The sequence below is a fragment of the Cryptomeria japonica genome, chromosome 11 (genome assembly GCF_030272615.1).
Source record: "Cryptomeria japonica chromosome 11, Sugi_1.0, whole genome shotgun sequence".
NCBI lineage: Eukaryota > Viridiplantae > Streptophyta > Pinopsida > Cupressales > Cupressaceae > Cryptomeria > Cryptomeria japonica.
The window spans coordinates 576,225,107-576,297,195 of NC_081415.1; the positions used below are offsets into that span (position 1 = coordinate 576,225,107).

At 35.2% G+C, this 72,089-nt stretch overlaps 2 protein-coding genes across 2 annotated transcripts; both read left to right on the forward strand.

Moving 5' to 3' along the window:
• The first annotated feature begins 23,839 nt into the window (after positions 1 to 23,839).
• LOC131064765 (F-box protein At2g27310) lies at positions 23,840 to 25,144 on the forward strand. Its single transcript, XM_057999033.2, has one exon. It carries the CDS (start codon positions 23,925 to 23,927, stop codon positions 24,972 to 24,974), a length of 1,050 nt encoding a protein of 349 aa, XP_057855016.2. The 5' UTR covers positions 23,840 to 23,924; the 3' UTR covers positions 24,975 to 25,144.
• Positions 25,145 to 43,250: 18,106 nt separating this feature from the next.
• Positions 43,251 to 44,498, forward strand: LOC131064764 (probable F-box protein At2g36090). The gene has a single exon (XM_057999032.2). The coding sequence runs from the start codon at positions 43,360 to 43,362 to the stop codon at positions 44,404 to 44,406; it is 1,047 nt and encodes a 348-aa protein (XP_057855015.1). The 5' UTR covers positions 43,251 to 43,359; the 3' UTR covers positions 44,407 to 44,498.
• The last annotated feature ends 27,591 nt before the right edge of the window (positions 44,499 to 72,089 follow it).

Consider the following 72,089-nt stretch of genomic DNA (forward strand, 5'->3'; position numbering starts at 1 on the left):
TTATTTATTAGCTACTTGTCCTATTTTCAAAGGACAAGGGCATTGTGGTGTCCCTATCCAAACTAGGATGCCATGGCATCCCGATCCCCCTTGATTAGGACCTATTTTAAACGAGAGTGAGAACTCCCACTACCTAATGAATTTTGGTCCTCGTGCCTTAATGTGACTATTGAAGGTCGGCCTAATCGGTAATTTACCTAGTAAATCCTATATAAAGACATCCTATCAATTCATTTTCACCTAGAATATATTAAGATCACACACACCCCATCATTTGTGCATCCATCAAAGATTCATCATTAAGCATTTTTTCAGGAATTCAAGGCAGCATTTCATCCTTCAAGCATTGTGGAGCAAAGTTACATCAATCTTCATGCAAGCATGTGTGTTTGATTTAGGTTTTTCATGTTCATGTGTTTTCCATGCTATTACATCCAACATTTGTGATCATATCAAAGGAGCATTGCATCATCAATCTACTTATCATCTACATTAAAAATGTAAAGTATATTACAACATTTACTTCAGTATTTGCATTATTCAATTCAAGGTTAATTCCTAAACTAGGGTTTGACCTAAGGAAAACCTCTATCCACAACACTTTTCCTTTATTTATATGTGCTGACAGTTGACTCAAGAGTTGTAGTCAGAGATTTTGACAGAGTTGATGACAACAAATAGGTTCAAAATTTGATGAAGCGAAAAGTAGAGGACCAGGGCGACACACCTCCCCCGTCCTAGAGATTAGGCTCAAGCTTATAACAATGAATCTAGTGCATCTCCCTAATCCAAAATAGATCCTACTTGTCTACCTCAGAATTAAAGGACCAAGACAACACACCTCCCCAGTCTCGAAAAATTAGCCCAAACTTTCAAGAATGGGTTATGTCCACCATACACAGCCGTCCAATCTTTCTTATTATCCAGCAAAAATAGTACATCAACCTTACAATGCCTTAAGCATCCCAGCCGCTTATAACATGCATTTTTTAGGGCAACAAACAAAGTCGGCCTTTTTAGGGTTTTATTACAATGTCAGTTTTCATCAACGAAAAACGGCAAAAAAAAATTTCTCGGGGGTTGCCACCCCTGAACCCCCGCTTTTCTCGGGGGTTGCCGCCCCCGAACCCTTGCCCAGGGCCCTGCCCAACCTCGGACCCCGGTGAGGATACGTGCTGAGTGTATAGTACTTTGTTGATCAGTCGCCACATTTCAACACAAAAAAGATTCAAGTGAAGGTATATGTGAGATAAAGCAGAGGCATAAACGAAGATATCATTTGAAGGTGAAGTTAGGTTTTTGTAGAAGCATATCAGCATTACACCGGTACTGAATTCAACATATGAAGATGCAATTTTGTATAGTACATTCTTATTGGATTTAACCATCCAACTGTTGTCAGTGTGACTCCCATTTGTGATTGAACAATGAGCTCTAGACTGTTGGCCTTTCTGCATGTGCAGACCCCTTTTGTACACTTACTATCTGCAGTAGTATCATCTGATTGTGGGTAAGGTTTCCCACCATGGTTTTTCCCCTTATAGGGTTTCCATGTACAAATATTGGTGTCATGTGTTGTGGATGACTTTGTGTTTATGTTTCATGCATTAATTCTTACCGGTATAGCAATTTACTATTAACACTGTCTACCGACATACTAAACTGGTTTACTGGTATTAAGTATTAAGTTAGTTAATAAGTTTTTGATTTGAATTTATTAGACAACTGATTCACCCCCCCCTCTTAGTTGTCTCTGGGACCTAACAATTGGTATCAGAGCTTTGTCCTCTTTTTGCAGAAGTTTAACAACTTGAGGAGATCCAATGTCTACTAATTATTTCAGGAAGGATAGTCCTAAACTTGATGGAACCAACTATGGGATATGGAAGATCAGAATGGAGACACATCTGAATTGCATCGGTAAAGACATCTGGGAAGTTACTAAGAATGGTTATACTGCCACTGTAGCTGGTCAGACTACTCCAACTACTTTAGCCAAAGATGAAGAAAATGATTGCAAAGCAAGAGAAGCACTCTTGAGCGCATTATCAGATCAACAAATCATGGGATTATCAAATAGGTCTACTGCTAAAGCTATTTGGGATCATTTGGAAACACTGAATGAAGGAGATTCCATAGTCAAAATTGCAAAACTTGAAAGCTTCCGAGTTAGGTATGAACATTTGAAAATGGAAGAAGATGAAAGGATTTCTTCTTTTATGGAAAGAGTAAATGAAATTATTTTGGATATCAAATGTTGTGGAGGAACCTTGAGTGAGGATGAGATTATTTCAAAAATCTTAAGAGGTTTGCCATCGGCATATAAAATGAAGGTTACTGCTATAAATGAGTTGAGAACAATGCCTAATACATCAGTAACTAGGGATACATTGATTGGAAAACTTTCAGCTTTTGAAATTGAGGAATTTGGTCCTGTTGCTACTATAAAGACTGATTTGGCCTTCAAAACATCAACATCATCTGTTCCATCTTTTGACAAATCAGACTGGAGAGCCTTTTATGCAAGAGAACTTGAAGAAACCAGGAAGGAGAATGAAGAGCTTGAAGAACTTGAAGCACTATTTGCAAGAAAAATGCCAAAAGGTCCAATTGGAAGTAAGTATGAAGGTAAAGCGCCCTTTAAATGTTTCAACGACAACAAAGATAAATCTTGTTACATTGCTGATGAAGGTGTGACTGATGATTCTAATGAGGATCCAACATACAATGGATGGGTTTTTGTTGCTATAACATAAGATCAACTGGCACCTACTGCTCAACCGGTAGAACAAGCCCTAGTAGCTAAAGTTGAATCAAAGGATGAATGGATTATTGACTTAAGATGCTCACATCACATGACTGGAGACAAAGGTAAATTCTTGAACTTTCAAGAATACAATGGAGGTTTAGTAAGATTTGGAGATGACAAAGCCTGTTCAATCATAGGTAAGGGTTCAATATCTCTTGATGGTAAACATAACACTGACAATGTCTACTATGTTGAAGGATTAAAGCATAATCTTTTAAGTGTTGGTCAATTAGTTGAGAAAGGTTTTCAGTTACAATTTAAAAATGCAAAATGCAAAATCATGAATAGAACTGGTTTGGAAATTGCAACCGGTAATCAGACTAGAGGTAATATCTTTCATTTGAATAACAGTGAAAAGGCATGCTTAATTGCACATATAGATGAAAGTTGGTTATGGCATAAAAGACTATGTCATGTAAATTTTGATTGCATGGTAAAAATCAGTACTTCTAAGGCAGTTAGAGATCTACCTAAAATTGTGAAACCTCAGAATACAATTTGCAAGGAATGTCAATTTGGAAAACAAGTTAGAGCTAGTTTCAAAAGTATTCCAGAAAAATCCAATAATGCTCTTGATTTAATTCACACTGATTTATGTGGTCCAGCTAGAACTAATAGCTTACAAGGTGATGGATATTTCATGGTAATTATTGATGATTACTCTAGAATGTGTTGGGTTGCTTGTCTCAGAGAAAAATCAGAAGCACTTGGGAAGTTCAAACTATTAAAAGCAATGGTTGAAAATGAAACCGGTAAGAAAATCAAATGTTTAAGATTAGATCAAGGAGGAGAATTCACATCTAAAGATTTTAATACATTCTGTGAAGTGAATGGAATCAAAAGATAGTTATCAGCACCTCGGACACCACAACAGAATGGAGTTGTTGAAAGGAAAAATAGAACTATCTTGGATGCAGCAAGAAGTATGTTATCAGAAGAAAATCTACCACATGTGTACTGGAGAGAGGCAGTAAGCACTGCTGTCTATACATTCAACAAAGTTCACATCAAAGGTGAAACCGGTAAGACCCCTCATGAACTATGGTTTGGTAATATTCCTACTCTTAAGTATTTCAGAATTTTTGGAAGTAAATGTTATATTAGAAGAGATGAGTATATTGACAAATTTGATCCTAGAAGTGATGAAGGAATATTTCTTGGTTATTCATTTAAGAGAAAGGCATATAGATGTTTTAATAAAAGATTACAGAAAATTGTTGAGAGTACAAATGTAAAGATTGATGAACAATTCAGAGGAACTTCAAGATATATAGACTCTAAACCGGAAACATAAATTATGACAAATGAACCTATAATAAATCCACCGGTACATAATGATGATCCAGTTACTCCGGTATCATCAAAGGATTCCATAATAATTGAAGAACAACAACAGACTAAGACACCCCGGTATGTAAGACTGAATCATTCTGAAGATCAGATAATTGGAAGCAAATTTAAAGGAGTTATGACAAGAAGAGGATTGGCAAATGAAGAGGTATGTCTTATTTCTCAAATTGAACCATTATCTATCAATGAGGCATGTGAAGATAAATTTTGGATTAAAGCTATGGAAGAAGAATTAGGACAAATTGAGAAAAATAATACTTGGACATTAGTTCCCCGGCCTAAAAATAAAAATGTAATTGGAACCAAATGGGTATTTAGAAACAAAATTAATGAAGATGGTAAGGTTGTCCAAAATAAAGCAAGACTAGTGTGTAAGGGATATTCTCAGAAAGAAGGAGTTGATTACAATGAAACCTTTGCACCGGTAGCCAGAATTGAGGCAGTTAGATTATTATTGGCTTTTGCAGCTCACAAGGATTACAAAGTTTATCAAATGGATATTAAATGTGCATTTTTGAGTGGAGATCTTGAAGAGGAAGTCTATATTGAACAACCTGATGGATTTTCTTTAACAGATGACAATGATATGGTTTGCAGATTAAGAAAAGCTCTGTATGGATTAAAACAAGCCCCAAGAGCTTGGTATGCAAGATTGGATAAGTATCTTTTAAAAATTGGTTTTACTAAAGGAAATGTAGATAGCAATTTATATTACAAAGCAACTAATGATGACATCTTGATTATTGAAGTATTTGTTGATGATATAATCTTTGGAGGAGAAGATGAATTATGCAAAGAATTTTCTCTTGAAATGCAACAAGAATTTGAAATATTTATGATTGGAGAAATAAAATTCTTTTTAGGATTGCAGATCTTACAAACTGATAAAGGTATATTTTTGAGTCAATCTAAGTACTTGAAAGAACTACTAAAGAAATTTGGGATGGAGAACTCTAAACCAGTAAGCACACCTATGACTACAAATGACAAATTATCTCAAAGAGATGAATCTATACCTGTTAATCCAACTAGATACAAATCTATGATAGGAGGTGTACTGTATTTGACACAAACCAAACCTGATATTATGAATGCAGTATGTATAGTTTCTAGATTTCAGAGTAATCCTAGGGAAAAACATGAATCAACAGTAAAAAGGATTTTCCAGTACTTACAAGGCACAACAAATCTTGGATTATGGTATCCTAAAGATGAAAATTTTGATCTATGTGCATATACAAATGCAAATTGGGCAGGAGATGTGGATGATAGGAAAAGCACCACTGGAGGAGCATTCTTTCTTGGAAAAAGATTAGCCTCTTGGTTGAGTAAGAAACAGAGTTGTACATCTTTATCAACAGCAGAATCAAAATATGTTGCAGCAGCAACAAATTGTACACAAGTACTTTGGCTTAAGCAAATGTTGAAAGACATAAAGGTAAAATGCAAGGAACCTATTACTATATATTGTGATAACACTGCTACAATTGATATATCTAAAAATCTGGTATGACATTCTAAAACAAAACATGTTTCTATCAAACTGAATTTTCTAAGGGAAAAAGTTGAAGAAAAAGAGATAAAACTTATTTATGTGAATACTAAAGAACAACTTACGGATATTTTCACAAAACCTTTGCCTAAGGAAACTTTTGAGTATCTCAGAGATCAGCTTAGAGTCATACCACCACCGGTAGAGACTTAGATAGTTGATGATTGTCATCAACCGACAAAATTAAATGGGCAAATCTTTATTCCAGTATTTGATGAGGAAGCTACTTCAAAGGGGGAGTAGTTGGTATATTGAATTGGTTGGTATTTTGTATGAACTTGACCCTTTCTGACTTTGGCATTTGATGTCAAAGGGGGAGAGATATCTATGGAAAAACACATTATCTTTTTGGTAAAAGATATTTTAGGGGAGAAATTTTGGAAAACACATTTAAGAAGAAATTGGTATGAAAGATTGTTACTCCCAGGGGGAGATATGGAGATTGTTAGTTTTTGGCATTTCTATTTTGGCACTGTGATGGTTTTTCCATCTTGTGTTGCCATCAATGCCAAAGGGGGAGATTTTTTGTATTTTGGTATGGTTTTGTCATTGATGTCAACACCTACTAAATACACCTACTTTAGAGATCCAGCAACATTCACTGGCAAACAGTAATCTGTGCAATAGTCACTGGTATATGATTAACCGACATGATATAATGTTCACCGGTACCTGGAATGACATGGAAGACACTTGGTAATGTCAAAGAAATCATGTGGACACTTTATTTTGAAGTAATAATCATTGGTATATTCATATTTGCTTTTACCGGCAAATAGGTCCAGGTTATCTAGGGTTACACCGACAGGTTTATCTTTTCCAGATCAGCATGGCACGATATGGAGATGATTTATTATTGTTGTAAATGCATTAAGTTGACATGATTAATCGATTATTGCATTGAATATTATATTATTTGTAAAATGTTTTTATTGTAATATCTTGTAGAGCTGACCTACTAAAATTGGTCTTAGGGTATGGTATAAATGTAAGATCTTATTTGTAAGATCAAGTGTGGAATGTGAAAAAGATTCAAGTGAAGGTATATGTGAGATAAAGCAGAGGCATACATGAAGACATCATTTGAAGGTGAAGTTAGGTTTTTGTAGAAGCATATCAGCATTACACCGATACTGAATTCAACATATGAAGATGCAATTTTGTGCAGTACATTCTTATTGGATTTAACCATCCAACTGTAGTCAGTGTGACTCCCATTTGTGATTGAGCAATGAGCTCTAGGCTGTTGGCCTTTCTGCATGTGTAGACCCCTTTTGTACACTTACTATCTGCAGTAGTATCATTTGATTGTGGGTAAAGTTTCCCACCATGGTTTTTCCCCTTACAAGGTTTCCATGTACAAATATTGGTGTCATGTGTTGTGGATGACTTTGTGTTTATGTTTCATGCATTAATTCTTACCGGTATAGCAATTTACTATTAACATTGTCTACCGGCATACTAAACTGGTTTACTGGTATTAAGTATTAAGTTAGTTAATAAGTTTTTGATTTGAATTTATTAGACAACTAATTCACCCCCCCCTCTCAGTTGTCTCTGGGACCTAACAAATCCATTGCAAGAAATGCACAATACCTACGAGTCAAGAAGGATCCCCTAGCTTTTTCTAGACCTGTTGATGGTAACCACCTTAGAGGAGGAGGATGGTTAAGTGAAGAAGAAATTTTCCCTCCTATTGAGAAACTAGTTCATGACCTTCCAGATGAAGGGAAAAAGGAATCAACTCCTGAACCAAAGAGGAAAGAAATAATTAATCATGCTGAGCAAGGAAAGGAAATTTTACCTACTGAATCTCTTGGAAATAAGACTAGTCTGATTATCCCTATCAAAGAGATGAAAGAAAATGAAGAACGTCTATATGAGTATCTCCATTTTGGGTCGATTGTAATTAGTTCAGATGAGTCAAAAGGATATACCCCATTGAATCCATGAGTAGAATGATATATTTATGTAATGTCAATTATAACAATCAATAAATAAAGTTGCTATTTTATAATCAGCTTGGTGTCGTAATAAGTGGAAGAAGAGTATCTCCTAGATTTTGTGCATTTGATAAATAGATACACATCTTGGATAATAGTCTCCTGAGTGGAGATGAGCACTTTTTTTAAGTATGTTTCTTATATAGTATAGCTGTAGTTAGACCTTATTTAATATAACAATGATAGTTATCTTAAGAACCTAGATGCATTGGATGCTTGGTTTATTAAACTATGTTCCTAAACTAGTATTATTCTAACTTGTTACTTGTGAAAGATATAGATACTATTCCATTATACTCTATGTTTATAGTGTATAAGGTATAAATTATAAGGAAATATTAATTGGATGGAAATTATGGATATTATGGATAAAACTTCATAAGGGCTTCTTCTTCTTCTCGGTGCTTAAGTTTTGTGGTCCTTGTCGACACAATTGCGAAATTGTTGGTACTATGTTTGATATTCTCTCTAGAAGACTTTGGAAAGATACCCCAAGGTGTTGTGACACTCCCTCACATGTGACTATCCTTAGTCACACCGTTCATGTGATATGTATCTAGTTTGATGTTTTATTTGGGTTATTGATGAATTCTTTGACTTTTGATTTTTGGGGTTGGTTTGAATTCTTAAGCCAATCATATATTTATTTATTTATTTTTTCTTTTGAAAGCAGACGAGTCACCAATTTTCTATTTTTGTGGCCCTTGGTCATGCTTGACTTATTGCTTCATTATGAACATTATATAATTTACTGTTGGAATTGATTGTGTTTTTCTCTAATTCCATATGGTGGCTTATCTAATATTTTAATTTTATTTTTTTAGTGTTTTTCGATTTGTATGTTGCATTCATTCCCTATCATGTTCATAGAAAACCCCTGATAGAATGTACAAGGGAGCAGAACTCAGAGAGTATGACATGCATAGTTGTCTGTATTATTTAGGACAAAAATACCATGTATGTGTATAACTTTTAGTTTGAGTGACTTTTACATGAGAACCAAGAGTGTAGGTCACACAAAAGTATGCATAAATATATATATATATATATATTTAGAAGATAAACATATTTGTGTTCTTATTTTTCCTTAAGATCATGTGATCATGTATGATGACTTTTATTAATTAAAAGTTGGCGATGGAGTCTTGGACATCCAAGTACAAGTGGTCTTTGATGGAAAGACATATTTTTGAGTTAGCTGAGTATAGGTTGTGTTAGTAGATGCTCAACATATGCTAATACATTAATATTTTCTATTGTTATGACCACCCTGTTAATTGTCGGTTAAAGGTGTGCCTAATAGTTTCAAAAAGCTTTTTGGGTTGTTAAAAGTCAGAGGACTGAAACAGAGTTAGTTGGTTGGAGTAATTGGAATAATTGAAATTCGAAGAGAGTCGAATGACAGATTCTCTTAGACCAAAAAAATATTTGTCTACTATAGTTAATTTAAAGTCAAACTTGAGATAGCAATTGTTGTGGAATCACTTGGAAGAGAAACATTCCCTAAAGGATAAGAAAGCTTTGGAAGTAGATCTTTCAGATCATAGATAGATATGAGATAGGACTTGATGGTGACTAGGAATGTTAATGAATGATGTACTCACTTAGAGGCAAAAAATTAAGGAAATTAATATTGCATAAGGTATACAATACACCTTATTTAAAACATTTCGGAAGTGACAAAAATGGTAGCTGAATTAAGAACTTTATATTTTTGGCCTAAACTCAAGAAGAAGTGATTGAGTATATGACACAGTGTTTTGAATGTCAGCAAGTGAAAGCTGAGCATGTTTATCCAACAGGAATTTTGTTACAACATGTCACACCTGAATATAAGTGGCAAGAAATCAGTATGGAGTTTATACAAGGGTTACCTATAAGGAAAGCAAGCATGATACCATTTTGGCTATTGTCGATAGATTGACAAAGGTTGTACATTTCATACCTAGAAATCTTTAGGGATGGATCATTTATTCTTGCAAACAAATTTGTGCAAGAGATATTCTGATTGCATGGTGTACTAGAAACCATTATTTCAGATAGGGATATCATGATGACATCTAGATTTTGAACAACAATTCTTCTCATGCATCTTTAGGGATGTCACCTTATGAGGCACTCTATGGACGAAAGCATCACACACCCATTAGTTGGGATAGAATGGAAGATAGAAATATTATTGGTCCTGATTTGCTCAAGAAAATGGATGAGCATATGAAGTTGATCAAGACAAGATTGAAAGAGGCAGCCAATAGACAGAAAAGCTATGCAGATAGAAACATGACTTTCAGACAGGTTGCTACAGGAGATAAAAGTCTTTTTGAGGGTCAAGCCTCATAAGAGATCTATTTCATTTTGGAAATCATCAAAGTTGGTGCCAATGAATGTGGGACCCTATGGTGTGTTGGAGTTTATATATCCAGTTACTTATGGGTACAAGATCCGGGGGTGGTGCTATCAGAGCCCACCCGAATCCTAGATCAACGTAGCGTGAAGCTATGTAGCAGAGATTTCACTCAGTATAAGGTCTAGTGGGACCAAAATTTTGAGGATAGTGCTACATGGGAGGATGCTGAGATGATTGACTGTCATTTTCCTCATTTCTTTTCTTAGAATAGTAATTTCTTAATGCACGAGATACCTTGACATTCTGATTTGAATTACATGTGAACTTGGAAAGCATGGATGCTATTGTTATTGTTTATGTTATCATTTGAGATAATGATGTATGGTAAATATTTTATGATGTTGAAGTACTATGTGCTTATTGATAGAATAATAAGACATCGGGATGATGTCTCTTCCAAGTGGGGAAGGATGTCACGAACCATATTTATCTGTAATTATTTATTAAGAAAATAATGCTTATTTTTAATTTATGAAATGGAAATGGAATTTTTAGTGAAATAGATGAAATGAAATAGGAAAATTCTATGCGATGAAAGGATCTGCATTACGTTATTTATGTAAATTCAATTGAATGATCAGTATTGTTTTTATTATGAAATTGGGATCGTCATTGCTAATGAGCAATTGAGTGCAAGTGAATGTAGGAACGGGTGAACACAAATGAAGGCGAGAACATGGTTTAGGTAGAATTTTTTTAGCTCTTGGACTTCGTTAGAATAGATGGAATCTCACACACCACATTATAATTTATAATCTGCATATTGCAAAGATAGATGATTTAAATGACTTTATTTGAATGTTTGTTTGAATGGTGAATTTGGTTTACGTAGTTTTCATCGACATTTCTTTAATTTGAAGAAAGATTGATTTTTAAAGTTAATTATTAAAAAAAAATGATTATTCATGTATTTTGATGTTTGAATGGGCATTTTGTGTGCAAATAATGTATAAATTTCATATCGTGCTTATATTTCTACTTTGTGATTTCTAGATAGTGACATATATATGTGTATATGTGTATATGAAGTATATACACACATATATACATATATGATTTATATAATGTTTACAAAAAGAAAAGAATTAAATTTGAATTGAATTATTACTATCGTTATATATATATATATATATATATATATATATATATATATATATATATATATATATATATAAAATATGTATATGAGTTCGAATAATAATTCGATCATATACCTATAAATATGTACGTAATTATTGTATATGTAACTATATTTATGAAATTAAATTATTTTGTTTATGTAAATTCATTGTTTATATATATATATACATATAATCATGGAAAGTGATTTATTAAAGAACATGTTTAAAGAGTTTAATATTATATATATTTGTCGATATATAAATATCAACTTGCTTGGGTTATTGGCGGATTCATTAATGCATCAGATTGCATGTTATAGGGAAGTTGACATAAGTGGAGTAAACTTGAAGTATTGTAACTGCCACTAAGACTTGTAGAAAATGATTTTGATTGGGAGATCGATATTAATATCGACTAAACACCATGTCAAACTCATTAAGGTCAAATGAAATAAGGACTGTGTGTGTGAAACGTGGGCACCACAGGGACTATCCCACGTAACTAAACACCTTGCATGTAGGAGTCAATGATTATATCAACCATGTTACAAACAAAACTTAGTGTTCAAGATGAACACAGACTGCAAGGTGAATACAGACCGATTGACGTGGTTAGAACTGTTAGAATAAGCATCGCATGGTATGCAAACTAATCCGCATAGCAACGTTGGTGCATGGGAAACCAATAAAATGCATTGATAGCAGTAAGAGTCGATAGTAATATCGAGTAAGCAATTGCCTAGCCCATGTAATAACACCAGTAATAATGAACTTAATGGCTTGAGCAATTTGGTCTTACAATGAATATCATTGCATGGAGAACATATAAGTGTTCAAAACCATTTAGGACTATGATGTTGCAGTTAAAAAATGTGTGGTGTCACTTAGATACCAATAAATCAGTCCACCACTATGAGAGAGAGTGACTTGAAAATAGGAATTAATATAGAATATTTTATTCTCCCTCAATTTTCCTTTTCCAATAGATTCCTTTGTAAGTGAAATTTTGTCTTTTCCTCTTCATGCTTTATTCCTGTGAAATATTTTACCTTGGTGGAAACCTCTTAGTACTACAATTTACCTTCCATAAGTAAAAATAATCACTTTTGGATAAAACTTGCTTACTTCCATTTCAAATCCCATCCAAACATACATATTTATCAAATATTTCCATCTTTTTTTCATTAAAATTCCTTTCCAATATTAATCCATTAGTATTTTGAACCACAAAATGTTCTTTAGTCCTCTGCCATGCTTGATTAGTCAAACATTTGGGATGCTTCCTCACTTTTGTTTATACTGTGCATGAAGTCTTCACCTTTTGAATTCTCACACTTTCTAACTCTATTATGCTTTTATGGCTCATTTAGAAAAACCTTTGTAATCTTCTTCTAGCATTTTAACAAACATTTGACTGGCAACTATTTGCCTCCATCCTAATACTTGCAAACAATTTCTAAGTTTTAAATGCCACTCATCCTCCTTCATCTATAGTTTTTTTCTACATCATTTGCTCATTTATTCTCTCCAACCAATTTGCTAGGTATTGGAATCAATTTTTGAGTTGTTTTTTACTCTGTCGAGTCATTTTATCATGCAAATGAGGCTCATAAAATTCCCCAAATAGCAATAGAAATGCTCCCGAGATATGAAAAATTGTTTGGGCAAGTTTCTAGACCAAGAAATGGTTATATTCAACTTGTAAACACTCCAAAAACTTGCCTCAAACCTTAAAAACGTGATTTATTTCCATTCTTACACTCAAAATCCATTCAAAACAACAATTAAAATGCTCCTCAAGTGATAGAAAACCATGTTGAGTGGATTTGCAACTATGGAGGCCCCCAAAACATACTTCAAACAACATTAACATAATTGTCAAGGCGTTAGAAACATTACTGGGTGGGTCATTTTTATGGCTAGTATGCAATAAAAAATGCTCCTCACAATATTAAAATTGCTACAAATATATTGTAAATAGATCAAGAAACATTTTGGAGGTAGAAACAATAGCTTTCACCCATAAAGCAGCCTGCGAATAGCTCTTAAAACCCTTTCACATGACTGAGAATAATCTAAGTGTTTTGAACTTGTTTGATTTCTCTGATATGTTGGTTTGTCATGTCTTTGTCTTGTGTTTTGCTTTGGTATGTCATGTTGCTATGATCTGTAGTTGTTTCTAATGTTTCAGCGAGCTTAGGTCTCTACACCTTAACTACAATAGGCATTGTGTTTGATATTGTGCTATGATTGGATTGTTGAAAAGGTTGTTTTGATAAACGATCTGTTGTCAACGTCAGAGGTATAGAGCGATATGACACAAAAAGGTTCAAGTGTTTGAAGTTTTCAAGTTTTTCGATCTTTGGTTTTGAGAGTGCAATGGTGATTTTGATAACAACCAAGTCCAGTAGGAAAGATATATCCTACGATGTGGGACGAGGTTTTCCTGACCAAATGTTTCAGTTTCATGATTGATGATGATTGATCCTGCTAAGAAACTATGTTTGCGTGATCAGTTTATCAAAGATAGTGATATTGCACTTTGGGATGGTTTAGATCTTAGACTTGTTGAGGGTAACAACTTGAAAGTCTTGATGTGTATATTCCTATAATCTGATTTTGACAGGTTGATAACTTGATCAAGCAGACCAAAAAGACAGTCTGACCACAGCAATGGATAATAGGTGTTTTGATTTCTACAAATTGATCAGGCAGAAATGATAAATCTGAAACAAGCATGTAAGACACAGTTCTGGACTGACAAATGCAAAGTTTCATACGATATAAGATTCAACTTAGGACGACAAAAGATACAGAGTCATACAACATAATAGAGTATTTCATATAAACAACAGCAACTCGTACGACTTGGGATTATAGACCATACGACAAAACATATGACTCGTACGACACATGATAGAAGATAGTAGGACAAATGATTTTATGCAAGTTAACTCATCTGACAGATTATGACTCGTGCTATAGAGAATTATAGCTCGTACGACAAGTTGCAGAGAATGGTAAAAAGTGTTTGTTTTGCTGATTTTGATCTTTGAATTCTGATGTTTTGCTGATGTTTTCCAGTTTGAGATGTTTGATTTTTTAATTTTAGGGATGAATACACAGCAAACACATGATGTGATAAGTGACTCCAAGCATGCTAAACCCTAAGGAATTTGGCTAAGAATGGAAACCTTTGCTTGCTGACTTAGGTACACACCCAATAGCTAATCAGAATACGACCACTAAGTATCACGCAATGGATTCTCAACGTCGTATTATTCGACTCCAAATGCTAATGAGGGCACGGTATGACAAGTGTCTTGGGAGAGTTACTATCTCTCTTGCACAAATATTATCACCCTTTTGGAGGTGAATCAGGTAGCTTCTATTTTAACTTGGAACTAGTAAGGGATCCGTTCGGCGTGTCGAGGTATAAACTCAATTAAGAGGTCTCCCAACCTTGAAAACCAAGGTTTGATATACCCAAAGGTACGAAGGAGAGCTATTCCCGAGAACTGCCGTTTCTTTGATTTTCATCAAAAACACATTTATTTTATAGTGGGTTGGATTACTTGGCATTAGCCATTCCCACTTAGGTCGTTCCCCTCTCACCAGCCTTAATGGCTAAGAGTTATTAACTCCTCAGGAGGGCAGGCTTGCTAAAGAGATGCACTAATGAAAGCAAAAAGATGAGTCTAGCTTTCTGATCACCTAAGAAAGGTGAGAGCATACTCGCCTATCATCACAAACACATAAGACATGATAGTTCATTTCTTTAAGCCCAAATTGAAGTGTGCCTAAAAATCTTAAAGAATACACAAAGTTTTTGTTGAATCCTTAGGCAACCTGCAAAATAGATCCATTAGTAGTCATGATTGTGTTTTGAATTATGTCTTTGACAAGCGTATCTTCGTAAATCGTCCTGCAGAAAAGAGTTAGGCTGCCCAAAAATCTCACAGATAGAACAAGATTAGCATTAGTGATCCGAACTACGAAATTTTCAAAAAATTATATGAAATTTTATCCTAACTTCAAATAGGCATAACTTTCTGCTCGGGACTTGAAATTACAAGCCATTTACCTCGTTGGAAAGGTCTCCAAGAGTTGTAGATGAAATCACTTTCTAGGCCTAAAAATGCCCAGAAGGCCTTCAAAAATTTAAATTACTAACGTATAGCAATGATCGGATTAAAATTTGAAAATTCTAACATGCAGTTTATCCAAAAAAATCACAGATGCAGAGAGTCGTACGACACATATTTAGATTTTGCACAGGAATACAAACAGGCTTGTATGACATAAGATTTAACAGCAAGAAATTCGTACGAAACAGAATTAGCTCTAGTATGACAGTGAAAATCAACTCGTACGACACAGGATCAGCCTAGTACGAGTAAAGAATTTGCAGTCTAAAACCTCGTACGACACAGAATTAGACCTCGTATGAGTTAGGATGAGGTGTCATCTGAGACTAAAAGGAAGTTCGTATGAGCCGAAAAGGCAACTCGTACGAATTTCTGAACCAGAGCTGGACAGAGATAAATTTTCCTGAGGATTACGAGGCCGAAAATGATGATTTCTGCCCCACGGTGGGTGCCAAAATGTCATGCTCTGTGAAGTGTACCTATACCTGCAACCACAATGCACTCAATAAATCATTACAAGCATGGTTAGAAGATATTATCAATGAAATGTAAAACCATAGCTAATCGACTTATTGCCTCCTAGTAAATGCGAGTATGAGTTTTGCTCTCAGATCTGATTAGGCAAATTCCAGTGACTTGACTACACTTAGATGGAGGATTTGAATGAGGAAAATGCATGATCTAGCAAGAATAGCATGATTAAGCTATATGAATTAATTGATCTAGCATGATTAAGCTAAGATTTAAGCTAAATTGAGCATGATAACATTGCTAAAACTAATAAACTATAAGCTAGATGCCTATAATAACAATGCAAATGACATGATAAAAAAGGATATGAATTGGGACCCTTTGTGCTCCAAAATGAGGTCTATTTATAGGATTTCCCAAGGCTTGGGGTGAGGTGGCAGGATTCAACAGTCAAGATTGATCTAAAGATATCAATGGTTAAATTGGAGGAGGTTGGCAAAGGGGGTTGGATTAATGGGAACACTTAGTGACAAGTGTCACAAAGGTTCTAGAAGAGGTTGGATGAAAGGGAACATAGGGGTAGGTAGAATAGGTTAGGTTTATGGATGGTTAGGTTAGGTGGTTAAAGTTAGGAGAATTTGAATTTAGAAATTCAATTAATAGGAAAATGGCTAATTAATCTCAACAACTCATTGATTTGATTTGTTTTAATTAATTAAGGGATTTATAAGAATGATTTTGATGGGAAGAACTAATTAATCAAAGGGGATTATTGAGATGAACCTATTTAATAAATCCTTAGATTTATTAATAAGTAGATGAAAATGGAGGATTTAATCAAATTGTTGATGAATTCAATTAAATTGGGGAGGGAGATTATTTAAACAATTACTTATTCAATTAATTATCTTCAGACCATTTTTAGGTGTATACACATATAATCATGGAAAGTGATTTATTAAAGAACTTGTTTAAAGAGTTTAATATTATATATATATATATATTTGTCGATATATAAATATCAACTTTCTTGGGTTATTGGCGGACTCATTAATGCATCAGATTGCATGTTATAGGGAAGTCGACATAAGTGGAGTCAACTTGAAGTGTTGTAATTGCCACTAGGACTTGGCATGCCACTAAGATTTGGAAAATCACTAAGACTTGTAGAAAACGATTTGCATTGGGAGATCGATATTAATATCGACTAAACACCATGTCAAACTCATTAAGTTTGAATGAAATAAGGATTGTGTGCGTGAAACGTGGGTATCATGGGGACTATCCCACGTAACTAAACACCTTGCATGTAGGAGTCGATGATTATATTGACCATGCTGCAAACAAAACTTAGCGTTGAAGATGAACACAGACTGCAGGGTGAATACAGACAGATCGATGTGGTTAGAACTGTTAGAATAAGCATTGCATGGTATGCAAACTAATCCGCATACCAACGTTGGTGCATGGGAAGCTAACAAACTGCATTGATAGCAGTAGGAGTCGATAGTAATATCGAGTAAGCAATTGCCTAGCCCATGTAATAACACCAGTAATAATGAACTTAATGGCTTGAGCAGTTTGGTGTTACAATGAATATCATTGCATGGAGAACACATAAGTGTTCAAAACCATTTAGGACTATGATGTTGCAGTTAAACAATGTGTGGTGTCACTTAGATACCAATAAATCAGTCCACCACTATGAGAGAGAGTGACTCAAAAATAGGAATTAATATAGAATATTTTATTCTCCCTCAATTTTCCTTCTCCAATAGATTCCTTTGTAAATAAAATTGTCTTTTCCTCTTCATGCTTTATTCCCATGAAATATTTTACCTTGGTGGAAACCTCTTAGTACTACAATTTACCCTCCATAAGTAAAAACAATCACTTTTGGATAAAACTTGCTTACTTCCATTTCAAATCCCATCCAAACATACATATTTATCAAATATTTCCATCTTCTTTGCTTAAAATTCCTTTCCAATATTAATCCATTAGTATTTTGAACCACAAAAAGTTATTTAGTCCCCTACCATGCTTGACATTTAGTCAAACATTTGGGATGCTTCCTCACTTTTGTTTATACTGTGCACGAAGTCTTCACCTTTTGAATTCTCACACTTTCTAACTCTATTATGCTTTTATTGCTCATTTAGAAAAACCTTTGTAACCTTCTTCTGGCATTTTAACAAACATTTGATTGGCAACTATTTGCCTCCATTCTAATACTTGCAAACAATTTCTAAGTTTTAAATGCCACTCATCCTCCATCTACAGTTTTCTTCTACATCATTTGCTCATTTATTCTTTCCAACCAATTTGCTAGGTATTGGAATCAATTTTTGAGTTGTTTTTTTACTTCGTCGAGTCATTTTATCATGCAAATGAGGCTCATAAAATTCCCCAAATAGCAATAGAAATACTCCTGAGATATGAAAAATTGTTTGGGCAAGTTTCTAGACCAAGAAATGGTTATATTCGACTTGTAAACACTCCAAAAACTTGCCTCAAACCTTAAAAACATGATTTATTTCCATTCTTACACTCAAAATCCATTCAAAACAACAATTAAAATGCTCCTCAAGTGATAGAAAACCATGTTGAGTGGATTTGCAACTATGGAGGCCCCCAAAACATACTTCAAACAACATTAACATAATTGTCGAGGCATTAGAAACATTACTGGGTGGCTCATTTTTATGGCTAGTGTGCAATAAAAAATGCTCCTCACAATATTAAAATTGCTACAAATGTGTTGTAAATAGATCAGGAAACATTTTGGAGGTAGAAACAACAACTTTCACCCATAAAGCAGCCTGCAAATAGCTCTTAAAACCTTTTCACATGACTAAGGATAATTTAAGTGTTGCAAGGAAAGAATGCTAACTTTAAACAATGGAGTTTTTTGCTCATAAAGTGTGTTTGGAAGATGCAAATAAAAACAACACCCATAGCATTAACTTGTACATGAAGAATAACAACATTTAGGTGCGAAACTTCATATAGAGATTGCTTGACATAGTGGATTATAAAAAAAATCTTTCTTTCTTTTTTCTTTTTAGTCAACAATCTATTGAGCCAATAAGATAAAAAAAATTTAAACAACTCTGCCTTTGGATTTCCTTTTAGACTAGCGATAGTGCAAAAATCCCATTTCATTTTTATGTTTCACTTTTCAAACTCCAAGTTTGCTCACTACTACCAACTCAACAAACAAAGAACCAATGAGAATTCATTGCTTGTATTAATTTTATGGCTGTTTTGTTTTGGCTCCCTCCCTTAAACTTCCAACAGTGCGAAGTAGAATAAAATTTAAAATTTAATGATAAACCTTATAAAATTGCCCACTTCACATGTTATGGATTCTAGGAATTAATTTAATATTTTAAAATTTTAACTTCCCATCCCTAAACAATTAATTTTTCATATCATTTTTCTTTAATTTTCACTAGCAAATCAACTTTTAATTAATACTTCCTTTGTTAATAGGCCCCACCACATAGAGGTTGGCTAACTTTTTTTTTGCTTTCATGCAAGTACTCCTCAAAATGAGATGAAACTAGAACATTAGGCAAATGAGGCCAAAATAACAATTGGGTTGCCTTTAGAATTACGATATTTGAAACTTTTTGTTTGATCATTTTTGACTTGCTTGCAATCACACACATTAAAAAATATGTTGGAACTTTTCCGGGAACCACAAAATTGAGCAACTTACTAACATTTGTCCAAAAAGCTACCTACCAAAAGGATTTTCATGATGATCATTGATTTGCAAAATTTTAATCACCAAAGTTGAGGTTTTAGGTAGATGCAACAAGGTTTGAATATTGATTCATTTCATGATCTTGGCATCACAACACATTACAAATGTGGCCAATTGGCAGGTGCTAACAAGTTCTACAATAGGAACTTAGAAGTAAGGAGAAGAAACATATGAGGAGGGATGTAAAGCATTTAACTTTTAGTAGCCTCATTCATCTTGTGCACAAAAGGATCAAACAATCAGTTGATATTCCCTTTTCCTCCTCCCATTCCAGTGATGTGGCTAGTTCGTGCTCGCCTTAAAGTACTTAGGTATCTCGAAGTCGTACGAAGCCCAAATAGTGGAGTTTTTTGTATTATAAGATTTTTCGGGTTTATCAGCTGTTTCTGAATCACTGTTATTTATCATTGCAGAAATCTGGAAGCATCTCGAATCACCTGCAGGAGATTGGTTTTTGTTCATCTCATTGTAAAATCTTTAACGGTAGGTTTTCTTAAAGCCATGGTAGACATGCATGCGAAATGTGGAAGCATAGATAAGGTGCGTAACTTGTTTGACAGAATGCGTGCAAGAAATTGTTCTCATGAACTGCAGGTTATGCAAAAATGGATTTGTTGGAAAGGCGTTCGAGACTTTTAAGGAAATGCACTTGGCTGGGTAAAGCCAAATTCTACAACTTTCACCAGCATTTTCCCTGCCTGTACCAAAATGGGAGCTTTGGAACAGGGTATGGACATCCATCAAAGCAAAATGGTAGGAGGGTTTTGGTCAGACATTATATTTGGAAATACGCATCGACAAGGCACACAACTGTTTGACAAAATGCCTTAACGGAATGTGGTCTCGTGGAATGCCATGATCGCACGATATGCACATAATGAAAAGGCATTAGAAACTTTCAAGCAAAATGCAATTGGCAGGAGTAAAGCCAAATTCCACAACGTTTGCCAACGTCCTCCATGCCAGTGCCAAAATTGGAGCTATGGAACAGGGAATGGACATCCATCAAACCGTAACTGGAGGGGTTTTTTTCGCTAATAAAATATGCTTTGCTTCACGATAATTAATAAAGATGTGTCATCCTTGACTTGAGGTCATTAAGTGCCACCATGTTTATCAATTCTTGATTGATGGAATTGCCCCTTATGTTCCATTCGACTTTGTTAACTCAACTTTTGATTGAAAAGTATCTCATGACCTCTTGAATATGTGTCATTCTAACTCATTCATCCAAGTGGCCTATGTATCTGTATCTTACTCATTGTGTTGTGGCTCATTCATCATCAATTAAATTTATAATAGAGTGAAATCATTTTTATTTATAGTTTTGTCATTAATTCATTGATATTAGATTCTTAATTAATTTTGTTCATTACAAAATCTAACAAATAAAAGCCAAATTTAATCTAATCATAAAAGCAAAAGATGCTTAGAGTTATCAAAACTATTTTTTATTAATCACAAAATGATCCATAAATGATGATTTCAGCACTATAACCTACGTGAAGCAATAAATCGTATAATTAAGAGGAATAGTAATATGCTTGGCTTCTCAATCTATGTATGCTTCTATTGGGTCAGATTTGATTATACTTTACGGCTTGGGTGAGTTGTGATTTCTTTGTTTTGCATTCTCTGAATGTTCTTTTATAACCATAAATGGCATTGGATGGTGTGGTACTGTATCTATATATATTAGATATGGCCCAAGCATGGGCTTGTCTACAAATACATCTAAATATGTTCTGATTGATTAAAAAACAGGTTTTAAGGACCCGAAACCATTACATCACAGAAAAGAAAAGAGCAGCAAAAGGAATTAAAGTCCGCATACATCTAAATATGTTATTTATCTTCTATTTGGGAATATTGTATCCATATTGGGTAGGAAAGAGAAAGTATTCAACAACTCTAATTACAATTTCAAACCTACTTTTCAAAACATAACAATGTCATTCAGCTTCAATCATCATGAAATGCAATTTAGGGTCATTTCTTTGTTATATAAGTAAAATGATTAGCTCCAATGTATCTCAATTTACTCAATTTTAACTTCCCTTCATCAACGCGGAATCGTTTTGGATTGTCTACCTTGTCTTCATCCTATTTTGATGACAACACAAACCCCTGATATGTTTCACCTTAGCTTGTGCCATGATTATTTGTACAAATCAAAATTCATGTTATAGTAAAAACATATAAGATATATACTGTTATATAATTAATTATGTAATGTTAAAATTCATTTACGTTCTACCTTTTTTCATTTATGTTAAAAAGAGAGTACTAATTATATCTCCCTCTCTCTACCCATATCTCTCTCTAACTCTATATCCCTATCCCCCCCCCTCTCTCTCTCTCTTCATATATCTAGATATCTCTCCCTCGTTTTTATCTATATCTATCTCCCTGTATTTATCTCTCCATCTCTCTATCCATATTTTTCCATCTCTACTTCTCAATGTTTGTCTATCATTTTGTCTATCTCTCTATCTCCCTCTACCCCTCTTTATATCTCCTTATATCTATCTATCTATCTATCACTCTATCCCACCATCTATATCTCTATCTTTTTGTCTCTCTTCCTCTTTGTCTCTCTATCTCTTCCCATCTATCTCCCTATCTCTCTCTATCTTTATCTCTCCCTCTACCTCTCTCTCTCTCTCTCTCTCTCTCTCTCTCTCTCCCCCTATATCTCTAAACATGTATCTCTCTCTCTATCCATCCATCTCTCTCTCTCTCTTTATCCATCTATCTCTCTCCCTCTCTCTCTCTCTCCATCTCTCCATATTCCTTCTTCCATCTCTCTCTATCTCTATCTAAATAGCCTACCAATTGGGATGCATCTATTCTGCTCCAAAACCATCAATTCGTACACCGTGTTACTGACAAGTAAGAAAATCGTAGCTGTTGTTTGCAAAATCAACAGTGTATAACGTGCGTTAACCTTCGTGTTATTGACTCCATACTGCAGTTTTGGAGCTAGAATAGCTACAGCCCTACCAATTGACCTCATGTACTACACAAGTATATACAAAAAAATGATCTAACTTTTTCCTAATTGACCTTCCACACCTCATGACGTACCCATTGCACACAGTGCAAGGGCTAGTGATAAATCATTTTGTGCAAAAATATTCGTGCGCTAGGCATGTCAAGTCCCGCCTTCAAAATATCTTATTTTGTTTGATGCCTCGCTATCATCTTAACGTGACGATTACGCCGTACCAAACTTAATTAATAAAAGTCAAAGAGAAAACCAGCGATGAAACTAATTTTATAGTGACAATTGCGTGTACATATGGAGAGTCTAACAGCTCGATCTCATCACAGAATGGAGAGGACAACAGCTATTAGCCAATTACGTTCTTCATTGCCCAATATCGCATAGTTCATGCTCCAGGATTCTTTAGAACAACCCCATCTACAAACGGACAATGACGTTTTGAAGGAGCCTTTAGAAAACCACCACTTTAAAAAAAACTTTTGCTACCTAGTTTTCAAATGTGTTTGTTTAGTAATTTTTAGCAGTTTGTGAAGTGGGTAACACGACTTTTCTTGTTTGATGTGTACTCCCCACTAATTTACATGGTTGGTAATGTTTCCACTTGATTTTTCTTTCCAACCACTACTTCAATTATTATTCAGTTCAGTACCTGAAATCATTTTTTTAAAAATTCCTCTGAATGATTTTTACGAGTATCATGAATTAGATAGACAGGTTATTTGGCCAGTAAGGAAATTTATGTGATCCGGCATTTTTCCAGATTGAACCAGAAGACATATTTTATATCGAATACTAAATATTTTATATATATAATGATATGCTATGATAAGTAATTTAGATGTAGGTTACATATTCAATTGATTTAATGGGTTTTTTGTTTTTTTTTCCCATTTTAAAGTAAGATGATTAAATATAAATGTTTTAGAACAGTAAGGCAGGATTTCGAAATTCTATGTTTGACAGTCAAAAAAGTTGAATCCATTTATTTTTAAATAGACAAGAACTTGAACCACTGAGATGAATGGTGGGGCCTACATTAGATTGTCGGTAAAATTCATTTTGGTCTCCATAACTACGTAACGAATCTGATTTATTAATTGATAAGATTTCTGTTCACGCGGGAAAAAAAAAATATCAGATCTCTAGATTGTCTAATTTTATAGACAAGTATTTTTCTCAAGTGATGCAATACCCACGTCACGGTATTGATTAAAGATGTTATATCTATAGAGAGCAAATTCGGCACTGAAACCTGACTTGCAGTGGGTATTCAGTGTAAGAGGAATGTCTTTGAGCAGTGATATTGTTAGAGAAATTTTAAAGAGAGTGGATGGCATCACACTTGCAAGCGCAGAATGTTCCAGCTCTGATGTGCGGTCTGTTATAAAGGAACAAGGCCTATGGGAGGATGCCTGCTCCTCTCTTTGGCCTTCCACAGCAAACCATGAGGTTAAACAATTGATCTTTTCCATGGGTGGATTCAACAAGTTTTATGCAGATTGTTTTCCACTCATCAATGTCTCCAAACAGCTTATTGTCAATTCCAGGAAAGATTGTCAAGAAATTCTCAATCCTTTGGATGAAGATGATGACAGAGAGGAGATTGACGATGCAGTTTTTCTCTCTGATTTTGTCTCGGTTGTAGACATTCATTACAACAGTGAAGCATTTTATTCTAAAATTGTGTGGGAAATTCCAGCTGCAGATGATATCATAGATTGCAGGTCGTCCACTATCTTTCCATTGGTGATTAATCTTCCTTGTGACTCTGATGGCACTCTCTTTGCAGTTTCCACTAATGGGGAGGAAGATGTAGAGAGAATCATATTTTCAGCTAACCTGAGGCTCAGTTGGATTCTCATCAACAGAAGAACAAAGAACGCTGTAAATCTTTCTAGTTGGAGGCCTCTGGAAGCACAGAAGCATAATTGGGGTTGTAATAATGATTTCACAATTAGGTTTGGATCCATTCTACCTGCTCATGGTAGTTTGCCTTTAAAGTTAGCTGCATGTAATATTGTGGTTAAAGGCACAGTAAGTGTGGGTCAGGAGGGTAATGATTTGCAGATAACTGGGGTTAGCATGCAGCTGGAGGACATGATGGGCTGTCAAGTGAATGCAAGAGATGGTCTTTTTGTTTTGCAGAGAGCAGTGGAGTGTGGCAAAAGGAGTAAGAACCATGATCAAGTAATACAGAATTATTATGATGTTTTGGAAATACAGAACGATTTGATGGAAGAAAATTTGGGAGCTAAAAGTCATATGGATCCCCTTTGCATGTTACTTTTAATTGGAGTAGCAATTCTCTCTTGGTACTATTTTCTTAAGACATAACTGGGATATCGAGGGGCTACGTTTCATGTTTGTATGATCATATTTACCCTTTTTTATGGGCATAGAATACAATCAACAATATGTAAACTCAGTATCCTCTATAAAGGGGAAATTTGAGGTTCAGAAATTGTAAAGGAAGTGTAACACCAAAATATAGATGATATATAAATTTCTTCTTTTATTTAGAATAAGTACCATTAAAATTTTACAGGTAGAATGTCAAATTTAGAGTCAAGTTAGTAATCAAAATCGGAGTACTGAATATTCATTACGGTTTATTGAAAAAAAAAAATCCTCCTTGAAAGAGCTCGGTTAATAATTCGTGACGGGGACTCCTCGTCAAGCATGGAGTGCGGTCAAATTAATGTAAATGTTATTCAAATGAATTAGAAGAATATATCAATTTTTAAAAAAGAGCAAGTAGAATGGCATTGTGCCTCATAGTTAACTACACTGCTAGTTAGGAAATAGATATGAAATGATCTTTAAAAAATTATTAAAAATCAGAGTTTGGAAAATGAAATCGTCATCTGCACCATTATGAAATTTAGGGACTGAAATGAATGACATTGAGTGGGGCAAACCATGAACGTGTAGATAGGAAGGTTGAAAAAGAAGATGGTCACGTTGATGTAGATAGGGAAATGAGGATGCATGCGATGACTATTTTATTATCGAGGAGGAAGAAAGATGGAAAGGTGGATGTATTTTCTAAGCAAATAAAAAAGGCTGGTGATGCAAGCTAGAGTTCTATTGCTCATGGTGATGCATGCTAGATTGCTATTGTTCAAATAAATAAGGATGGCGGGCTTTCAACGATTCCTAGAGGGATCTATTTTAGTTAAACCTCAAAGTGAGTATTGGTTCTGGACTATATTTGTTTAAACATGAGAATTTGTTAGCAAGTTTAAGTCTAAAAATTATAAGATTCTCTCAAGTTTTATCTCATCTCTTTGATTAGAATAGTCAACGGATAATGGAGGTTTCCTCAAAATATTAGATTGAGTGGGTAAAAAATCTTCTCTAAGGTTTGAAAATTTTATTGTTGAGAAAATTTTGAGGTCAAGGTCAAATATAAATGCTTCTACGCATGAGGATAAAAAGATATAGAAACTAAGAGGCCAGGATAATAATTTTCTTTGGTTATTTGTTTCTTTCATTTATCCTTTTCAAATCATGAACATTGTGTTAGAGCCCTTTTGGATGGATCATGGTTTTTAAGTACATTTGGTTTATTCTAAATAACGGAGCTCAAGTCTTAACTCAATACAGATAAAATAAAAGTGGTAACTCTTTGGGTTAGTCTCCCTAGACCACCTCTCAAATACTATAGATAGTTCATTTAGGTAGATTTTAACTATTGATGTTGTTACTACCATATGCTAGGATTCATGTGAATGTTAGGATAAATATAGAACATCCCTCTATTATTCTCTCATGTCTATGTTTGATAGTTGACACCAAATAACTAAATTTAAGAATACCAATTTTATTTTCTATAACTATCATAGATTGGGTCTCCATATGAGAAACCACAGGAGGAAGTTAAAAAATAATCTAGTTTAGAAAAATATGGAGAATGGGTGAATCAACTAGGTTTGAAAGAGATCAAACTTCTAGCTAAGATGAGTTTGAAGGAGAAGGTGGCTCCTTTGGTGGTGAAGGAATAACATATTGCTAATAAAATTTGATGGTTTTGAAGAATAGTAGACTATTTATATCTCGAGAGGTGGAAGTCCTAGTAAGGAATGAAAGAAGTGTTGACCTAGAAGGATCTTGAAGGGGATAGATAATTTCCTTCTTTCAAATCCTGAGAGAAAGGATCCTATCATTTGAGAAGGGAGAAAGACTCTTTTGCTAAGATATATGACATATTTAAGAGTCAAAATTGTTAACGATATCAACTTATAACAATTGGAGCTATCTTATTTTAGCATTGCTTTTGCAAACAAGAAAAAATGATAAATGGAGGATTCACACACTAGATATTATTGTAACATGAAGTCGCCACAAATATTTATATTGTATTTTGATGTTAGATTAATTATTACACAAGAATAATTATTAGAAAGAGAAGTTTCTTCAATTATTTAGAAGATAGGTAAGATGTTTGTGTTTGGGGTTCTCTAGAGTTCTTTGACTTTAATCCATTTCCTTAGCTAGTTATTTTGGCCTCTTATTTTTTAGTTATGAGTAATTTTATTTAATTATTTAGAAGTTACATGTTTAGGGTTCTCTAGAGCTCTTTGAATTTAATCCATTTGATTGGTTAGTTCATTTGTCCTCTTATTTGTTAGTTATGAGTTTGTCACTACTGGTTTCAACTTTAGTATTGTGGGTCCATGTAGTTTTTTCATTGTTTGGGCTCAAATGATGTGTTTGTTTATCTTTATAAACAATTTGGGCACTTTAAAAATCCCACTTTACCCTTATTCAAATAAAAAATCTACACCATTATAAGCTCAATTATTTAGCATGAAAATAAATAAAGTCAATTAGCTAGAGTTACAAAAGTAAAAGCATTAAGGGGGTCTTATTCATTAGGGTTATCCCACCCTCTACCAAGTAGGCATTTTTCTTCTATCTCTAACAAGTGAAATGTGTTTTATCCCTTGGGATAATTTTGTTGATAAAAATTCTTAATACTAAGTAGGATGTAAGAACTCATTAGTAATAAAATATAAGTAGCAAGAGGAGAAACTTGCCTTGGTCATTGCAAGGGGGCCACTGATGCCATTTAAAGGACATATGAGAGTGGTGAGAATGAAATGATCAAATATCATAGTAGCTAGCAATAAAAGGATATTTGCATTAAAATGGGAGATAAAAAAGATGTAAAATGAGTCATTTTGGAAAGAATGTGCTCAGATTATTAAACTTTTGAAATAATATGATCATGTTATAGCTTGGAAAATACCAATCCAAGATACAATCATCTTCTATGACCTAAAAATTACAATCACATTTTAGCAAATATGAAACATAATCATGTTTTATGTTGCCTAAAATATGATCATCTCTTGGAAAATGAACCACAATCAAATTTCATGTTCCCTAAAATGTTATTTTATTTGAGGAATATAAACATGTGGTATTTCATGTTCCATAAAATGTAATCATATTTTGTGGAATATGAAACTTGTGACATTTCATTTTCCACAAAACTTGATCATGTTTCATGTTACCCAAAAATGATTGCATTTTTTGAAAACATAAAAATTAATATGTGACCAATTTTTTTATAAGAAAAGTTCATTATGTGACACAATTATGTTTTCCACTTCAGAAAAATTATACCCTTTCCCTTGGGAATATGTTTAGATAATGAGAATAATTGGTTATGCCTCTATATTTCCCTCACTTGACATGATTTTTAATATTGAATGCAAATTATCAAGATCATTGTCATCATATTCACTTATTTTATAACAATATTTAATAAAATGACATAAAAATTTTATGCATCTTCTTAGCTTTCTAGCTATGTAATATTTTGATATGGAATACACTAGAATATTTACTTTATTTCACTAATGTTTTTATATTCCCCACATACATATGTAATGATTTTTTCTCTTTTGGCAAAAGTGGCAAGCCACTAGAATTAATACATACATACATACACACACACACACACACACACACATATATATATAAAAGATTACAAAAACCTGGTTAAGTAGAGCATACCAGCCGAAAAGAACTAGGAAGAAAACCTTTGGTTATAACTCAACAATACAATATGATCAGATTTACAATATCATCGTACTGAATTTTACAACATTACAATAAACAATTTATGAGGAGTATGTTCAAACCAAAATTTGTAAGTTCCATGCTTGCTAGAAAGAACAGACATGGAACCAAATCCTCAATATGCATTATACCCATTGGGTCAACACAGGTCAACTTCTCATGTGGACCATTCACCAATCACTATCTCATTGATAGTGCAACAATCAATAAAAGAATAAAGTAACATTGACAGGATCCATGTGAACACGTCAACATCATGCAGAACCAACACACAGTCACCGATTGGACATCTACAGACACTATAGACAAAATGGGTGATGCAACCACTGACAAGGAGAAACCTCAAAGAGATCTGTCCTACCGGTCAACAAGAGTAAACATAATGGAAACACATAGATATGATGCAGGAAATGCAAAACTAATGGAATTATATCATGAATTGTCAATACAATCAACTGGTAATTATCCGGGCTAAATAGATCGGCACACAGGCCTGCGAGAACATACAAAATAGGTCACAACCGAGACCTTGAATCAAGAGATTTATCCTCTAAGTTCTATCTCCTATCTTCTACTATTCACTATCTATTGTCTATTTTCCTAATGCTCAATTACATGGATATATATACACAACCCAAGGAAAACAGGTCAGCCTAAAGGATCAAAGCCCAAAGAACAAGACCTAACATGTACAACCAACAAGGTCGGCCTCCACCAAGAGACTTCCAAAAAATCCAAAGGATCAAACGTATAAGGTTGGCCACACACCAAGAAATATCGAGATCAATGTCCAAGGCTCTGCAAGCTTTAGAATGGGTTTCGATAGATCACCAGAATAGGTCTTAGGCAACCGGTAACAAAGGAGCAATCGGTAGCAAGAAACTGTCATGGGAACCGGTAGCGATATCTTGCCGGAAAGTGATCCAAATGCGATGCGGTTTGGAAGAAAGAATGATGATCAAGTCTTCGAGTAGAATCCAACTCCATAGGTTCTAGCAAGCCAAAACCGATACACAACAAGAAACACTGGAACTGGAAACAAAAAGAAAAACAAAAAGGGAAATTTTTTTTGGTTGATGCAATATTGCCATGAATCAAGGATTCTCTTGCATCAGACATCTGAGGTTGTTGAAAAAGTGAGTCTCTTACTTTGCTGGGGTCAAAGGAAAACCAATGCAGTCTACCTCTGCCTGAGAAATCCAAGATGAATCTTCAACTAGTCTGCCTTTCCACTTTACCAAGTACTCTTGATACTGACTGCTCCAGGTACTGCGCCCAATCCTACTATCCAGAATGTCTTCAATATGATCTGGTGCCTTTCGGGGCAATTGTTTCTCCCAGTCTTCTACACTATCTTCACTGAATTCCAGTTCATGATACTGATGAAGTTCTGCAATATTGAACACTAGTGAAATACTCAAACCATTCGGTAACTCCACTTCATATGCATTTCTAGAACTGAATTTTCTTAAGATCTTACAAGGTCCAAACTTCTTCATTTGCAACTTATTATAGGTTCTAATTGAGAATCTCTCTTTTCTCAAGTATACCATCACCTCATTGCCAACTTCAAATTCCTTATGTCTCCTCTTCTCATCTTCCTTTTCCTTATACTTACTGTTCATGTCCTCCAAATGTTGTTTAACCTGACTATGCAAGGATGCCATGTGATCTGCAAAATCCTCTGCTTCTGAACTTCTCTGGTCATCACTACTAATATCCCTTAATTCTAATATACCTCTAGGATGCATTCCGGTAACTATCTCAAAAGGCATTTTTCTGATACCCCTACTCACTGAATTGTTATAGGAAAACTCTGCTTGTGCAAGGATTAAATCCCAACTTTCGGTTTTATCTCCCACTAAACATCTCAACAGGTTTCCTAAGCTCCAGTTAACTACTTATGATTGTCCATCAGTCTGTGGGTGAAAAGTAGAATTGAATTCCAAATTTGTCTTCATCTTCTTCCAAAGTGTTCTCAAAAAATAGCCAACAAACTTAGTGTCTCTATCTGAAACTATGCTTTTAGGTAATCCATGCAATCTCACCACTTCCTTAAAAAATAGGTCTACTACATGAACTGCATCTGATGTCTTCTTACAAGGTATGAAATGAGCCATCTTAGAGAATCTATCCACTACCACAAATATTGAGTCATTCCCTCTCCGTATCTTAGGCAATCCTAGTATGAAATCCATGCTTATATCTTCCCATTGTCTAATCAGTATTGTCAAAGGTTTATACATCCCGCATTCTAACTATTACCTTTTGCAACTTGACAAACTCTACAACTCTGCACATATCTCTTAACATCCTTATGAACCTGGGGCCAAAAGTACTTCTCACTCCCCAAGGCTACTGCTTTGTCAATACCAAAGTGTCCAGCTAAACCTCCATTGTGTTTCTCCTTAATCAGATTCTCCCTCATAGAACTCTTAGGTGCACACAACCGAAATCCTCTAAACAACATTCCATTTTGCATGAAATAGTCCAACCGCTTACCTCTATCTGCCATAACCGGTTCTCTACATGCTTTCCAAGGTTCTCCAAAATCCGAGTCATCATCATACAAGGTCTTCAATTCTTCAAAACCTAATACTGTCACTCTCATCTCTATCAGCAAATTCCTTCTCCTACTTAATGTGTCAAGAACTTTGTTTGATTTCCCACTTCTATGCTTCAAGACAAAGGTGTAACTTTGCAAAAATTCTACCCATCTCATATGTCTCTGATTCAACCTACTCTGACTCTTCAAATACTACAAAGCTTGATGATTTGTATACAACATAAACTTCTTAGGCAATAAGTAATGTCTCCACTTCTTCAAGGCTTGAATTATGGCATAAAATTCCTGATCATATACTGAATATCTTCTCATAGCATCATTCAATTTTTCACTGAAATAGGCTACTGCTCTTCCTTCTTGGCTCAAGACTGCTCCTATTGCTGTTCCACTTGCATCGTAATCAACTTGAAATACTTTGTTGAAATCTGATAAAACCAACACGGGCTGCTCTGTCACTTTTTGCTTCAATGACTCAAAAATTTTGTTTTCTCTGGTGATCCATCTGAATTCCTTCTTGTCTCTTCTCATGGTCTCAGTCATAGGGTTACAAACTGAATTGAAATTTCTAATGAACTTTTGGTAGAAACTAGCCAATCCATGAAATGATCTTACCTCTCCAATGCTTTCCGATGTAGGCCACTCAATAATTGCTTTCACTTTCTCAAGGTCCATCTTCAATCCATCGATAGATATCACAAATCCCAAATAGACCAACTCTTCCTTCATGAAAGTACACTTCTTAAGGTTTATCAATAACTTTTCTTCTCTCAGCCTCTACAAAACTTGTCTCAAATGCAACAAATGCTCCTCTTTTGTCTTACTGAAAATCAAAATGTCATCCAAGTAAACAATAACAAACTTACCCAATAATTTAAACAATACCTCATTCATCAACCTCATGAAAGTACTAGGTGCATTAGTCAACCCAAAAGACATCACCAACCATTCATACAATCCTTCATTTGTCTTGAATGTTGTCTTCCACTCATCTCCTTCTCTGATCCTAATATGATGATATCCACTCTTCAAATCTATCTTTGTAAAGTATCTTGCTCCACTCAAATAGTCCATTATGTCATCCATTCTAGGTAAGGGAAACTGGTATTTCACTGTGATCTTGTTTATTACTCTGGATTGAGTACACATTCTCCATTCTCCATTATTCTTAGGTGCCAATACTATTGGTACTGCATAAGGACTCAAACTTTCTCTGATCAAACCTTTCTTCAACAGTTCCTGCACTTGTTGGTTCAACTCCTCATTCTTTGCCAATGTCAACCGCTGTGTAGCTTTGTTACGCAAACTATCTCTGGGAATCAAATCCATGCAATGACTGATACTTCTTACCGGTGGTAATTCATCAGGTACATTATCTGAAATGATGTCTTCATACTCTGTCAACAAATATTTTATCTCCTCTGGTTGTTCTTCTTCCAGTTTCGGTCTCTTAGTCTTCTTAGAAACCAAGAAAAAACATACATTCTCATGTCTCATTCCATCCAGGAACTTCCTTCCATACACCAAACAAATCCTATCATTTGTACAGACTTCACTCTTCAAAGGCTCCTCCAAAGGTAAGAAGGTTTTCTTCATCCCATTTGCCACAATGGTGTATATGTTCTTTCTTCAATCATGTATTTCTTGTCTATCAAACTGCTAAGGTCTACCCAACAAAAGGTGACAAATATCCATAGGCATAATATCACACAAGACTTCATCATGATAATTTCCAATTTTCAATGTCACCAAAGATTTGCTCACTTACCAACAACTTGTGGTCATCCTAAATCTATGCTATCTGATAAGGCTTAGGGTGTTTCAATCTTTCTAACTTCAACTTATTCACCATCTCTTCTGAAACAAGATTTTCTAAACTGCCACTATCAATAATAACTTTACCATACTTACTAGATACCTTACATCTGGTCTTGAACAAATTTCCCCTCTGCAAGGGTTCCTCATCTTCTCTGGTATGACACAAAATTATCCTCATCATCAACAGTTCTCCATCTTCCGGTTTGTTAGCTGATCCGGTGGGGCTTTCTTCCACCACTGCTACTCTTCCGGTACTCTTTGTCTTCTTACATTCAAATGCACGATGTCCTTCTCCTCCACACTTAAAACAAGTTCCTCTAAATGCTCTCTTATCTTGTCTTCCAACATCTTTTCCAAAATTCTCATTCTGGTAGCCATTCGGTTCTCTTCTCTGGTAGATATTTCTATCATCCTTCTGATATGAACCATCTTTCCAATATGAATTACCTTCCCTGCTGACTTCTTTATCCTTGTTCTGATCTGTACAGATACCTCTTCCTCCGGTATATCCTCTTCCTCCTTGAAATATACTTCCGGTAAACCTTCCACCTCTACCTCTCTACCTCTGCTTATGTCTCTTATTTAACTTCTTTTTTTCTTTTAAGGCATACTGGTAAGCTTCTTCAACACTCTCCAATTTGATCAAACTGAGTTCCTCTTGTATAGACATCCACAATCCATTCAAATATCTGGCAACTTGTTCAACTTCATCATCTACTTGTCTGGGTCTGATGTTCAACTTATAAAATGCTTCGGTGTACTCCTTCACACTAGATTCCTTCTGTCTCAAATTATGCAACTTTTGAAACAGGTTTACTTGATAATGAAATGGTATAAACTTTGATTTCAACTTCGCAACCATCCGATCCCAAGTCTTAATCTTTTCTTTACCTCTCCTCTACCTATCAACTTGCAAATGCTCCCAACAAAGAGATGCAAGACCTTTCAACCAGGTACAGGCATACTTCACCTTCCTTTCCTCTGCAGTGTTTTCAAAATCAAAATACTTCTCCATTTTTGAGATCCAATCCATCAATTCATCAGAATCCAGCTTTCCATCATATTCTAGTGGGGTAAAATGGCGTTTAATATTAGCCCTACTCAAAACCCTCAAAAACCTTTCCTCATCCAGATCAACTGCTGGTGGATTTGCTTGTTCTGTCAGGGCTTCTTCTACCTCTTCACTTAGATCCTCAATATGTCGACCTCTTCTTTGTGCTGTCTCCATGACTTCCAATCGAGCTGTTATACCTTGCAACATTTCCATCACTGTTGGGTCTGCATTCCCACGCGCTCCACCACTCCTAGTTCCTCTTCACGCCATCGATTCACGCTAGTCCTTTGCAATTGTAGGTCTGATCTGTAATCTATGAACCTACAACAAAATTTAGGACACGCAACCTCCAGAATGAAACTTCACTCTGATACCACTTGATGTAGCCACCGGCAAGGAGAAACCTCAAAGAGATCTGTCCTACTGGTCAGCAAGAGTAAATACAATCGAAACACAAAGATATGATGGAGGGAATGCAAAACTAGTGGAATTATATCATGAATTGTCAATACAATCACCCGGTAATTAGCCGGGTTACATAGATCGACACAAGTCTGCAAGAACATACAAAATAGGTCACAACTGGGACCTTGAATCAAGAGATTTATCTTCTAAGTTCTATCTGCTATCTTCTACTATTCACTATCTGCTATCTATCTTCCTAATGCTCAGTTACACTGATATATATACACAATTCAAGGAAAATAGGTTAGCCTAAAGGATCAAAGCCCGAAGAACAAGACCTAACGTGTTTAACCAACAAGGTCAGCCTCAGCCAAGAGACTTCCGGAAAATCCAAATGATGAAATGTAGAAGGTCGGCCACACACCAAGAAACATCGAGATCAACGTCCAAGTCTCTGCAAGCTTCAGAATGGGTTTCTGATAGATCACCAAAATAGGTCTTAGGCAACCAGTAACAAAGGAGCAACCGGTAGCAGGAAATTGTCATGGGAACCAGTAGCGATATCTTGTCGAAAAGTGATCCAAATGCAATGCAGTTTGGAAGCAATAAAGATGATCAAGTCTTCGAGTAGAATCCAACTCCATTGGTTCTAGTGAGCCAAACCTGGAACATAGCAAGAAACACTGAAACTGCAAACATAAAGAAAAACAAAAAGGGAAAATGTTTTTGGTTGATGCAAGATTGCCATGAATTGAGGATGCTCCTGGATCAGTGGGCCTAACTATCGAAGGTCAGAGATTACTGAAAAATAAGAAGTAAGAACAAAAAGGACTTCAATATTTCATATAGGATGTGATCACCCGACAAGAGGCGATGCCATGTTACACTGAAAAGGCAGGAATAGCACAACTGAAATGAGCACAACTTCCTGTTCAACCCGATAGTGTGATAGTCAATAAGAAAATAAAGTAACATTGGTAGGGTCCACATGAATACGTCAACATTAGGCAGAACCAACATGCAATCACCGATTGGACATCTACAGACACTATGAACAAAGTGGGCCCGACTATCGGAGGTCGAAGATCAACCATAAATGAGAAGTAAGAACAAAAAGGACTTCAACATTTCAAATAGGATGTGATCACCCAACAAGAGGCTTCTCACCACAGAGCCCACACTCACTAACACATCTCGAGAGAATGAATACACTGCTGCCACATGACATCACCAAACATAAAGAAGACTATGCCCATACATTTATGACTTAATATGAAGGATCAAACAAATAGTTGACATGTGAGAAAATGAGTAGTTTCCAATAGGAGAAGCCCAATTGTAAAAGATCAAAGGTCAAAAGATCGAGAGAATCTCAAACTTACTAACTCAGCGAAATACTTCCACATTTCCAATTAAACGTGATTGCCCGATAGACCATGTTACACCGAAATCAAACCACATTGACAAGACTAATCACTTGTCACATCGGAAAGGGACTCTATCAACATAGCACGTAAATGCCGATAAGAGATGAAAATACTTTCACCGAAACACCATCTCACACCAAAATAAGATAATATCGTCGAGACAGAAAAGGGAGTCACACTGAAAACTACCAAACATAGGGATTTTGCATGTTTCAATCTGCAACCAACATAGGTCAAATTCGATGGATTAAACACACTATGAGAACAATGCAAATAACTCTCATGATTATCTTCCATCCGATGAATGATGTGCCTTTCAACTTGTATAAAGTTTTCCACATTGGGATGATTTTCAAAATTAAAGTTGCCATTAACTGTGTCTATTTCCTTATTATCACCCCCATGTTAGCAAGGAGATCATCAAGCTTATTTCCCTCTTTATACATATGGGATAAAATGTAGCCTTCAAACTATCCAGAATATCCCATAACTATTGTAAAGTATATTTGATGTGCCAGTTACAACTTCTCCTATTTCTACATGCATTGATTATGATCAATGAATCTCCTTCTACATGTAGTTTTCCATAGCCCATCTTTTTAGCTATTAGTATACCTTGCAATAATGCACATGATTCAACTACGTCGTTTGTCCCATGTGGAAGAGAGAATGATTTCCCTGAGCTATTAATTCACCTGATTGATCCCTTATGCAAATACCAACACTAGAAGCTCCATCAAATTCATTTTGATAAACTGGCCCGATGAAGGATGCCACTTAATTTGGTTCTTATCAATTTTGTTCTTAAAGGGAAGATGTTGACTACCATTGAATGGTAACAAAATTGATGTCCAATTTTTCATAATAAGATCATCCCATGAGGCAAATAAAGAGCTGCAATACTTATGCTTTTGGACATATGAGTTCAAAACTTCAGAGATAAACTTATCAATAATATCTTGTATTTTCTCAATAGGCAAGGCTTCTTTTTTGAAAATTCGTTTGTTTCATTCCCACCTGAGTGACCATAACACCATCACTGGAGTTATCCTCCATATATAGGTAAAGAGTGCAGTCTTATACAAGAGAGGTCAGGATTGAAACCAATCCCAAAGTGAGTTGGTAATGGGTGTAAACAAATTAATCTTTTCCAGGATATAGCTCCAACACTGTATAGAAAATGGGCATTGGATGAAGAGATGGTCCATTGTCTCAAATTCATTTTCGCAAAGTACATAGAACTATTTAAAAATATTAAGCTTTACCAACCTATCACCGGTGAGGATTCTATTTCGAAGGGCTAGCCATGCAAAGCTCCCTTCTTTAGGCATGATCATATTGTTCTAGCAAAATGCATAAGCCCTTTGTGAAGGCTACCAATTACCTCTACTCTGAATGACCTTATATCCCCACTTTACTCAATAGCAACCATCCTCGGATGGAGCCCAAATGATCTCATATGATTTGTTTTTGATGTTAACTAGTCTTTGTGACAGTAACTGTTTGAACAACTTTTTTTGATCTTCTTGAATTTGGACAATTGATGGGTCTTTGAAGATTCCTTTCCCTAAATACATTCAACATCAACTATATAATTTATTACTCTAGTTCCCCAAGCATCAAAGAGGATTGTGATTGCTGATTGTAACTCATGTATTTCCCTTAGTGGAATGTGCCCATTCCATGAATCATTCCAAATATGAATACTTTCTCCATTGTGAAATTGCCATGAAATATAATTTGTGACTGTGTCCTTGAATGCCACCATGAAGTTCCACATTGTTGATCCCTCAGGAGGATCCAAGATAGTGAAAACTCTAATTGGATTTGGATTGTCTAAGTATTTTGCTTGCATAATTTAACATCAAATTGCAGGGGGTTTGGTGTACATTTTCCAAGTCAGTTTTCCACTAAGAGCTTGATTATGTTTAGATAGTCAATGCATGCTCAGTCCTCCCAAATATTTATCCAATATCATGTTGTCTAGAGAGATGAGTGGAATTTTTTTAACATTAAATAATTTTCCTTTCCAAAGGAAATTCCTAATGAGCTTCTCAATTTTCATTACAACTGAATTGGGGGCTTTTAGGACATCAATAAAATAGTTAGGTATTTCTTTTAAGACTAGATTTATGAGAAGTATATGTACAGGAAGAGACAAATACCTTGCTTTCCAAGCAATTATTCTTGATTTATCCTCTCAATGATTGTATCCCAGTATGTTTCTTTGTTTTTCCCCATGAAAAAAGGAATACCTAAATAATTTCCTAGGATCTCATATGATTGAAAGCAAAAAATTTTGTACAATCCTTATTTTTACCATTTTTCCTGTATTGAAAACATAGATTTTGGATTTGTGTTCATTAATCCTCTATCCCGATACAACAATATACACACCCAACATCTTTTTGATTTCTTGAGCCTCTTTTATGCTTGATTTTCCATATAACAATGTGTCATCGATGTATTTTGTAACACTTTATAGTATTAATATATATTAGGCTTTTTGCCTTTCGCCAAAAAAATAAAATAATGTGTCATCAACAATCAAGGTGTGTGTGACTCAAATTCTTGTATTTAGAATATGTATGCCTTGCCACAATCCTACTTCACTTTTGTGCTTGATTCTTCTACTAAGGGGTTCATCCATGATGATAAATAAAACTAGAGAAAGTGGATCACCTTGTCTTAGTCCTTGTGTAGCATTAAAGAATCCCGAGGGTGTGCCATTAATGATGACTGAGAAATAAGCACCTCATAAGAATGAGTGAATCCATTTGCAACAATTCTTTTAGAATCTAATTTTTTTTAATACCTTAAGGAGGAAAACCCAATTCACCTTGTCATACACTTTCATCATATCTAATTTAACAATGAATGAAGAGAGTTTGGATTTATGGATAAAATGAAGAACTTCATGTGCTACTAAATCCCCTTCCATTATTTCCCGACCTGGAACAAATCCACCTTGCTCTGGAGAAATGATTTTTGAAATTAGAGACTAAAGCCTGAGATATATTGCCTTGGTGATAATCTTGTAAATTGAGTTACATAGTGAGATGGGCCTGAAATCTGCAAATGTTTTTGGTTCCTTTGTTTTTGGCAATATTGTTGTGTTAGTCACATTGAATGATTTCAATATTGATCCACTCCTCCTTGATTCTTCCAATACTTGTAACAAATAAAAACCAATGATGTACCAACATTTTTGATAGAAAAGAGTTGTGAATCCATCCAGACCTGGGGCTTTGTCTAGCGCCATGGAGAATACTACACTGTGTACTTCTTCTAAAGTGAAGGATCTCATTAAGGTGTCATTTTCTTGTTGGTCTATAATTGTTGGCAGACCTCCTAGAAGTTCTTTCTCTTGCTACAAATACTAACCATAAATCAGTTGTGGGGGAGCCAAAAGATTTGTATAGAAATGAACCCCTTCTTCTTGTATTGCTGATGCATTTGTCAAAGGCTCACTTGTGGTAGCATTCCAAATAGTAAAAATGATTTGTGCTTCTCTTTTTGTCTTGGCTGAAGAATGAAAAAAATTCATATTCTGATTTCTTTTTAACCAAAGAACACATCTCCAACAACTTATAACCATGCCACATCAATGAAAACAAAGTCGTGATTGAAGCCACCAGAGCACCAAAAAAATAAAAAAGTGGCATGACCAAAGAAGGAGACCCATACCAACCCCTTAGAAGGGGAAATCAATACAAGTCTACATCCAAGAAGAGACCCAAGAAAATAGAAAACCCCACCTTAAAGATCCAACCAAAGAAACACCATTTCAAGATAGGACCAAATTACAATAGGAAATACCAAGGTAAGGAAAAGCATTTTGTAGAGGCCATATTATTATTAGATGCCTTATTCAACACTAGATTCAAACCAATTACCACCACTACTACCTTTTTCATTGCTTATGGTTTCATAAGATCGTCTACTCTATTTCCTTTCATGATGTCCTATAAATGTTAATGCAATAATTTATGATAAAAAAAAATGATAAACAAAACATTATACTTGAATATTGAGTGTTGTAATTTTCTACTCAACATAGTCGAGACTCAAATCTGAAGTGCTTGCTTGATTGTAAGGCTACTTGAATTGTCACTTAAACTTTTTGAATGATAGAATTCATTCTTTATATAGGGTTCACAAGGTATTTTTGAATGTACACTAACAACCAATGATCAAGTGAAAATATTGACACTCGATCATGAATGATGAAGACAAACACTCACACACATTTGAATTTGGGTTCCTTTTAGAGGTACTATGGTGTTGGGTACCCTAGTTCACTTTAAAATGCACTAGATAATTGAGTTGTAATGTATTGAGATCTTGAACAAAGGACGTAGTCTCAAAATTAGCATATGATGATAATTAAGTTATGGATTTAATGACTAAATTATGAGGTAACATAAGGCACAAATGAGCTTAAAATGATCTAGGATAAAGCACACTAAAGTAGGGTCCCAAATAGAGTGTAAAATTGTAAAGGAATGCAATTTAGAACACTACAAATCTCACAAGATAAATTACAAGAGAATTTAGAGAATTTGCAAAATCTAATTAGGAGAGAAGAGAGATGAGTGTTGTACATATATATAGCACAAATGGGGGCATAAACATCAAGGATGTGTAATAACTCCAACTAACCCTAATAGATAGGATTTCTTAAGTACTTATTAAATTCCAAATCACATGCTTGCACCTATTTAGATGAAGAAAAATTAATAACTAAGAGAGGTTTTATATAGTTTCAAAAGAAGGTGTGAGACTCAACTACCCATGTGTGGGAGAGAGTGAGATGTGCAATTGATGGATTATGTCATGTGTCCTCAAAATAACCAAGTCTACATAGCCTAAAAGAGATTAATAATATTTGTGTAGAAAAAAAATCCTTACATAGGGAAAATAAAAAATTTTCACTAACAAAAAGTTCTTGTCATTGTAGCCAATATGAGAATCTATCAAAGGTGGAAAAGAAGGGAAAACCATAGTAAAAATACATGGGCCATTTTTCTAGTGACCTAATAATATTTGAAGATATTATAATTTGAAGGCAATTCATTTGGCTAAATTAAATCTTCTCGACTAAAATGTAAACCACCAACAATTTGGAGCAATAAAAAAAAATGAACCTAACAACATTATTAAAAATTATAGCATGATTATTATCTTTTTAGATGTGACAAAGAATCTCCAATCTGAAAGAACATCATAGATAGAAGAATTTAGTCAAATATTTAGCCCCATTTCCTAATAAAATAACACACCAAATAAAAATATCAAGCTAAAAAGACCACAAACAATCATGAATCACTACCAAGTGAAATTTTCTTATTAGCTAAAAACATTAAATACCATAGATTTTCAAATTGTTTACTAAATGGGTATATGACATTATAAACACCAAGATATTTCTATAATTTCTAATAGGAAGAACCTGCTAAATAAAATTCCAAGAAAACTAACAAACCTTTGGCTCTACAATTATTTTCGAAATTATTTATTATACATAAAAGATGGAGATTGAAAAGAACATTCAAAATTAATTTTTTAAACCATAGGTAAACTTTGACCAAGGTTATATTTGATTTCCATTTTTACCCAATTGGAGAACCTACCTACATAGCAATGATATTGTCAAAAATAAATTTTCTCTATATGGGAATTATGTTCTAGCAAAACAACCAATGAAAGGGATATGCCTAATATGAATAGGAATGGCCTTCTAGGAGACATTCAACGAATTGTTGCGCATCCACTTTTTAGGATCTATAGATTAAGGCAAGGATTTCATATTTCATCTGTTCATGAAAGCACACAATTATCTAGAATAAAATTATGCTTGCAGACTCAAGCCAATTGGATTTGGACATATCACTTCTTTATCACTTTTAGAAGTTTAAAATCTTTTATTCGTATGTGAATATTTTGTTTGATTGGTCATGAATGTTAAGTGGGTTCACCTAAAATTTACATGCATAGTTTTCAAATGAAGATTCTATTCAATTATTGGAGTGATAAAAACTCTACCTTTTATTAGGTGCTTCTATTGGCTCTCCTTTTATCTTGTACACTCTATGATTTGTTCTAATGTCCTTCTATAGATTCATGTGCAAGATAACAATGTCACCTTAAAAGGGCTCTATTTGTAAATTTTTATCGAACATTTGACTAGTGTTCCTTGTATTGTTCTAGGTATGCCTTCTTCTCCTTCTCACAAGAGCTCTGTAGACAAGGTTTCAGTCATAGTGATTGTACTAATCGTAATTATCATGACTCACAGAGCTCTCCTTAGCATAAACGACGTGAACGATTCCAATATACATGTATTCCCTTTGTTATTTGTCAACCACATAGCATAGATAGCTTAGGTTGGCAAAATAGTGACAGGGTCCCTTAATTGAGTTAGGTTATCTCTCATACAATAAATGACACACAATTTTATGAAGAACAAATGATAAAGAATTGATTATAGAGTAGAAGCCAATTCCTAAAAATCTAAGACATTTTAGATAACTAGAAAAAAACCTTTGATTATGAATTGTCATTTGCTCCTAATAATTCCATAGTTTATCATTATTTCTATTTTTCTTTTTAAATTCCATCTCATACAATTTTTTTCCGAAATGCATATCCATTCCACTCACTATATATATAAAAACAAAATCTAATACCTGTATCTGATCCCCAATGTCCAAGGGAAACAACGACGAGACCACCATGGTTTACAAGTTAGGTGTTCACTGTCTATATCGCATATGGCATACACCGTGATTTCGTAAAATGGCCCCACTTAGGAGTGGAAAATGGCGTTTTGAAGGAGCCGACCCAACAACTCCCCTAAAAAAATTCCCGATCGTGTTTTATTTTTCATTAAAAAGATCCCCTTATTTGTCAAATGTCTTTGTTTAATAATTTCAGGAGTGTCTGAAGTGGGTAACACGACTTTTTCTTCTTTGACGTCGACTCCCCACTCTTCTTTATGGTTGACAAATGTTCCCAGATTTTTTTTCATTCCAAATACAACAATTATTATTGAGCTCAGTGCCTGAAACCCGCGTTTCCTTCAATTCACTTTAATGATTTTTATTTGTAGTGGGGACTACATTGGATCGTCAATCAAATTCGATCGATGGATCTTATTTATAAATTGATAGGCTTACAACAAAAATCATGTGGGAAAACATTATCCCATCTCTAGATTGTGTCAATTTATTGACAAAACTATTCTTCTCAAGTGATGCAATACCCACGTCGCGGTGTTGGTATTGATTAAAGCTGCTATATCAATGCAGAGCAAATGTAGCACTGAAATTTGATTTGCACTGGATACTCAGTGTAAGAGAAATGTCGTTGAGCAATGATATTGTGAGAGAAATTTTAAGGAGAGTGGATGGCATCACACTTGCAAGCGCAGAATGTTGCTGCTCTGATGTGCGGTCGGTTGTAAAGGAGCAAGGCCTATGGGAGGATGTCTGCTCTTTTCTTTGGCCTTCCACAGCAAACCATGAGGTTAAACAATTGATCCTTTCTTTGGGTGGATTCAAGAAGTTTTATGCAAATTGTTTTCCACTCATCAATGTTTCCAAACAGTTTATTATCAGTTCCAAGAAAGATTGTCAAGAATTTCTCAATCCTTTGGATGAAGATGACAGAAAGGAGATTGATGATGCAGTTTTTCACTCTGATTATGTCTCGGTTGTAGACATTCATTACAACAATGAAGCAATTTATTCTAAAATTGTGTGGGAAATTCCAGCTGCAGATGATATCATAGAGTGCAGGTCATCTTCTATCTTTCCATTGGTGATTGATCTTCCTTGTGGTTCAGATGGAACTCTTGTTTCAGTTTCCATTAATAGGGAGGAAGATATAGAGAGAATCATATTTTCGGACAACCTAAGGCTTAGTTGGATTCTTATTAACAGAAGAACAAAAAATGCTGTGAATCTTTCCAGTTGGAGACCTCTAGAAGCACAGAAGCGTGATTGGGGGTCTAATAATGATTTCACAATTAGGTTTGGATCCATTCTGCCTGCTCATAGTAGTTTGCCTTTAAAGTTAGGTGTATGTAATATTGTTGTTAAAGGCAGAATTGGTGTGGGTCAGGAGGGTAATGATTTACAGATAACTGGGGTTAGTATGCAGCTGGAGGACATGATGGGCTGTCAACTGAATGCAAGAGATGGTCTTTTTGTTTTACAGAGAGCAGCGGAGTGGGGTAAGAGGACTAAGAACTATGACCAAGTAATTCAGAGTTGTTTTGATGTTTTGGAAATACAGAATGATTTGATGGAAGAAAATTTGGGAGCTAAATGTCACATGGATCCCCTTTGCATGCTACTTTTAATTGGAGTAGCAATTCTGTCTTGGTACTATTTTCTTAAGCCATAACTGGGATATGGAAGGGCTACGTTTCATGTTTGTATGATCATATTTACCCTTTTTCTGGCATAAAATAAAATCAACAGTTTGTGAACACAGTATTCTCTATAAAGGGGAAATTTGCAAAGAGTTTCAGAAATTGTAAAGGAAGTGTATCACCAAAATACAGATGATATATGAATTTGTTCTTTTATTTCTTTCTTATGCACTTAATAGAGTAACTACCATTAAAATTTTACAGGTAGAACGTTAAATTTAGAGTCAAGTTAGTAAACATAGTCGGAGTGCTGAATATTACTTACGGTTCATTGAGAAAAAAACAATCATTCTTGAAAGAGATCAGTTGATAATTGGTGACGATGACTCTCGCCAAGCATGAAGTGCGGTCAAATTAGTGTAGATGTTACTCAAATGAATTCGAACAATATATCATTTTTTGAAAAATAGCAAAGTGGAATGGTATCATGCCTCATAGTTAACTACACTACTAGTCAAGAAACAGATTATAAAATGATCTTTGAAAAATTATTACAATAAACAGGGCTTGGAAAAGAAAATCGTCATCTACACCATTATGAAATTTAGTGAATGAAATGAATGACATTGAGTGGGGACAAGCCAAAAAAGTTGTAGATAGAAGGCTGAAAAAGAAGATGGTCACGTTGATGTAGATGGGAAACGTGTAAAATCTGAAACACGGAGAATTAAGAAACACAGAAACAGAAGAAAAAACAGATTACTGATTTACACACACAAAAACTCTTTATTCAATCAAATGGATGGTTTACATCTTACAGACCGCTTTAAACAGCATAAGGGTTATGTTAGATAAAGATTACATTGTCTAAATATAGATAAAAAACTGGAGGGTTTTCTTTCATGCATTTGACATGCAAAATTAACGTGTGCATCTTAAAAATCAATTACATACAAACTAATAGATAAATAAAACAGCACATGATGTATGACATGCATAACTCGATGAGGATCTCCCAACGGTATGCAAACTTGTGTTAACGGTTTGTATGGCACTAAACAGAACTGGATGATCACTTCAGCATGAATTACCAACAAAACAGAGGAAGGTTGAAAAAGGAGATGGTCACCTTGATGTAGATGGGAAATTGAGTATGGTCACATTGTTGTAGATGGAAAAATTGAGGAAGGTTGAAAAAGAAGACGGACTTATTTGTTGGATACGTGTGAAGCCAAGTCTAAGAGACTGGCTATGTTTAGTAAACTGCAATTCTTTCTGCCATCAGCAGTCTTCTCCTATGGATGTTTTTGCATTTGGGAATTTTCTAGAAGAAGATGTTATTAAGCATTATGTTGTTTGAGGATATATATACTGGTGAAGTGTGCTGTATGTAGATGTATAAGAAACTGATATGAAATATATTAAGAATCCCTTGAAAATGGATGTACCCTATGGTGAACCACTATAAATCTGGTGTCTTCTTTATGTGTGTTGTTCTGATTTCATTATTTTATTTCTCCAATTTAGTTTTTCATTTGTTTTGTGTTTCTTTAAATATCGATAATATTTATGTAGATGGGAAAATTGAAGATGTATGTAAATATTCTTTTATCAAGAAGATGAAAGATTGATAAATATCTAATTGAAAGTTGATCATAAAACTTGTAAAGGCTTTTACTGATTTTTCAATTTTTATAATTGAATAGGTTATTGGTGTTCTAGATATCTTTGGTTTGTAATAAGAGTTACATTGAAGGATTCTCCTCTCCCTTATCAAGTGAGTGATTTACGGGATATGCTTGTAAGAAACAATGCTTGTATGCTACGAATTATATTCTAGAGCAAGAGTTGAATACGACCATTGATAGGTAAGCCCTTCCTTCTTTAGGGTGGACAGAGATTATAGTTCTATATAAATATATATATATAAACATAATCTAATCGCTGTAACTTATCCCCAAATGTCCTTTGCGTAATGTAGAGGGAAACAACTACGAGCTCACTAGTTACGAGAGATTAGGTTTTCGTTGTCTGTATTGCATATTGTATACACCATAAATTCCGTAAAATGGTCCCACGGAGGAGTGGAAAATGGCGTTTGAAGGAGCCATCTCAACAACTCCCCTAAAAATAAAACGCCCTATCGTTTTTAATTTTTCATTAAAGGATGCCCTTATTTGTTAAATGTGTTTTTTTAATAATTTCTGAAGCCTCTGAAGTGGGTAAAACGACTTTTTCGTGTTTGACATCGACTCCCTACTGTTCTTCATGGTTGAGAAATGTTCGCAGATATTTTTCATTCCAAACACACTTATTATTCAACTCAGTGCCTGAAACCTGATTTTTATTAATAGTGGGGACTACATTAGATTCTCAAACAAATTCGATCCATGGATCCTTTTTATGAATTGATAGGCTTACAATAAAAATCATGTGGGAACACATTATCCGATCTCTAGATTGTCTCATTTAATGGAAATTTTTTTTCTTTTTAAGTGATGTAATACCCACGTCGCGGTATTGGTATTGATTAAAGCTGCTATATTAATGGAGACCAAATCCAGCACTGAAATTTGACTTGCAAAGGATATTCAATGTAAAAAGTAATGTAGTTGAGCAATGATATTGTGAGAGATTTATAAGAGAGTGGACGGCATCACACTTGCAAGCGCTTGTGGGAGGATGCCTGCTCCTCTCTGTGGCCTTCCACAGCAAGCCTCGAGATTAAACGATTGATCTTTCACGAAGTTTTATGCAGATTGCCTTCCACTCATCAATGTTTCCGAACAGCTTATTATCAATTGCAAGAAAGATTGTCAAGAAATTCTCAATCCTTTGGATGAAGATGATGACAGAGAGGAGATTGATGATACAGTTTTTCTCTCTGATTTTGTTGAGGTTGTAGACATTCATTGCAACAATTAAGCAATTTATTCTAAAGTTGTCTAGGAAAGTCCAGCCGGAGGTGATAGATCTTCCTTGCGATTCTGATGGTACTCTCGTTTCAATTTCTACTAAGGGGGGAAGATGTATAGGGAATCATATTCTCGGGCAACCTGAGGCTTAGTTGGATTCTTATTAACATTAAAAACAAAGAATGTTGCTGTAGGTGTCTAAAAATTGTCAAACGCTTGCAGTGTCATACTTTATCATGTTTGTGTTACCTTTTTTTCGTTTTTCACTTTTTACTAACACTTTTTTTATGTTTCACATTTGATCTTTATCATCTGTTAACATTTTGTCATTCGTCTGAATTCTTTCCTATTCAAACCCATTTTCTCAAATTTGAATTAGGTCTTATCGATGTCATTTTCAATTGTCATTTCATGATCATGATCAACCTTTAATGTTAATTTGACATCATTTATCATTTTCAATCATTATCAATTTCTATCAATCTTGATCAATTTATCATCTATCCCTATCAATTATCAATCATCATTTATCATTATTAGTATTTGTCAATTTCCATCAATCCTTGTTAATGTTGATTGATTTGTCATCGATCCCTATCATTATCAATTTGGTTAATTTTTTATCCTTATCAATCATTTTGTTGATCATGTTCATTATCATCGTTATTAACGATGTCAATCCTATCATGGCCTAGTTTGACCTAATTCATTCTTCAATTTACTTTGGGTTTAATAATTCTTTAATTATTTCTCCCTTTTATCCCTTTTCTTATCTAGGGTTTAATAATTCTTCAATTATTTATCCCTTTATCCTAACTATTCCTCTCTGATTAAATAATTCATTCAATTATTTAATCCCTTTATTCCAAGCTACTTGTTCTTCCATGATTAATCACTTTCTCCAATTATTCTAATTAAATAAAATTTTAATTTATTTAACTACCATGTGTGGGTGAAATAAATGGATTTCATTTATTTATTTATGATCCCACTTAACTCTTCCACTTTCTAATTTCTTTCTCCCTTTAACTCTTCCATCTCCTTTCACTTATCTCTTCCACCTTCCAATTTTCATCACCACTCATCTCTTCCACTTGCTAATTTGTATCTCCCTTTAGCTCTCCATTCAACTTATCCATCACTACTCCTTTCCTCCACTCTCAAATGGCATATTTTGTTGAAAATGAATATTTCCAATAATCATTTTCACTCATTTCTATTTCATTTTGGCATATTTTGTTGAAAATAAATGTTTCCAATATTTATTTTCACTTCTCTTTTTCATTGGAAATACAATTTCTTTTTTATCATCACTTAACATGTCCTCTCATTCAATCTCATCCATTTATTACTTGCAATCTCAAATCAATCATAACCGTCCAATCAATCTCAATTTTCCTATAAATTGAGCCCTTTTCTCATTGATTAACAACCACATTTTCTAGTATCCTTACACTGTCAATTTCGCTTGCAAATCTTGCTTTCACTTGCAATTGTTCTTTGTAGGTGAGATCTACAACACATTTGAAGGAAAAAGAAAAACAATGTGGTTCAATTGAAGGAGATTATATTTGGTTTGCATTTCTTGCTTACATCTTATCTTCAATTCTTTCATTGAATGTGATAGGAGTTAATTTCATTTGCAATTAGGTTTGTGGTTGCCTAATGTTAATGCTTTTGATTCTCATTTCTATTTTTCTACCTCATAGTTGTAAATCTTTCCAATTGGAGGTCTCTGGAAGTACACAAGCATAATTGGGGTTTTAATAATGATTTCACAATTACGTTTGGATCCATTATGCCTGCTTACAATACTTTGTCTTTAAAGATAGCTGCATGTAATATTGTGGTTAAAGGCATAATTGGTGCGGGTCAGTATGGTAATGATTTGTAGTTAATTGGGGTTGTATGCAACTAGAGGACAAGATGGGTTGTCAAGTGAATGCAAGAGATGGTCTTTTTGTTTTATAGAGAGCAATAGAGCGGGGTAAGAGGTGTAAGAACTATGAACATGTAATACAGAGTTGTTGTGATGTTTTGGAAATGCAAAACGATTTGATAGAAGAGAAACTGGGAGGTAAATGTTTGATGGATTCCCTTTGCATGCTATTTTTAATTGGCTATGGGAGGTAAATGTCAAATAGACTATAAAAGGTCTTTAAAAAATGATTAAAGTAAAGAGGATTTGGAAAGGAAACCATTATTTACACTAATATGAAATTTGGGAATGAAATGAAATGAGATTGAATGGGGACAAGTCATGAAGGTGCACATAGGAAGGTCAAAATAATAATAAGATATAAGAAAATGTCAAATAATAAATAAATAATTCTAAGAATTTATAAAACATTAAGAAACCTTGATTCCCAAGACTCATGTCTTGTGACATATTATTGCCTATCTAGTTATGGATGTGTCAAAAAATATGTGGGACCATAGAATGGTCAAAGGCACTTGTTTACATATTTTGCATAAAAACAAGGTCATCATAATGTTCTCACCATTTATTTTTATAAAAGAAAAAATAATAACATTATTGACATATAGCCCGAATGGGTAGCAGAGTTGGCTTGGACTGTGGGTTTTCTCCCCATTGGTTTCGAGTTTGACTCTTAGGCTTGGAATCACCTGATGGATCTGGCTTACGGGAAGCTTGGTCCATGCCCAAGGGTTAGTCTCACTCCAAGCAGACCCCTTCCTGAACCCCAACTTGGCAGTAAGTAAGCCCAAGGTAAGGCAAGTTGGGCACTAGGCTTGGGTCATGAGGATTTGATTCTTTTCTATCAAAATAATTTACCCAATCCTAGGATGATGGTGAAGTTGAGGTGGAGAAGATGAAGTTATAGTGTCAATAAAGACTATTGCAACCACAACTAGATTGTTCGTGGAAGGCACGCCCTTCCCAAAAAATATCAAAAGAAACTACAAGGAGGACCTCAAATGATTTATGGGCTCGAGAAAGAATGTGGCCCATCTCCAAAGAGGTTTTGAAAGGGACAACCTTCTAGGTATCTGGAAAGAGGCAACGCTACTCTTCATCAAGTATGTCACCTTGGATGGGCATTTTTAAGCACTTTTACTCCCAACTATTTTTGATGCTCAATCACTTAAGGTATGGAGTCAAGATGGACTTTCCCTTTTGGGTCATCTCATCCATATCCCAATCTGTTATGGTGGCCAAGTATAAAGGTACCATCCCCTTACACCAAGGTCTCATTTTGTCCCTTTACAATTTCCATCTTGATCTAACCCCAACAAGTGGCCCTACCATTAATCCTTATGGGTTGGGCCTTTCTATTGAGTTACCAGTCAACCTATTGATTCTATAGCTTCCCTAAATCCCTAGAACAATCACACATATGTTAACCCTTCTAGGACCAAGCTAAACCAAAAACCCTCTCGACCCCTACTATTGATAAATGCTCTATAAAAAAGTCAATCATTGTTGAACAAGATTCGAAGGAGATGCATTCTTCTTGGTCCAATAGGTCTAATTGGACCCTTGATAACTCAATAAGCAATGTTGCTACCCCTCCCTCCCCTCCTCTTCCCCTAGCTCTCCTCATTCTTTTCCTCAAAGTGCTCTAAGGAGGAATTTGTCCTCTCTGTAGCCAAAGTGAATGAACTCTGTGAGGGGTTCAACAAGCATGAACTTGCCATTTGTTGGCTTTTGATACAATTCGAGCTGGTAATAAAGAAAATCAATAGAATTGAAGCCCTTACTAAAGAAGATACCAGAGCCTCAAGTTGGGATATGGATCACCAAGAATAGTGTGCTTGGATGGTGGTGGTTAAATTTGCTACTATGGTTGTTAAGTTGGAAGGGTTGGAAAAGTCAATGAAGGAGCTTAGTGAGAAAGTCAACCATGGTAATAACACAAAGGATTTGGAAGAAGTGGTGGAGGTGTTGCTTGATAATCAAGACTCCATGAAAAGGAAAATGGAGAATATGTTTGTGCAGAATACGGACATGAACGAGAAGAACTTTGTTGGCGTGCTAAGAAGAGGAGCCATGAAATCATCTACTAGTATTGGGTTGGAACCGTCTATGTCCACAGTGAAAGATACACCAGACTCTCTGGCCATCTCATCTGGGAAAGGTTCAAATAGAAAGCTCTCTTTTTGAGAGAAAGGCAAAGAAATTTGCCAAGATAGGAAATTTATGTTTTCCCGCACCTAGTAGGTCATCAGTTCATGCCTCCGATGGGGGTGTGTCAAGTTTTGTTTTTGGTTTGTTGGGTTCTGTTAGTGGTGCTTGAAGCCTGCTGGGTTTGTTCCTTTTTGGCAGTAGGCTTTTTGGTCTCGGGCCTTACCCCTCGTGAGCCCTTGGTTTTTGTCACTCACTGGTTTTGTGGTTATGTTAAGGTTTGTGCCTCTCCCAGTTTAATATATTCAGATCTAAATCAAACTACAAAAAATAAAGGTAAATACAATATTTTTGGGTGTTGCAAGGTTGCCCTTACATCACTGGATGCCCTTAAATGAGTATGACTAGTAGCAAGGACCAACTGAGTAAAATAACTCAATGAGAATGGACATTAAAATGTAGTTGTGGGTAACCATAGTTCTAGCATGAAAAACTTCAAATTAGGGTTTATCTTGCTCAATAGGATATCACTCTTTTTGGGGGGGTTTGAGGCCTCAGATTCACCCTCATAAATAGCATGTGGGTCAATTAGAAGAGACTATTTTTAGTTTGTATATGGTGAAAATGGATAACAACAATATTGAAAGACTAAATGAATTCAACCACAAAACCCTAGCCTAACAATAACAAAGATCCACCATAACATATGAAGATTACCTAAGACAATGCAAATCAAATGAAATCACAAAGATTATACCATCACATGTCCAATAGGGTTTGAATCTCCATTCTTCCTATCTCCATTGATCTTGCTTGATATATTTGCTCTCAGATTTTATGTGCACAAGAGCTCAACAAAGAACGGAAATATGGTTGCAAGTAGGCTTGATTGCATATGCAAGTTCGAAAGCGTAGTTGGGGCTGAATGCATAGTGAGTTAGTTAGTTAGGGTTGATAATGAAGGAAACATCTCCTTATATAGAAGGCACTATAAGAAATTGAGGGATAAGAGGGAGAGGTGTAAAAGAGGTCGGCTATGATTAAAGGGTAGGTAAAGAAAATAAGAAAATAATAAGAGGGTAGGTAGTGTAGGAATTAATAGATGAATGACATGTGTCATGGGTAGAAAAGGCTAATGAATTAATTAAATAAATAAAGATTCATTTAATTAATAGAAGAAGTGGGATCAATTAAATAAATTGTTTCTTTATTTAATTTAGGAAAAGGATAATATAAATAAATAAATGTATTTATTTAAATGAGAAATAAGGCTAGAAGAGGATAAATGAATTAATTAAATAAATAAAGATTTATTTAATTAATAGAAGAATTAGGCTAAGATAATTAAATAATTAAAATATTTATTTAATTAGACTGGACAATTCTAGGTGTCTACATTTTGCCCCTCTTTGAGACAATGCAGCTTGTCATGTTGTTTCAAAGAAAATAATATGAACCGATACAAAGTTGCCCCAAGATGGGAATGATATGCCCCCTCGAGAGATTGGATGAAAATGTCTGGAAAGATCGCAGACAATCTCTCGATAAGAAAGAATGGCTAGAATGGACTGACCGGATAGGATAGAGTGACAGAGTCACAAGATAAAGAAGACTGACTCGGGAGACGAGGGCTAGGACTAAGACTAGGGTAGTCTATAAAATAGACCACGAGGGGAATACATCCTCATTGTCATCCACACATCCAAGAGATCAGAGTGCAGAGCGAAAATAGAGCAGCAATAGTCAGCAGCGATGACATTGGTGCATAGATTCGATCACATTCACTGATTTCAAAGGCTAGCAGATGCAGGAGAGCCGATAAGTATCGCAAAACCTCCTTGTACTTTGTCACATTAATTGTTGTAATTAATGCATCTTAGGTAGTGCAATAAATGCACTTTAGGATAATATCAAAAAAAATGTCAAAAACATGTAGGCGCATCTGCGTTGGTGCCTGACACGTCTGCGTTGGTGCCAGGCGCGTTTGTGCAATATGTAAGCGTGTTTATGTCATGAAGGTGCATTTATGTCTTCAAGGTCAAATTGGCAGTTCTATGATAAACATACGCTGTCAATTGGATAAGCTGCTGAGAGGATACACTCAAGCAGGTCCTCTAGGGAAACTAGGATAGCAGATAGGGCTAGGATTGACAATTCTGTGATAGAACATACGTTGCCAATTAGGAAACTACTTAAGAGGATACACTCAAGCAGAGGCCCTAGGATAGGATAGATCAAGGCACTTTGTGATGAACAGTGAGTACCAAGACATAGTACTTTGTGATGGACAGGGAGTACTAAAATATGAGCAGCACTTTGTGATGAACAGGGAGTGCTAAAAGATAGTACTTTGTGATGAACACTGAGTACCACTAGGATAAATAGCAACACTTTGTGATGAACAGTGAGTGTCACTAGGATAGATAGCAACACTTTGTGATGAATAGTGAGTGTCACTTTGACTGACATGATTGATTTGTTTGACTGCAAGAGTACCTACCTATGCTGGAGTCACGAGAGAGATTCCCATCAACTCAGAGGTTACGACCAGAGTTGACATTCGAGGACAAGGCTGCCATTGAGGTTATGGGTCTGCGATTCATTCTATATGTGCCTATGTTTCAGACGAACATGGGTTTGCTGACTGCATTCGCTGAGAGATGGCACTCAGAGACTTGCACTTTCCATTTGTCGATGGGTGAGATGACAGTCACCTTAGAGGATGTTTACAGGATACTGAGGATACCGATCGATGGGGAGTTAGTACCTTATGATTGAGACAGAGATAGGGATGCACCGAGATGAGTGTTCTAGGATCTGGGACTGGAGATGAGGGTGGGACATGTGGTGTGGGACACGATGACACAAACAGGATTGGCACTAGCGGCAGTGCTGGTAGGAGTGATCAGTGGGTTCCTTTGTCTGGATAGGGAGACACGAGGGGTGGCTACAGAGGACACAGGGGCCAGCAGAGATGATCCCGGGGCGGGTCCTTCTAGGGCTCAGACTCCATCGAGGCCAGTCAACTTTGAGGGAGGGAGTTCATCATAGCCTTAGAGGGCTCCCTATGTATCAGTTTTGTACCATTTTGTATTATGATGTAGACACCTTCGGGTGATTATAGCCATATGATTTTGACATCATTGTATCATGACACTTATGATTTTGATATATATATGAGATGATTCTTTGCAGCAGCTATATGCCTGTGTACCTATGTGATGTATTTGTCTATGTGATGAGATTTTATGGATGCAAATATGTACATGATGAAATGCAATATTTTTTTTGTTCTTTTATGTTTTTAATATGTTATGCCAATGCATATGTGAATGTATGAAACATAAATGAATATGATAATGCAAATGTAAAATGTGCTAACATGTGTTGTGTGCAGGATGTGATGCAATTGTGATATCTATATGTATGTATGAAATGCTTAATATGTGGTAATGCAGGTGCAACTACATGAAATGCAAATTTTTTTGGCATGTCATTATACTCAGTCATGTGATAGCAGGTTACATGGACTCAAGAAGGATGATGGAAGTCAATCAAGAAATGGGGATGGAAGATAGAAGATATGGAAGTGAAAGAGCTTCTTGTGCATTATCATCATTGAGCTTTATTATGGCAAGTAGGTTATGACAATCAAGGTATATGTTCGACCCAGAAAGTCATTGTACCTGTTTGCATGGAGATAAGACAGTCGCAAACAAGGATGCCCCAGTTCACACTAGACTCACAGTGTCCTCATATCCTTGGACAAGTCATAGCCTTACTAAGAGACAATCCACAGATGGAAAAAGAAAAATAGGTGACGATACCCCATCCTCGCCTTTCTAGTCAAAGACATCCTGGAGATAGAATCTCTAGTCAGAGACATCCTGGAAAAGCTAAAAGACATGTCACCAAAAGATAAAATCAAAATAACACTAAGACTCGACACCAACATCCACTGTAGTCCTCAAGTTTAGTGTCTCTTGTCACTTGTATAAGTCTTATTTGATTGTGGTCACAATGTTTACTTTCACAAAAATGATAGATAGCACTGAACCATAATGTTGTCTGAGTCTGCTGAAAGATTTGATTTGTTGAAGCCCATTGTTGCTGCTATGTCTCATCTGAAACTGACTGAATCCATGAAACTGATACTTTATTGTGGAGAAGATGAAACTTTATTGCGGATTGTGATGCAAATGTTTCTTTATTGCAGATTGTGCACAAATAGACTAAAGAAAACTGGAAGAAATTGTACTCCTCAGAACATTCGATGCTATCAGTTCCACACCCATCACTAGACGTAGGATTTGCCTTAGCCACAAATAGGAGCTGATTTATTATGGATGGAAAAAGCGGCGAAAAGGAATGTTTATTATGAATGGCTAACCAATCTTGGGTAGATCAATAACAAGCCATGATGAGAATGGGTAAGTTTATTATGAATGGATAGGTTGTGAGTGTGTGCAAAATGAAGGATGAAGATGAATCCTAAAGGAGGGAGGAGCAATGTCTCTACACATGGCGCTGGTGACCCAGTTTTCACCATGGCATTTGCCCAGGGTGCCACTGAAGTGGTTTTCACCATTGGACGAAATGTTTTTCTTTACTTTTTTTTTTTTTTGATTTTTTTTGTGTCACAAGGCGCCTGTTTGCCAGGTTTTCACCAAGTAACGATTTTTTATGTTTTTATGATTTTTTTGTATTTTTGTATTTTTTTATTTTTTTTTGTATTTTTGAATTAGGATACTCTGAAGAGCTATGTGTAAAACCTGCGAAGGTGCATGCTATTGATAGGATCATCCAAAGGTTCACCCTCTGTGGTTGAGAGCTAATATGCACCAGATCCATATGCTGCTATGATGATGTAAGGACCAAGCCAATTTGGTTCGAACTTGCCCTTCTTCTCTCTGTCTTGCTGATTTTTTGGATTCTCCTTGAGAACTAAGTCACCTATCTCAAATGTGTGAGGCTTAACCTTATGATTGTAGCTGCATTGTTCCTTGACTGAATGATGTGTAGCTCGAGTGACTGTCTTCCTTGATAAAGGAACTGAGATAGAATTACTAATGTGTGGACTATGTAGGCCCATATGCGTGTCACCTAAAGAAGTTTGGGCATCCCTGACAACAAAGTCCCTTGAGGAAGCTCCATTAAAGGTCCATGATGTATCGCCAGAAGGGAAAGGATGTGAGGAACAAGTGGATGAGTTATGAAGGCTTATGATTGTGAAAAGAAGAGAAAGTAGGATAACATGATGGAGACTTAGGATCAACAAGCATGCTTTTTGACTTGAAATTTTAGAACTTTTACCCCTAGTTATTTTGGTATTAGGGGAGATCAACTCTTGTTCTTTTTGCTTCATAGGATTTTTATCCTTGACCTTAATTTTTTCAGAGTCCAATAGCTTTTGATTTTGATTTGGACTAAAGGACTTTTCTTTAGTTTTGACTTTTAGATTTTTCTTTTCAAAGCTTGATTTGTGATCCTCAATGAGTAAGGGCTTTTCTGATTCTTATTGATCCAAGTCTAGGAGCGGACTGGAAATGGAATGAGTGGATGAAATGGTAAGGCTATGTGAGTTCTCAAGAGGGTTGGCGATATGCTCAATAGATTCTTTGTTGGAACCACACTTAGGACTATTGATATCAAGAGATGCTTGCACCACTAGAGGAGATTTACATTCAGACTTAGTAGCCACAACACTAGGTGGTTCACACCCAATTCCTTGGCATTGCAAATTTTTTGTAGATTTTTCCTATTGACTGAATACCTTAGGAGATAGTGGGAGTTGATCAACATGAAAAATATACTCACCACATCCTAGCTCTCTAACCTTGACCTTTTCTTTTATCTATGTTTTCTTTGATGCCAAAGGTTTCAAGGATTTTGGATCCATATAGGCTGAGGATGGAATTTCTTCTCTATTAATTGGAATTGTTATTTCCAATCTAGGTCAAAGATTGTTGCAATATATGAATGGATTTGGATCAGCTTTGATGGTCACTTCAACTCCATTGTGTGGAAACTTGATGCATCGATGATATGTAGAAGGGACTATGCTCATTTCATGAATCCATGGGCATCCCAAGAGTATGTTGTATGTGAGATCGACATCAAGGATCTGAAAAACCACATCCTTTGTAACTAGCCCAACTCTGAGGGGCAAGGTGATTGTGCCTTTGGATGAACACTCTTCATCATCATATGCTTTGATGGTAATTTTGTTTGTATAATTCACAGCTTTTTCAGGATATCCCAATTGTTTAATAGTGCTCAATGTACAAATGTTTAGACCTGCTCCTCCATCTATCAGGACTCGTTTTATTCGGTGTTTGTGTAGGAAGGCGTCAATGTGTAAAGGTGCATTATGTGGTTGGCTCATGGAGGCGTTGTCAGCTTCTGTGAAAGTAAGGGAATGTGGAATAGAAAGGTATCCCACCATGGCTTGAAACTGGTCCACGTTCAGATCAGTAGGAACAAGCGTATGAAACTAGTCCATGTTCAGATTAGTAGGAAAAAGTGTATCTCTCAAGATTTTGTCAAGAATGGCTTTATGTGTGGGAGATATGCGTAAGAGCTCAAGAATTGAGATAAGCACGGGTGTCTTCCCTAACTGTTCTACAAGGTCATACTCGGGCTTGGTTGATGAGGAAGCGGTGTTTTTTGCTGGAGCACCTTGCAAAGTGAATTTACCTCGATGAGTTGTGACATTACATTCAGAGGTAGGTTCAGAAGAAGATCCAATGCCTTTTAGGACAATCTTGGGTCTTTGGGTGGAATTCTCAGGCGTTTTGTCCTCGATGATAATGGTACAGACATAATTATCCATTGAAATGTGATTGACAGTTGAATCATAGTTATAGGATGCTCTGGTATAGTTGGTTTGGTCATCTATGGCTTTAGATTTTCCCTTGTCATGCTTTGGGAATGGTTCCTTAAACATTTCATGTTCTTGGTTGGACGAGTGTCCTTCAATCTCAATGTCACCTCTATCAATGAGATCTTGTATGATGTTCTTCAGTCGATGACAATTTCTTGTCTTATGACCCTTGCTCTTATGAAATTCACAATATTCATCATCATTCCACCAATTTAGTTTAACCTTTGGTTCATATGGAGGCAAATCTGGAATTGTGATTATCTTGTTTGCCACTAGTTTCTTGAAAACTGTTTCTAGTGGTTCTCCCAATGGGGTGTACTTCCTTCATGACTTTGAAGTTGTTTGAGTAATCACTTGATTGTTTGTAGAACTTGATCCAGAAAAAATGATTTTTGGTCGTACCGTATTGGCATCAACAACACCATCATTGACTGTGTTCTTGTTTTTATTCCAAAATCTTGGCTTGTCTTTTCCTTTAAAGTCATCTTTGTTTTCCTCGAATATCTTAATGACTCCTTGTTCAATTAGGACCTTCTCTGTTGCTAGGCCTTTTTCAATGACATCCTTGAAGGTGGACAAACAAGCTTTCCTTAGATCATAGCCAATGTCTTTGTTAAGGGTGAACTCACAATAATGGTTCCCACTTTTTTGCCACTTTTGACACTGAGATGTACATTTTTAAAATAATCTTCAACTTCCAAGAACTATAACTTTTAAACTATTAAAAATTTGAAGATGATGTAAATTAGTGATTTCTAGCATTTTGTTTGTAGATTCTATATACATTTTTTTCAAATTTTTTTGATGGATTTTTTTAAAAATTTCCATCTCCCTTGAAAAGTAGTTTTTTACAACAAACTACATTTTTTAAGAGTGAGGTGCCTCCCGAAACGTATAAATTTTTTTCTATAAATGATAAAAACTCAATTCTTTTGAATTTTGGTTTGTAACATCAATATCCAGGGCTTGCATTTGGTTTTATAGTGATATGTTCAATATTTTTCATTTTATAAAGTTTTGAAGTCCGACTAGTCATAATTTAGACATAGGTTTACGTTTGAACACATAACTTGTTCTATATAAATCGAAATTCAATTTTTTTTTTTGTTAGAAAGAAGACATCAATACCAGGGGCATAGATATTTTTCAAAATTTTTTTGAATTAGTTTCTTATTTTTCCCAATGCGTTGAATAGAGAAGTTCATGTTCGATGAAAAACCAATTTTCCATAAAATTAAAAAAACAAGAACATAATAAATTCAAAATATAACAAAATTATACTTGTTGAAAAGCTTTCTCTGAGTACTACAATCTAATATTTTTGGGTTATCAAGATTATTTCATTCGTGCTTTGAACCAAAGCTCCGAAGTCATTAATTCTTCAGAATTCTGAAATTTTTTGGGAGAAACCTCAAATTAGAGGGTTCGAATGAACAGTACTTCGAGCGAATGGGGTTCGCTCAAATCCATTATGGTTCAAGCGAAACCCCATTCGCTCGAACCAATAGGCTTGATTTTGGCCCGTACAAAGTCACCTGCGATTCGAGCGAACCCAGGTCCGCAACGTGGTTCGCTCGAACTCCCAGGGGTAGTTCAAGTGAATACCACTATTTCGCTCGAACACCTAGAAAATCGAAGTTCCCACTTTCGCCAAATTCCTTCATTGGAAAAAGTGGGAACCAACTTTGTGAATTCACCCTTAACATTTTGGGTGAACATCTCTACCATTTGTTTTTGCAGAATTTCACAAGAGCATCTGCTAGCTAGATTCCTCCATCTTTGTAAAAATGATGAAAAAGACTCCATCTTTTTGCTTGGTGTTGCACAAAGTAGTGACTGATATGTCTGTCTCTATGTTGTAGGAGAAATGTTGAATAAATGCCTCTGCTAAGTCACCCCAGGTGGAAGTTGGGAGAACCATTCCATAGCTTGATCACCTAGGCTTTGTGGGAATAATCTCATCAAATATGTCTCTTCTAAAGCTACCTCAATGCAAGCTGTGAAAAACTATCTTATGTGTGCCTTAGGATCCCCTTTTCCTCTGTACTTATCAAACTTAGGTGTCACAAAGTGTGTAGGAAAAGGAGGCATTGGAATGCTCTTGTCAAATGGATAGGGACATATGTCTCTCATTGTGTAAGTTGGCTTCGGTGTATTTATGTCCTCCATTTTCTTTTGTAAATCCTTAATTTGTTGTTCCAAATTGTTCTTAGGTGGAGACCGACTTCTTGAACCATACCCCATGCCTGAACCACCAGGTGGAGGAGGAGCATGTTGCATATATGGATTATATTGATCATACACATGTTCATATGGAGGAGGTCTATAGTGATGCTGCGTATATGGACCACTTGGTATAGAGTCATGTTGAGGAACGACATATCTGCTTTGTCCATGTATACCATACTCTACAGGAATGTCATGAGTTTGTTCTAGTGTGTTGCCCCCAAATTTGACACGGGGTTTCCTTGTGTCCAAATTTTGAATATGTCTTTGGATATCCAATTGCTTTGGTGGTTGGTCCTTAGCATTGGTATGTGATTGAGCATATTTTTTTGCATAAGACTTCCATAATGGTCTACGAAGGTGAGTATCATATGCTTGACCATGTGTATGTGGGACCTCTAGTTTTTGAAACAAAGATGATGGTGATTTGGGTACAAGATATGGTCCTCTATTGCTTCCACTATTAGGCCTCCTTTGATCCATGTTGAGGTGAGGTTGTTGCAAAGGTCGATTTTTCATTATTTGAGACATGTCAAAATCATGAGGTATCTTGGCTCCACTTTGTGCCATCATTTGTAAGAAGTATTGTCTATCTCTCCTCATTATTTCCTCAACCAATCGATTGAAACGGGGATCCATAATGGAGTCTTCCACTTCTGTTGAATGTATTGAAATGTTGTCCATATTGTCATTGTGTGTATCATTGTTGTTTGTAGTGTCAATGTTTTCAACATTTGGAATGTTTCTATAGGCATCCATGTCAGGTAATGTAGTATGATCAAAATTGAAAAAGATATCATTGTCATACTCATAGGAACTCATGTTTGTGGACTCTTGAGCCTCTTTAGCTTCTCTCCTAGATTTTTGGAAATGAGTTTCAACCATGAACTAGGTATTGACCAAGATGTGTGAGACTAGATGAAAATGGAAAAGAGTATGCAAGACCAAGAGTTGGAGTGAATGTAAATGAATCTGAGGTTTACTTGCAATGTCCAAAGTATAAGACCAAGTATGTATGTAGTAGAGTCGGTGTGGCTTCCAAAGAGATGATAGTTTTTCTTGATGAGGTAAGTTGACCTTGACTCTAAGTAAGACAAAATGAGACCCAAAGGTGATAGACCTTGATGAGGGACCACTTAGAAAAATATTGTTGTATGTAGTCTGTTGACAAAGTATGATGAGGACAAGCAAGTGACCTTTTGACTCAAGTTTAGACAAATGTGAATGTAATGTAAGGTGTAAAGCAATGATGGACTTTGTAAGACCCAAAGATAGGTTGAATGCTAGATTAAAATCTAGAGAAATAACTTAGGAAGCTCAAGAATTCTGAAATTGATTGCTCTTGTTTGTTGGACTGTAAATTTTTCCCATTTGTGAAGTTGTTTGTTGTGACCAAATCTGAAATTTTGACTGTATTTTCGTGACAAGAGGACACAATGTTGATGAAGACTCAATGTTTGCAATTGTTTAGACTCCCAAAATGACTCAAAGACGAGTGTGTTATTTGATGTAAAATTTGTTTTGCATACACTTGAAGACACAAAAGACACAATGTTTTAATGTTTGGTCTTGAATGTTTGATAGTTCAAAATAAGTCAAGCATAATTCTTATGGCTGGCCAAGACAATAGTTGTTGATCCCACATGGAGTTTCCCCCAAGGCTACGCTATTTAGAGCGGATACTTAGATGCTTGACCCCACTGGCTCCACCCTCGACACTCACTTCTCGAGGTAGCCAAGCATCAGTCCCCACGAAAACTCCCCATGGCAAACTTTGTATCTCTACTAAGAACCGTATGTTTGTGGGCCGCTACTAGACGTCCGACCTCCTGCCCCAACAACCAAAAGGATTTTGGCTTCTAAAACAAAAAGGTGCTAGTAAGGGCATCTGCTCGTGTGGCCATACATGCGGCACTTTCAGCTTTGTAAATACAGAAGGCTCCCAGCCGGTAGGGGTTACATCCTACAACTGATCAAATAAATTTGATCAAATGGGTTTATGGGGAGACATAGTGTCGGTATGAACTAATCAGCACACGTTATCCATAGTTTTCACCATGAATACAGTTGTTTATAGTGGTTCAAAAGAGGTGGGTTTTCCTCGCTAGCACTTGGGTCGTTCTCTCCTCACTAGTAGTCCTAATTACCACACGGGGAGACAAGCCCTCTAAAGATGAAACAAAAAGAGCCTATTAATCAAGACACAAAAGACAATGGTTCAATTTTAGTGCACCAATTGAAGTGTTTGCTAGTCTATGAGAACAAGGCACACAATAAAGATCAAAAACCTTGCCAAGGTCCTGCAACAAAGATTTGTTAGTAGTTTGGATTGTTTCAAATGATCACCCCTTCCTACAAGCACACAAGTTAGGTAAATTTTAGATCCAAAAGACTTTGTGAAATAGGGGCCTTCAACAATGCATTTTGTTGACCAATTCAAATATTTGATTCATCATAAAAAAATACCACCTGTAAAATTTCAAGAGATTTCCAGAAATGTAAGAAAATCAAAAAAATTTGGTAATTTGCTCCAAAAATTAATTTTTTATGACAAATCATAAAAAATTCATATAAAATGCAAAATCAATCCAAAAAATCAAAAAAATTTACTAGAGATTCCTCATGGTCTTCCAAACCTGCATAAAAATATTTCTGCAATAAATCAAGCAGTTTGTGAGATATGAGTAAAATAATGCAAAACCCTAATTTTCAAAGATCCGATTTTTGAGGAATGATTTTGCATCAAATTTAAAATCACAAAGAACAGATCCTATGTATAATTCTAAGAGATTTCCAAAAATGTAAGAAAATCTGAAAAATTCGCTAATTTTCTCTCAAAATTAATTGTTTATGAAAAATCATAAAAAATTCATATAAAATTAAAATTTGATCCAAAAAAATATGAAATTTTTACTGAACCCTTCTGATACTTTTCTTGACCTGCAAAACAAATGTGATGCGAAAATTTGAAGTCATTTGTGAGATCTAATCAAAATAAGGAAAAACCCTAATTTTTAAAGATCCGATTTTTAGGGAAATATTTTGCATCAAAATTAAAATCACAAAGAATAGATCCTGTGTATAATTATGAGATATTTCCAAAAATGTAAGAAAATCCAAAAAATTTGCTAATTTGCTCTCAAAATTAATTTTTTATGAAAATTCATAAAAAATTCTTAGAAAATTAAAATATGCTCTAATAGATCTGAATTTTTCTTTGAGAGCTCCTGATATTGTCCTCGACCTGCAAAACAAATTTGGTGCAAAATTTCCAAGCCGTTTGTGAGATATGATAAAATCTCTCCAAGATCTTGATTTTGTGTCCAAAACCCTAGTTGCACAAGGTTATTCTCCAAATTGTTTTACAAAACAGCAATAAATGGTTAGGAAAATCTGCAAAAAATACAGATCTAACAAAAATCCATGTCCCACCAGGCGTGCCAAAATGTATATGGTGAAAATGGATAACAACAATATTGAAAGACTAAATGAATTCAACCACAAAACCCTAGCCTAACAATAACAAAGATCCACCATAACATATGAAGATTACCTAAGACAATGCAAATCAAATGAAATCACAAAGATTATACCATCACATGTCCAATAGGGTTTGAATCTCCATTCTTCCTATCTCCACTGATCTTGCTTGATATATTTGCTCTAAGATTTTATGTGCACAAGTGTTCAACAAAGAATGGAAATGTGGTTGCAAGTAGGCTTGATTGCATATGCAAGTTTGAAAGCATAGTCGAGGTTGAATGCATAGTGAGTTAGGTAGTTAGGGTTTGATAATGAAGGAAGCATCTCCTTATATAGAAGGCACTATAAGAAATGGAGGGATAAGATTGAGAGGTGTAAAAGAGGTCGGTTATGATTAAAGGGTAGGTAAAGAAAATAAGAAAATAATAAGATTGTAGGTAGTGTAGGAATTAAGAGATGAATGATGTGTGTCATGGGTAGAAAAAGCTAATGAATTAATTAAATAAATAAAGATTCATTTAATTAATAGAAGAAGTGGGATCAATTAAATAAATTGTTTCTTTATTTAATTTAGGAAAAGGATAATATAAATAAATAAATGTATTTATTTAAATGAGAAAAAATGCTAGAAGAGGATAAATGAATTAATTAAATAAATAAAGATTTATTTAATTAATAGAAGAATTAGACTAAGATAATTAAATAATATTTATTTAATTAGACTAAGATAATTAAATAATATTTATTTAATTAGACTAGACAATTTTAGGTGTCTACATAGTTATCTTCCACATACTAGATAGGGTAAAAAGACTTTTAATTAGAATGGAAAGAGTATGTTGAACACAAGATGGAGCATGAGATCTTATATTTTCTAGCGAAGTGAAGGCAATGGTAGAGAACAACCAAGGATTAATTTTCCTAGTAGGGGTTTTATTTGTAGTTTTGTGGGAAGCAAGGGAAATAATAGGGGTTTTCTTAAGTGATAGTACCCACCACATTAATTGGCTCAGAAAGTGAGGCGGTCAGAGCTTCCACACTATTTGGACTATAAGATCATCCCAAACCTATGAGAGTTATATAGGTACAACTTGAGTAGAATAAAAAAAATTGGACTCTTATGAATGTGAATTTCAACCTTGTTGAAAAGAATTTCCACCATTGATTATTGCAAGGAGTTAAAAAGAAGGTATAAAAGAAAGCTACCAGGTAAACCATGTCATAAATGATAAAATACATTCATACTTTTCCTGAAGAGTTAATTATTTAACAAGATAAATACTCACGTCATTCCAAGTTTGAGCAAATGAATCCTTCTAGTCATGCGAGCACCTCTTCTCCCTGAAGGAAACTATTTATTATTATTTTATCCCTAGAATTGCACACTAATTTGAATTATATCCCCTTTATCTCAGGGTAGTAGCTACGACAATAAATTTTTCCACTTCCTAGCTACTAAAGTCTTCCAATAGAAGTGGAAATTGTGCAAAAATGATTCTGTGGGGTATACATTATTCCACCACACCATCGCTGCCTTCAACGTCTTTGCGGACTAGTTTCTATTTTTCCAAATTTTTCATTAATTTCCCTGCTTACAGCCAACAATTTAAAGCATTCCCTATACTTTCTCACAATTCCACAATACACTTGCCCATACACGACACTGGCTATGGGGCCCTTTAAACAACACCCCATAGTCTCCCTATGTCCCTAATTCCTTTGTATATAGTCTGTAGTAGAAAAATCTGCCTGCTTGCAAGTATGCCAGTCTGGGCCCACACCCCGCCTCCCCCTCCATTTGCTTTATATTTTCTAACTACAATTTTATATAGTTTATAAATTTTATTTAATATTTTTTATATTTTATTTAATAAATTTTAAATTATATTTTTAGTAGATTTTTCTGCTACAGACATATACAGAGGAATTAGGGATGTAGGGAGGCTATGGGGTGTTGTTTAAAGGGCCCCATAGCCAGTGCCCCCATAAACCATAACCTATGAATATTTTCATATCAATAGTTTTATAATATTAATCTTGTTCAATTGTGGTGAAAAAGGGACATAGAAAAGACAACGAAATGACTTTACTGCATGAAATGTCAAGATTCTGATAGATGTTTAATATTTGGCGCCACCCAAACTCCTCTTCATTATTTGCACGAAAAATTCAAAAATGGAGTTTGGGCTTTTGACTATTTCCCTAGCCACAATCAATGACCTCTAAGAGTTTTTATATATACAGTAAATGCCTCAAGAGTTCACAATAAATTCCACACTCTTTGTTTCATTGGATTCAACTTTCTTCATCTCCAACGGTTGCCTTTGCGACTGCATATCCATGCTTTCTCTTCTCTATTATTCTTATGTGTCATGCTTGATATCATATTGTTAATCTCTTCAAGTGATGGAGTGTTTCACTGAGTATGAACCTCCCACCAATGAAATCTCTTTTCATTTCAACAATGAGTATCAAGTGTTTCTCAACTTTCGCGGATCAGATGTCAGAAAAGCATTTGTCGACCATCTGTATGAATCTCTCTCTGCATCGAGGCTTTGGGTTTTCTTGGACAGTGAAGAACTAGAGAAGGGTGAAAGCATCAATACCATATTGACAACAACCATTCAAAAAAGTGATATTCTGATACCCATATTTTCTGAAAGGTATGCAGAATCAACTTGGTGTTTGGAAGAGGCGGTCTGAATGTGTGGATCCAAAGGCCTCATTATCCATCTCTTTTATGATGTAGATCCCTGTGATGTTCGCTATCCACAAAGACCGAGAGGTAAATTTGAAAAGGCATTCCAAAAAAATTACATCCATTTAGATCGACAGGATGAGAGTACCATTCACAACTGGGAGATTCTGTTGGAGTCCAACTGTTCATTTCATATTTGTTTTTTTTTTTGTTTCTTTTCATATTTTCTCAAATATTATTATATATATATGAGGGCATTGTTTTATGTATGTAAGTTGCAATAATAATAAAGATTTCCTCTTCTTTCAGTGGATGTAACCAAATTGGTGAACCACTTTGAATACTTGTGTTTGTGTCTAATTTCTGATTTTCCAATTTATCTAATTATTTTAGAATTGGTATCAAAACTTGTGAGATCCGAGAAAAGAACAGGGCAGATGATAGTCGCATCCAAGGCAAAGAAGAAGCCTGTTGAAAACAAGGTTGCACATAGGAAAATAGTAGAGTGAGAGACTCCCACAACCATGATAGAAAATAAGGCCAAGAAGAAGGCCCTCACCAAGTATGAGAAGAAATATGAAGTTGAAGATTAAAAGATAAGCATTGAGGCCGAGCTTGAGAAAATGAATAAGTACACCTATGTTATTAGTATTTTAGCTAAGCATGTATGAAATTGTAGCACAAAAGAAGGTAAGTAGTTTGTTAGAATACAACTTTTATTGTTTTCATTGATATATAGAAGGTGATTTTCAATTGTAAGAGTTTGAGCATTACTGTTGAAATTTTTTAATGTCAACCATTTAGAAAATTTATTTATATATCTTATCTAAAACTATTGAGGGATAAGAAAAATCCCATCTTTAACCAGTTTGTAATACACTTGTAAGAGGTGCCGAGCTGGTGAAAAGAAAAATGTGAAAGTATTATCTCCTCTGACTTCTATCCCTGACTACTTGAAGTTTTGTTGAGGTTAATAAAGGGGCTGAGTAAAAGTTTTGTTGGAATTTAAGGACATTGAAGCTAATAGTTGATGAGACGATGATGAGATGGGGTGTCCAATGATGAGAAGGTGAGGTGCTAGTGGATTTGGGTCGCTCTTCACTGCTCAAATAGAATTGCCCCATTTTTAGATGCACTTTCAAGGAGGCTAGATGGATCTCATTGCTCCCATAATATCTGCCATGTTGGTTACTTGCAATATTATCATTATTGATGGTTGTGCAGAAAGCTAAAGGATTGTAGTTGGGAGATTACTCTCAATCTATTGCATGAGAAGATGAAATTCGATTACAATGGAGAGAGAAATAAAATGCCATGATCACTGGGTTTTTTTTTCGGTTGCTATTTATGAGAAAGGAATGAGGGCTACAAGGGAAAAAGGATATAAGAAAGTCGTGGGATTCTATAGAAGACAGAGATGCTCTGCTTCTGTAGGTGGGCATGCCTGGTCTTGGCAAAGATGACGTCAAGGTTTGTTTCATCCCCTATTTTTCAGAGAAGAGGGTGTAGATTGTAGTGAAATATATAGAGGCATGGAATACAAATAAAGAGTTTGTTTACAAGGGACCAGTGGAATTGGGCGAATTCAGATTTATGGTCTGAGGTATGTTGAATATGTTGTTTTGCGCAGGTGCAAATTCTAGGCAGGTTGTTTTGAGATAGTAATGTTGGAAGGAGGCATTGTCATAGAGTGTGAGATAGGTCTTGGATCCTTGCATTGGCATTGGAAACTAAATTCAGTCCAGTCTACACCATTTCTTTTAAGCAATAGTTGGATTTGAAATTTGAATTTAAAGTAGTTGTGAAATAAAATTTGCTTCACAGTTTTCCAGAAGATGTACATTTGTCTGCTTTAACCCAAGATAGGGGAAGTGACAACATGAGGCATTCGTTGGAGGGTAGATGAGAATTTGGGCTTGCACTTAATTGGGTTTAAGGGTTGCCTTGATGAGGAAGGGAAATTTGATGGTGACAAGTTTTTTTTTCAGTTGTACTTGTTTAACCATTTAGTGTGATGTTGTTGGTATCATTTTACAGATTTTGTTTATGATGTCTATGAACCTAACTACTCATTGCAGATTGGCAAATCAGATCATGGATCTGGTGTTTGACTCTATAAGTCTACAGTTTATCTAAATGGATAATTAGGGTGTCTTTGTTGGACTTGTAGCATGCTTATCATGATACCATTAATAGTTTCATGTCACATTGCAGTGGGAGTTTTTTTATTTTGGTAGTGAGATTTTCTTTTTCAAGAGGTGTTTATCTTCATGTGATTGGAGATGTTGATTCTTAGATGCCATGGTAGGCTCTTAATTCTAGATTAGACCGTTGGCATGATACAAGTTCTCTTGGAATGTTATGCTCTTTCCAGAGCATGTGGTCTTTATTTGTGGAGATGATAGATCATGTTGTGTTGCCAGGGTATGCAGAGGTGCAGTGGGAGTTTTGACATTGATCTTGTTAGTGCTCTTGGTATTGAGTACATTGGTCATTTTCTTGGAGAGCTTCATGATGGTAAAACATTATTTTGAAGCTTAGCAATGGATTGATCATGGAGGTGCTCTTGAATACTAAGAGGCTTGGGTGAGGCTAGAGTTCTCTTGGATTAGAGAATATTTGTTGAGACTATTTCTCTTTGGATGTTTTAGCAAGAAGACCGAGGAGCCTACACCTCGTGATGGATGCAAGTTTATTTTGAAGCTAGAGGAAATGTTCTTGGAGAGAGTCATTGTGACTTGGTGTATCCTGGAGGAGCATTCTCAATTCCCACTCTTGGTCTACTTGGGAGATTTATCTCCTTTTAGCAGATGTTTGAGATGGTTCCTAGTTTTGGAATGATATTGAGTTTGATCTTCCTTGATTACAGGATCTTACATCCATGTTGGTTAGGTGTTATTAATGCTTTCATTTGGGGAGGTAAAAGGAGATCATACTTCGCACAACTAAGCACTTGGTGGTGTTGGTAGAAGGATGAGATATGGTTTGCATGGATGTTTCTTCCTAGAGTTTATTGAGGTCATCTATTGTTGTTGTACTTTATTTTTTTTTAACAACTATATGTGGTCTTTTCATGAGGACTTGGAGTTGATGTCAAGTGAGATTTTGCAATAGGTTGGTTGCAGGTTGCAGACCATTGTGATTTGATTATTGTCACACCTTTTATGTTAGTGTTGATTGGTAGACTTGATTTATTTGGTTAACATTGCTTGAATGCACATGTGGACTACTATATAAGTGTCTACTAGTTTTTTTGCACATCAACGATTTTTGGTGTGATTGATTGGAATATGGTATTTTTTGAGTAGGACAGTGGATTACATTGAATTGTTGTATGGGTTGGATATGTTGGCATGATTTTATTGATGGTGTATGGTTAGTTGGATGTCATTAGCAATTAGTTGTGGTTTCTATTCCAACTATGGTGATTGATTCTCTACCTATTTATTACCATGGAATTGGTGATTATGTCTGGATATTGGTTGAGAATGGAAAGCAAGGGATATACTTCAAGTGGGAGGTTGTTCAAATGTGAAGTTGCAGCATGAGTTGAACTTCAAGTGGGAGATTGTTGGAGTGTGAATTCCAATTGTTCATTTCATTTTACATTTTGTGTCTCTTCATCTTCTCTTGAATGAACTGTTATATATATATATGAGGGCAAAGCCCTATGTATGTAAGCTATGATAATAATAAAGATCTATGCTCTGCTTTCCCGTGGATGTAGCCAAATTGGCTAACCATGTTAAACACTTGTGTTTGTGTCTAATTTATGATTTCCCAATTTGTCTAATTATTTTACAGATTGCTCTTCGCCATCTCTCAAGTCTTTCAGGTTGGATGATGGAAGCATAATCCGAGTAATTGATTTGTATGTTTTTTTAGATTAGATCAGGGGCAAAACGTAAAACAATTTTTGTACAGGTCCAAATATTAGATAATTTAAATCTACTAAAGATTAAATTTCTATATATATTCACTCAAGCATGAAATTTGATGGTCTCTGTGCCCTTTTTTTCAATTTTAACTTATAGTTTTTAGTTTTAAAATTCGTAAGTCATATAATTTAATTCAATTAATATATTTTTGTATGATTTTATATTTGACAAATTTTGAATATTTATTATAAATATATATATTATATTATTTAATTTAATAATATTACTCAATAATAGTACTCTATACATAGATATAATTTTAAAAAATATTTTTTAATAAAAATAAATATTTAAAATTTTAATTAGCCGATAGGTTATTTATATGGATAACCCTCCACCAGATTCTCCTCAAGTCTTATGCCCAAAATTAAAATTTCCAGGCCTCCTGATGTCTTACGCTGGTTTCTAAGATTGGAAAATATTCTCGTTGCCGACTATTTATTGCTTTCCTCATTGTCATAAGCTACAAGTATGAACAGTGTAAAAGATAGAAGATAAACAAATACAGTTTGCAGAAATAAAAAGGATGAAAAATAGAGCACAAAGACTAAACACCAGATTTTATCATGGTTCGGCAAACTTAGCCTAAATCCACACTAAGAGCAGAGCTCTTTTATTATATCAACAAATTACATTTTACAATGATACAACAGTAGCTTTAAATAAGCTTCCAACTACACCCGAAACTGAAGAGACACAATTTTGGAGGGAAGGCAATGATGTCCATTGGTCTTCATCTTAACAATCTCCCACCTGATAGCCAACGGATGCTGCTATTGATCAGTCATTCCCCTGCTCTTCCTGCTGATTTACTTCTTCTTTACGAGCCCAAGAGAAGTCCTTGCATTTTCGAACTTCTCCTTAGACACTCTTTTAGTAAAGATATCTGTCGGGTTGACATTTGTGTCAATTTTAACAACCTTCAACTTAACTTCTTCAACCATATGATGAACACAATGAGCATGCACATCAATATGTTTATAACATCGCTGAGAGGAATGGTTATGAGCCATAAAAATGGCACTGTGACTATCATAAAACATAACATAATCACTTTGTTGGTACTTCATTTCACCAAACAATCGTTGCAACTAAATCATTTCTCTCCCACCTTTAGAAAGAGCCAAATACTCAGCCTTTGCAAAAGAAAGGGTATTAGAACGTTGCAGCCTAGAGGCCCAACTAATGGCAACTCTTGCAAACATGAATACATAACCAATAGTAGACCTCTGTTTGTCTAAATCTCCAACAAGATCCGAATCCGTGAAACCTTGTAACTGAACATTGTTGCCATCAAAGCATAATGCATAATCTGAAGTTCCTTTTAGGTACCTCAATATCCACTTAACCGCTTCTCAATGAATCTTCTCGGGATTGCTCATGAATCTACTCACAACTCCCACCACATGAGCAATGTCGGGACGTGTAGAAACCATAGCATACATCATGCTACCAACTGCTGATTTGTAAGGAATTTCTTCCACG

Coding starts and splice junctions, on each gene's coding strand:
- LOC131064765 (XM_057999033.2), top strand. CDS start 23,925: ATGTCTTTGAGCAGTGATATTGTTAGAGAAATTTTAAAGAGAGTGGAT.
- LOC131064764 (XM_057999032.2), top strand. CDS start 43,360: ATGTCGTTGAGCAATGATATTGTGAGAGAAATTTTAAGGAGAGTGGAT.